The sequence below is a fragment of the Bos taurus genome, chromosome 6 (genome assembly GCF_002263795.3).
Source record: "Bos taurus isolate L1 Dominette 01449 registration number 42190680 breed Hereford chromosome 6, ARS-UCD2.0, whole genome shotgun sequence".
In the NCBI taxonomy this organism is placed as follows: Eukaryota; Metazoa; Chordata; class Mammalia; order Artiodactyla; family Bovidae; genus Bos; species Bos taurus.
Window position 1 is genome coordinate 61,866,526 of NC_037333.1, and position 72,089 is coordinate 61,938,614.

The following is a 72,089-nucleotide window of genomic DNA, read 5'->3' on the forward strand; positions in this document are numbered from 1 at the left end:
AAAAGAATATATAATTGTGTATTTATATTTACTTGATTTTCTCCAAGTTTCTATCATGATCTTAGAGTATAAGAAGAGATTATAATGTCTACAACATTCATTAGCACTTGATTCATAATTTGTTTCCATTCAATGCCAAAACACCCAGGGTGAATACATCTAAATTGATATATATATATATATATATATATATATATATATATATAATATCAATAAACATCAGGATTCAGAATCATGTGCTGGGCTAGTTACTTAAAAAATAGAAACTGTTGTTTTAGTGGGGGTTGCTTAAGCCCCACATTCTGAAATAGCTGACCTAAAGAATTGGAGAATGCATTGAAAAAGCATTTCATTTCTCCCTCAGAGGACCTACTACCTAGGGTCAGACTATTGGGCACTTCACATTCTGAAGTAGAGCAGTGTGAAAGTTCTTTTTCAAAAACTAATAAACAAATAAGAGAAAACAAACTTTACGTAGCCTTTAGTCAGTAAAAAGCTATAATGGCATAAGCTATAAATAAGCTATAAATAGCAACAGTTCTTTTGAATGATGGCCACATTAGTAAACTAAATTGAATTTGTGTTGAGTCATGACATAAGAAACCTTTTACAAGCCTTAGAAAAGCATTGGAAATAATCATTGTTGAGAAATATATCATGGTATGCACTTCACAAACACCACCTTTAATTAGCTGCTCTTATGTTTGAAGAGCAATTGACTTTACCTATGACTACAGATCCAAGATCTAAATGTCTAGGTGTCTGTCTACACCCTAGAACATAATTTGCATTATGACTAAACGGGGCCACATATTGGCACTAGATTATATCCTGGTTTATTTTGTTTGCTCATCAGCATCTAACATATTATTTGACACAAAGAAAATTCTTAATAAATGTTTGCTGAGTTGGATCAGTAATCACCCCACATTGAAGTTTTTACTGTAGTACATTGTGATAGTTTATTTTTTTAATAAATGAAATAATGATTTTATTTATATATTCCACAATGTAAAAAAGTGTTTTGCTTTGTTTTTACAATATCTCATTTGATGATTCTTTTTGCTTATACTATTAATATTCATTATTCTATGTAAAAAAATTTTATTGAAGTATAGTTGATTTACAAGGTGTTAATTTCTGCTGCACAGCAAAGTGATTCAGTTATACATACATATATTCTTTCTTATATCTTCTTTTCCATTATGATTTATTATAGGATATTGAATATAGTGTCTTATTCTATACAGTAGGACTTAAAAAAAATTGATTCATTGAGGGTGGATCCCTGTCTTTCAATACAGAATTCCCGCAGTTAAGTGTTGGGCTTAGCTAGAAGAGTTCAATAAATATTTGTTCCACAGAAAAATGGAAGTTAAATTAATTATGACACCTTTGAAAAGGACTAGATGAGAAATGCTTCAAATATGAGAGTTGAAGTCATTGAAACCAGAAGTCTATGGTAGATTTTCCCAAAGACAGACTAAAAATTATGGAGACTCAAATTTATATATATTTGACTTCCTATCAGCATGGCTTATGAGCTCTACTCATAAACTCATAAACTTGTTATGCCTGACACTTTAAAATCAGAAATGCTTAATTCTTTACCAGCAACTATAAGTCATTCACTTCCACTGCTGATTGCGCCGGAATATTTTCTACTTGGAGAATATTTTCTACAAACCAACTCCCTCACCCTCCCAGTAATATCTCCCAATACAATAGACATTATTTGAGATTTCAGTACCAAGATAATATGTGTTACTATTTACATCCTGATTGTTTTCTCTTATGAGATCGAGCTGTCCTTTTGAGATTTTGCTTATTTTTCATCACCAAATATCTCTTGAGCCTATAAAATGTCCTTCCTTGTTTCTTGAGTGTGAATAAAGAGTCACAGCTTCTAATCTTTCACCTGTAAATCATCTGTTCAGGTCTTTGACAGTGTGGAGCTGATGCAGTGCGGTTTTGCTTGTCAGTGTATTCCTCCTGATCTGAAACCACAAATGTTTTCTTCTGAAGATTCTCAGTGTCTCAAAGGTGGGCTTGTGATGTTCCATAGCCTTTGATGACACACACCATGGCACAGATGTGGGAGTGACAGGGTTTCGTTTATACATTACATGCTGTTGAGTTTTTCCATGAACAGAGTTATATGTAGGGAGACAGAGGAGATAATTGAAGTAAAAGTATTTACATTTATGAAATGCTTTCAAATATATCAATATTATGTAATGATGGGAATATACAGTTACAAATTTTCTAAAGTAAATGCTCTAAGAAAAAGAAGGGGAGGGATATATTTTCCTTTACTGTTAACAGGGAAATTTTTAGTGTTTATTTGTCCCTGCAATGTCAGAGCATTTATCACTTTCTGATTTATATTGTTCTCATTTTCAACATACGTTATCGATACAGCCAGTGCCCTTTCCATAGCCCCTCATGCCCAGTATGGTCTCCATACACACAATGTTGCTAGCTGAACACCTCTGACTCTTCATCTGAGGGCTTTCAGCTCCAGAGCAAGGCGAGCTGAGAACTAGAGAATTAATGCCCCCAGAGCAGCCTACAACCAACGATGGATGGGAAGTTGAGGAATGGATACTCCAGTCTCTCTGTCCGTTGGCACAAATACCTCTGAAGTTGTTGTCTCTCTGCTTGCCAATGGAATATGACATTCTCAAAAGTGAATTTCTTGATAATGCACTTCTTTTGGCTCCTTTCACTTCTCTGTTTTGCTCCCCAAACCTCAGGGATGTTTCCTGGGATGCCTCCTGAGAGAAATGCTTGTGTTTAAATCCTTGCCTCATCATTCTGATGGAACTCGGAGTCCATTCATACTGCAGTGAACTGAGAGCAGAGATTCTAATCACCTATCATTCATCTCACAGCATAGTTCCAACAGACTTGCACAGACCTGACATTCAATACTGGATGAATGGCTTTCTGAGTTTGCTCTAGTGATGCATTTTGCTATGAACACAGATTGGTTTGTAATATTAAACAGTTCCCGACAATCTTCAAGGCATGCTACTAAGAATGAGGTAATAATTATCATGTATTGAATATCTATAGTGGTTGGTAGATTCTGAGGTAGACATTTAGAAAGTGCATCTTATTTTATCTTCATAAATTAAGAACTAGTTAAAATGGACAGGTTTCTGTGGTTAGATTGCCAGGTTTCAGGGTCCATTGCAATTCTGGAAACCTCAGAAAAAGAACTTTCCTATCTATGCCTCTTTCATCTCCTATAAAATGGGATGAAATTTCCTACCTTTTCAGTAGTCACCCTAAAGCTGAGTTTCCCTGCTGAGTTTATGATTAATCTCTCTATCCCAAATTTTATTCCTTTTCTTGCCCTGCACCTGTTCCTTCAAGATTGAAGAAAATAGGTCATTATAACTGAGCAGGACTCTATAGGGCCTTCCTAGGACAGACCCCTCCATATCCTCTGCCTGCCTTTTGTCTGTAGAAAAATTTTATCCTTCTAGGCTTTCCCTAAGTTCCAAAGAGAAAATTTAATCAGAAAAATGAAAAAAATGCAAAAGCAAAGGAAAACAATCAAGCAAGACAAAACAATAATCATTTAGCTATTAAGCAAAGCCAAGACATTGAGTTCCTCCTCAAGGGCTATAGATAACATTCTGAGTCATATCCTTGAGCTGTGTTTCAGATACTGAAACCCAGCTATTGAAATTTAACTGCATACTGACCACAGGCATATACATAGACCTCAGACAACTTGGAACCAGGTTGAAGATGTTGACTCCTAATGACCTCATTACCAAGCAAACAGAAGAGCGTCACAAGATGATCAGGCACCCTGTGATCCTTTCTCTCACCCCTTCTTAAAAAACCCTTCCCTGAGATCCACCGGGGGAGTTCAGATCTTCTGAGCATCACCTGCCTGTATTCCTTGCTTGGCACCCTGCAGTGAATGCTTACTTTCCTTCATCATTACCTGGCATCAGTATATTGGCTTTTTATTTAAAGCCTCACTGCATGAGGGTGAGTAGAACAGGTTTGGTTAGATAATAGAATGAATGAATTTGATATTATCGATACAAAGTTACAGTAAATAAAATGATTTTTTATTTTTGCATTATTGATAATATTTTTTTCTCAAAAGATTCCTGTTATCTCTCTCATTTCTTCATTAAGTATCTATGGAATATATAATATACTCCAGATATCATGGTGAGTATTGGGAATTGATAGGGCCTACATGGGTGCTCATTGTTAAAATGGCTCATTATGTTGACCTCGCAAACAAAGGATAAAGTCACAGTGACCCTTGAGATTGACCAAATTGCCCAATAGACATTCTGTTTCCCTGCTGGTGCCTAACTTCTCAAGGCTATGAGACCACTGGATTCCAAATCTCTGGCTATGTGAGTGCAGGACTCAGCTACAGGCTAAAAATTAACCATCATCCTTTCAGAGAATTTTTCATTGGCAGGGAGGGTGTAAGAAAGACCCCGTCAGAAAGAGAGGACATCGGTTCTCCTTAACGTCCAGTCATCCTCTCATTTCCCTTTAATAAATTTCCCTTTTCTTTGCCTAACTGCCTGGCTCACTCTCTTTTCTCCACACTCGCCTTACAGGAATATAGCAGGGAACGAGGGAAACACAGCTCTTGTTTTCATGGAATAGATTTTACAGTTTTGTAAGGATGACAAAGACCCAATTTGTACAACTAAAGATAGTATCATAAACTGTGAAAATGAATGATTATATCAATATTTACCAGGGAGGCATAAGATTGTTTGAGAGGTCTGGAAAGCTTGCCTCAGGAAGTGACTTGAAGAATAAGTAGAAATTAGGCAGTTAAAGAATTGGGGGCTGGCTGGGGAGGGGTAAACATTCTAGGGAGAGGAAGCAGCTTATGGGGATTCTCCCAAGTGGCAAAACTCTGTACATTTAAGGAACTGAAAGAAGCCCAGTGGAGCTGGATCTTAGTATTTTTAAATTCTCAACATCCTAGAAAAACCTTGCTTTCACTTTTTCAGTAACTTAGTTTCCTTGTACCATTTTGTAAATTTTTTCAATATCAGAGAGCCCTCTTACTCACCTTGAGGTATCCAAGACTTAAAAAAAAAAAACTAAAGCTTAATAAAATAAATTTAGTTCTTACTGACTCAGAAGTAATTTTTCAAAAGTTCTTGGATTTAAATATTCTTTTGTCAGCTCAACTTTAATTTCAGAGGTTTTAGGAAAAGAATAATTATATGCTAATTCTGATCTCAAAATGTCACTGAGAATTATTAACCAGAAAAGAAAGGAATATTGTATTTAAATATTTTCTACCAGAATAAAATTTTTTTAAGAAGGTCTTACTATTTTGGATTTTGAGCATTATCTGAGCATGCCTCTGTTCATATTATTTAATGTTTCTAAATATTTAAATAAAAGTCCCAGGAAATTCTGGTGTTAACAACTTTATGTATGATAAAATTCACACTATTTTCATTTGTGTGAAATAAAATATTTACTAATTTATAATGTAAATATTTATAAAATAATACAATTAGCATAATAACAATAGTTTGATGTGTGAATTAAAAACATTACCTGCCACATGTGCATGCTGAGTCGCTTCAGTCCTGTCTACTCTTTGCAGCCTCATGGACTGTAGGCTGCCAGGCTCCTCTGTCCATGGGATTCTCTAGGCAAGAATACTGCCATGCCCTCCTCCAAGAGATATTCCTGACCCAGGGATGGAATCCATATCTCTTATGTCTCCTGCATCATCAGGTGAGTTCTTTACTACTAGCGTCACCTGGGGTATCTGCCATATCAGTAAACAAAGGATGTTGCAGTCATCAAGTCATCACATTAGAGCTGTCCCCAAAGGGCAAGCCCTGAGAAGACTCAGAATGAGTAAGCATAGGATACCGGCCCCAGATAGGTGGGTGTACATCAAAGGAATGATTTCAGTGAGCCCAGAATCTTGCATCTTCCCACATATAAAGAACTAAGTTCCTTGAGATATCTGGCTTTCTGTAATTAACAGTTTTCTTTTGATATTCTGTACCTGGTCTTTATTGCAAAAACTCCTGTAAATCCTTCCTTTCCCACTTCCTCAAAGTTTTCCGAGATACTGTGTTGCAGGCTTAAATCCTTTTTTGTCACCAAATAAAACATAGTTCTTAAATTTTAGATTTTGATTTTTTTCTCAGTAAACAGAAATTACCCATGAATAGGAAGGATGAGTTTAAAGTCTTCTTGTTTTTAATTTAAAATTTCATGCTAACCTTTTTATCAGTTAAATGAGAGAATCCATATTTTAGCACATAGTAGCATTAATTTTTCTGTTGCTGCTATCTAGCTATGTATCTTCTCTATGTTTCTCTCCAAGTACTTTGCTATTTACCTACAAGAACCTTAACAGCTTCTGAAAAGCAAACAAGTTTTTTTTTTTTTTTTTTGATTGATAGCAAATCACAAAGTAAGGTTGACCCTAAAATATAATGGACATGAAATCTTTCTCCATAAGCAAAGCTCAGAATCAATAATGACAAAATAGAGATCATTGGACCCCTTGTATCTGAGTAATTCAAGTCCAAAATTACGCTAGATATTTCTTTCTCTTCCTTGCTGTTATTTCTAAAAAAAAAATCAGCCAATCCTATCATTATGAACACTTTAAAGACAGAATAAAAGTTGCAACTTTTGTTGCAATGTTGTGGAATCTAGTCACAAAACACATCTCAGAGGACATGAAAGAGAGTGGAGTACAGTTTATTTCTCCAGTGGGTCCAAGGGAAATCAGTTCCCAACAGTTCCCAATCAGTTCCCTTCTGAGAGGCCCAGTTTTATACCCCCCACTACATGACTGGTTACATGTTAGCAACCTCTTTGTTGTATAATACTGAGTTTTACAACAAGTAGGTGCTAGGAGAGCAAACAATTAATGTTAAAGTGGGGAGGAGGGGGTCGGTAATGATTATACATCAAGGGGGGATGTCTCCATGGTTAATTTAACAGAGGCAGCCTGACCTCAACTACAATCTCCGTTTGTCATCTGTAGGGAGGTAAGTCTCCAAGAAACCTGGTTTTCACTAGCAACGGTTTCCTCACTCTTGGGCAGGGTTCAGGCCCAGTTCACATTCAGTCTTGAAGAAGGATGACAGTCTTCAAGATGGAGTCTCTCCTGCTTTCCTCACACTGGCCCCAACAGCAACATATCCATCTTGGAGCTGGAAGTGCTTCTTACCTCCAGACCAACAGTGAGAAGTGCTTTTCAATAGTTATTCATTGTACCTCTCCTTTGCTGCAATCTGGGATCTCGGTTTCTAAAATGGCATGATTCTTTCACTGGGGATGGGTGGAGAGGTAGTCTCTGAATTACTTTAGTTCAGTGCTCTAAGTTAGCATCTTGTAGACGTTCTGGTTGAACCCACAATTCATGAAGATTGTTAGTGATCACACAGAAAGAACAGGTTCAGGAAAGCTTATTTGGTAGATATATAAAAAACCAAAGTAACAATTTACTCCTTCATAGAGGGTGGGTAGAGTTAAGGGCTATGCTGTTATTTAGTCATTTACTAAGTTGTGTCTTAACTATTTTGTAACCCCATGGATTGCGGTCTTCCAGGCTACTCTGTCCATGGGATTTTCCAGGCAAGAATACTGCAGTGGGTTGCCATTTCCTTCTCCAGGGGACCTTCCTGACCCAGGGCCTGAACGCACATCTCCTGCATTGGCAGACAGATTCTTTACCAATGGGCCACCAGGGAAGCTGTAAGAGCTATACTTGTAACATAACAATACTTAAGAGGTAGTGTCTGCAGACAACCTATTGCTAACAATGAAGTCATGGAGGGAAGGGTGGGAGCCGGAGGCTAGACCCAATTAAGAATCTTTGTTTATAAATTAACACAAAAGCACACATCTGTTGATCTTTTTAAATCAGCTAAGTTTTGAGCCCCCTTTCCCTGAGGGGCAGGAAATCCAACTCCATCATTGCTGTGTCCCTCTTTCTCCAGGGAAGGGCAATGTACTGTGAATTTTATGCTACCAGCCAGATCCTGAGGATGCCTGCTTGTTATTTGTAAACTGTGATGCAATCACTGCTGACATTCAGGGATCCCACTGGTTCTGCTGCTTCCAGGTCATACCTAAAGCATGAGATGTTTTGTGGAGGTGGGAGACCACATGGCTGAAATATCTAAACCTGCTGTGCAGCAATTTCATTTTGCAATCTGGTGTCCTCTTGCAGTCTGGCACCCTTCAAGGGCTAGCATCCTCTTGAAATCGGTCTGAAGCAGTGCTTCAGATAGGCTTCTGCTGCTGCTGCTGCAAAGTCGCTTCAGTCGTGTCCGACTCTGTGCGAACCCATAGACAGCAGCCCACTAGGCTCCCCCGTCCCTGGGGTTCTCCAGGCAAGAACACTGGAGTGGGTTGCCATTTCCTTCTCCAATGCGTGAAAGTGAAAAGTGAAAGGGAAGTCGCTCAGTCGTGTCCGACTCTTCGTGACCCCATGGACTGCAGTCTACCAGGCTCCGCTGTCCATGGGATTTTCCAGGCAAGAGTACTGGAGTGGGGTGCCATTGCCTTCTCCAAGACAGGCTTCATGCAGCTCCTAATGAAAACCACAGACAACTGCCTTCATTACTGGTGTTCAGAAAGGGTTTTCTTCAGTCTGTGAAAGATCTTCCTTCTCTTTATGTGTTCTCAGATAGATTTCCACTGTAAAATTTATTCTCTTTCTTTAGGAGACACACCTCCATATATTCAGTGGGTTTGGTTTTGGGAAACAATAGCAAAGAAGGAGATTCTTTCATTTGCTTTCAGTGCTGCTACAATATATCCTTGATGCATAGATAGATAGTACAAGTTAATATTGTTTAAATGAATGAAAATGTAGCAGAATGTACAAGAACAAACGATACTTTCAAATTCTACCTGAAACATGGTAACAAAAGAAGCAGTAGTTAAGTGAATGCTTTGATAATTGTTTTGATCATATTTAATGATACAAGATAATTAAAATACATAGAGGAATTAAAACAGTATTATATTTTACATATCTCTGTCTATCTACTTATCTATTGTCTATCTATCATCAACCTGTCCAGGCTTTAAAGATCTCTGAGGAGTTTTTTAAGTGGAATTAGCTTTTTGAGACCAAATTTTAGCTGTAGCTTCTATCATCTGAACAATGGATTTAAGATCCGCAGAGTAATGACCTCAATTATTTCTCCAAAGAAGTATATCCCTTATGCTGACAAGATAGTGAGCATAAGTACTTCAGTCTTCTTTTTTCTCCTATTTTGATTTATCTGGCCCTTGAAGTTTCCTGAAAGAGCTTTCTGATGCTCCAGAAGATTGCCAGAACCCAAACAAGAAGAGTTGTCTTTCAAAGCCCCAAAGTTGTTCCAGAGCAGTACTCCTTGTGCCTGGACATTTACAAAGGCTTTCATAAAAACAGCTATTTCAGCCACTCTCTGACCTTTCTCTTTTGCAAATACTAACATTTTACTGCCATCTCCATCTTCTTACATCCTGCTTTTATAAGAACACACAGTAATTTGGGCGAGAGCCTGTCTCAACGCACATACAGTCAAAGTCGATCTCTCCATTTCAATAGCTCTCCTAAAATAGTAATTACTGCAGACAGAACAACGATTCCTGAAATGTCCATGTCCTGATCTCTGGAACCTGTGGATATGTTGCCTTACACAGTGAAGTGAAATTAAATGTCCTGATCAGATGACCTTAAAATAGAGATATTATCCTGAATGATCCATTGTATCTAAATACAATCATGAAGATATTTATAACTGGAAGAAGGATGCAGAAGAAGAGTATCAGAGAGCCATGTACTTCCATGAGCATGGTTGGAGATGCAATGCTGTTGAGTGTGAAGATGGAAGAAAGTAGCCAGAACCAAGGAATGTGGGTGAAAAAGACAAGGAAACAGACCCATTCTAAGAGCCTCCAGAAAGAAATGCATCCTTACCAGCACCTTGATTTTGGCCTGGAGAGACCCATGGCTGATTTCTAAATGAAGGAATTAAATGATTATTCACTATGAAATGATTATTATAGTAAGTTTAGTGAACATTGACCATCTCATATAAGTAAAACATTAAAGATATAGAAGAAAAATATTTTTGACTTGTAATGAGAACTCTTAGGATTTACTATCTTAACAATTTTAATATATAACATGTGACAGTGTTAATCATATTTATCATGTTGTACATTATATCCCTAGTATTTATTCATCTTATAACTGGAAGTTTGAGCCTTTTGACTGCCTTCATCCAGTTTCCCCTCCCTCACCACCCACCTGGAATAACCACAGATCTGATCTCTTTTTCTATGAGTTTGTTTGTTTTTGAAGTATAATTGACCTATGACTCGTTGTTGATTCCTGGTATACAACATAGTGATTCAATATTTCTTTACACTCTAAATTGATCACCAAGATAAGTTTAATTGTCATTTCCCCAGTGGTTTTTGAGAAAGCTTTCTCATATTTTTCAGCTTCCCTTTCTGTTAGATGTGTTTGTGTGGCTGTCTTCTGGTCAGTGAAGTGTGAGCTGGCACGGTGTATACCTGATGCAGTCCAGGCCCTTTGAAATCTCCTGTTCTCCATCCACCAGTTTAAAACAGGGGAATCCAGGGGCTTGGATAGAAAGACCCTGGGCCTCTGCTGTATGCATCTGTCATCCTAAACTGGACTATAATTTGAGAAATAGAGTAGCAGTGTAGCCTGATAATAGCTAAGTCACTGTAAATTTTGGTGTTGTGGGTTACAATAAATAGCCTGCCCTAACTGGTAGAGGTCCTCCTTTTGTCTCTGAAGATAAGCTACCTAAATCTATCAGATTCATTTTTGCTCTATGATACTATACATTTTAGGCTTTGGAATACCTCATGGGTATACTCTGTTGGGGACTGAAGAAATGGCATTGAATCTGGGACCAGGATAGAACTTGAGGAGGCCTGGATGTATAAGCCTCTCTCTTTATTCTGCATATTGAACATGTAGGTGATGCGCATGTATGCTGATCTTTATGGTAGATTGAAAAGATTATCAGTTGCTAAAAATGGTGGACTGCAAGTTCTTTCATCTGTGACCATGTGACTGTTCTGCAGAGTTAAGTTGGGAGGTTTGGGGAGGGTAGAAGTGAGGGAAGGAGCTTTCAGGGAAGGTAGAGAGCAGTTTGAAAGATTAAGTGTTGAGAAGAAGACCGTTCATGGTTTTTCAATTAAAGATGACCAAAGTTCACCAAGGCTCTGGGATGCTCAAGTCCACCCTAGGGCATTCTATCAATATGAAAGTAAAGATGGAGGCCAATGGCAGCAAGGCCACTGAACTCGACTGGGGATATCTAGAGGACAAATAATAAAAATGTCAGTGAGGTTACCAGGTAATGGGTTAGAGGTGAAAATTGTGAACCTGGAGTTGAACATATCTAAGGAGACGGAAATTGGTCATATTTTATAGATTAAACTGAAGAAGCATATAACATTCAACCAAGAAAACAATAAAAAGTGGAGTGATATAGAGGAAGGGAAACTGGTTTGTCTCCTTATTCAACAGTGGAGTGACCCTAGACAAGACACATCTCATCTGAGTCTCTGATTTCTTGTCTTTAGAGATGGGGATTTTATTGCCAGACTTGCTACAGAGACCTATTGGGGGCAATCAAATTAAATATGTATGGGGACACATTTGGTAATATGTAAAATTCATTTCAAAGTAATTATTGTGTCTAGAACTCTTATGACTCCAGATTAGCTAAGTAAACCAAGGTATGAGTTGGCAGTCAGTGGGAAAGACTCCAATGTACACGTGTTGTAAGTAATAATTATATTATTTTTAAAAGGGTTTTTTGATCATCTCTCTGGTACTGACTTGGAATAACACTATGGCAAGACCCATGAAGGTGGAATAGATTTTTTACATGCACAGTTTCTAGAAAAGGGAGGCATCCCATGTAGGGAGCCATGGGAAAAACTCCAAGAGAGAGAGCTCAACTAAACAGGTGGGGTGCTGAGGGGGTTGCTGTAGGCAAGTGCCGTTATTGGAAGTCACAGTGGAGTAGGCCAGCGAAAGTGTAAGGGTGTGTTTGAATGGCAGGAGGTCACAGTTGGGGAGGGCAAGAAAGAGAACTTGGGGCAAAGACCAGCATTATCACACTGGTGTATCTGCCACCCAGACAGGATGCTTACAGTCAGTTTGGTGGATGTGAGCACATCAAGAAACAGGATGTTTAAAAAATTTATAATACAATGTACCTGTTCCAATTGGATTGCCAACTTTATCAAAGTTCCTACATCTCAGTACTTCCGTGGTGGTTCAGTGGCTAAGACTCTGCTCCCAGCTCCCAGTGAAGGGGGCCCAGGTTCCAGAAACTGCATTCCACATGCTACAACTAAGACCTGGTACAGTCAGGTAAATAAATATTTAAAAAACTAGAAGCTCCTTTGTCTCAGTGGCTAGTTAGAATACCCAGGGAAACAGCAAAGCAGGTAAGGGGATATTTTTCATTCCAACTAGGATTTCTCCCTAATGGAAGTTGACCATCAGACTGAGTGTGGACGGAGGCTGCTTTCCTTTCCCATGTGTCTTATCAGCTGCTTACCAGAAACTATTGTTTACCCAACCACTGGTCTCATATGGCTCAGAGAATAATTCAGGTTAAAAAAATAAGTATAACCTTATAATGAAAAGCATTGACTCTGTGGCCAGACTGAGTGGGTTCAAATCCTAGCTCCTCCATTTACTAGGTGTGTATTATAGGTGAAGTTATTTAATTGCTCTGTTTATTCATGAATAAAATGTGCATTATTTCACATTTCAGTTCACAGGACTATTGTCAGGACGAAAAGAGTTAATATATGTCAAGTGAAGAGTAGTGGCATATACAAAGTAGTTAATGAATATGAGCTACCATACTTTTATAGTTTTTGTTATTACCAAGGAAAGAATTCTAACATGGGTCCAAAGACCTGAATTCTTGCCTATAGTTGTCAGTGAAAGTGACAGAAACAAAATCAGGCTAAATTAAACAAAATGTAGAAGTACTTTACTGGCTTATATAACTTACAAAATTTAAGAGTAAGTCTGATTTTGTGCAGTTAGATGCTACATTCGGTGCTTCTCTGGTGGCTCAGATGGTAAAGAATCTGCCTGCAATGCAGGAGACAGTTTTGATCCCTGGGTCAGGAAGATTGCCTGGAAAAAGGAATGGCTACTCACTCCAGTGTTCTTACCTGGAAAATTCCATGGTCAGGGGCTACCATGGGGTCACAAAAGAGTCAGACACCACTGAGTGACTAACACTTTCACTTTCAGATGCTATAATACGTTCATGAATTTAAATGATGACCTCAGATATCTCCTTGTGTGTTCTCCTTTAATTGGGATTAGTTGTTAGGTAGACATTTTCTCCATGACATGTGGTGACCTTTGGTAGGTCTATGTTTCCAGCTAAGCAACCAGCAGAGAATGAGATCACCTTTTGCTTTATGAATCCAGCAGGAGTTAAAAAACACACTATGAACCTGTGAGTGGTTTAGTCACTTTAATACTACCTGATCTAGAGAGGGAGAGTGGTGGTTGCCCACACAAAATCAGGGTACTATTTTAAGATAAGATTTTAAGATAACTAATGCTGAGCAGACAAAAATACAGGAGACGGTTTGCTGTAGACCCACCTCTGAAATTTACTAGCAATACAACCTTGAACTTGTGACCCAAGCTTTCTGAGTTTTAGTTCTTCAACTATATAATGGGATTAATGCCAGCTCTATCTAATTCACTATGTCAATAAGAGGGTTAAATAAAAGACTGTGAGAGCCCTTTGCAAACAGCTCTATCTGAGCATAGGGAAGCAATATTATCTTTATTATCTTCTGCTTGACTTTTCTGGGGTTTAAAGCATCTGTCACCTCCACTATCTTCTGTTTATTTAAACTGATGTGCTGGAAAAAAAAATTCCTTCTTGAATCTATTCAGAAAAATACTAAAAGCCAAATACAAGGCAGCCTGGACTTCTATAGATTCTATTAATCACATCAGCCCAACTCAGCACACTGTCATTTATCATTACTCTTTGTTGATTACACGTCAGCCAGTCTTCAGTCCACTTCAAGGGAGCCCTACCAGTCCTAATTCATTCAAATTAGTGAGACTCTGCATCTCTGTGACAGAACAGGAGACATTTTGCTCAAGAACATTTTTCCCACAGTGTAGTAACTGCATTCCTTCGTTTTGTCTAGTCTGTTAATTGCACTTAAAATGGAACTTAAGTTTACATGTTGCAATGTGCTTTATCACTCAAAGTACACTCTCAGGGAAAACTGATATAATCTTTTTTTCTTTTTTCTTTAAAAAGTATTTCATTTAATTTTTTGTTGTTGTTAGAAATGGAAATGATGAGTATCTATAGTTCTCAAGACTGCCCTCCCTGACATGGAAAGGATGTATTAATATTACAATACAAGCACCAGCAGCCTCTTTGGACCATCTCATCTTACTGTAAACGTAATTGTAGATGAATAGTGCTTTTCACGGAGAAGGTAATGGCACCCCACTCCAGTACTCTTGCCTGGAGAATCCCATGGATGGAGGAGCCTGGTAGGCTGCAGTCCATGGGATTGCTGCCAGTCAGACATGACTGAACGACTTCACTTTCACTTTTCACTTTCATGCATTGGAGAAGGAAAAGGCAACCCACTCCAGTGTTCTTGCCTGGAGAATCCCAGGGACGGTGGAGCCTGGTGGGCTGCCATCTATGGGGTTACACAGAGTCGGACACGACTGAAGCGACTTAGCAGCAGCAGCAGCAGCAGTGCTTTTCATGAAAAAAAAAAATGATTTTGCAAACTGAAATTGATTCACTCACTGAATCCTCATCTAAGAATCCTTGTGGGGTAGGTTTTATAGTACCCTTTATACAGATTAGGAAAATGAGGCCTGAGAACAAATGCATTTAGCATTACACAGTTTGGAAGTGGTAGTAGCAAGACTCAGACACATCTGTTAATGGCAGATGTCCACGGCCACACCCTGCATCCCAAATGGGAAGGGCTGGAGGGCAAGCTGTGCTGTCTGCAGGAAGGCCACCTCTAACTGGCGTTTCCACTCACGGCAGGTGGCTGTGCCCAACTGGTATACATACAGGTTTCAGTGACAAGGGCAGGAAAGGGAATCTGTCGTGCTCTGGGAGCTTTGAATCAAGGCATGGTGAGTCAGGTAGGTCACTCTGACTCTTGCGAAGCCTGAAATGGGTGGCTCTTAATTCTAAAAATATTCTCAGCAATTTTAAGGAGGTACAATTAACATCATCTACGATATTTAATAACGCTACTTGATAACTCTTGTCATATTTAGACACATAGGAACCCATCACCAAAATCAAGATTATGAAAATATTCTTCACCCCTTTCCTTTGTCTTTCTGTCCCTTGAGAATCCCTTCTACTCTCCCCTCCCACATCACTCCCCCTACCTCCAGGCAACAACTGATCCACTTTCTATTACTGTAGATTAGTTTTCAGTCTTCAGAATTTTAGTAAATGAAGTCTTATTTTTCCTTCTGGTTTCTTTCACTCAGCATAATAATTTCGAGGTACATCTGGGTTGTGGCATGTATCTATACTTCATTTCCTTCTATTGATGAGTAGCATTTTGATGTATGAATATATCACAGTATCCATTTACCTTTTTGTTTAATGTTATTAAGTATAGTTGATTTACAATGTTGTGTTAATTTCTGCTGTACAGCAGAGTGATTCAGTTATACATATATATACATATATATATGTATATATGTATATATTCTTTTTCATGGAAATCCCTGGTGGGCTATATATAGTCCATGGGATTGCAAACAGTCAGACATGACTGAGCGACTAACACACCACACATTCTTTTATATAGTCTTTTCTATTATGATTTATTACAGGATAATGAATATAATCCAGTGTGTTGTACAGTAGGATCTTTATTATTTCATTTTTTTGGCTTACTTTAGGTTTTGTTTGCTTTCTTTTTCTGGTTGCTTCAGGAAGAGGCTGAGGTCATTGATTTGAGACTTTCTTTCTTCTACAAGTGTTTAGTGCTAAAAATTTCCGTTTAAGTCCTGCTTTAATTGGAGAAGGCAATGGCACCCCACTCCAGTACTCTTGCCTGGAAAATCCCGTGGATGGAGGAGCCTGGTAGGCTGCAGTCCGTGGGGTCACTATGAGTTGGACACGACTGAGCGATTTCACTTTCACTTTTCACTTTCATGCATTGGAGAAGGAAATGGCAACCAGCTCCAGTGTTCTTGCCTGGAGAACCCCAAGGATGGGGGAGCCTGGTGGGCTGCCTTCTATGGGGTCACACAGAGTCGGACATGACTGAAGCGACTTAGCAGCAGCAGCAGCAGCCTGCTTTAATGGGATTCCACAAATTTTGATACATTGTATGTTTATTTTCATCCACTTCAAGATACTTTTAAACTATCATTTTATTTATTTTTGACTCATGGGCTATTCAAAAGTGTGTCATTTAGTTTCAAAGTATTTGGTGATTATCCAGAGACCTTTATGGTTTTGACACTTAATTTTTATCAGAGAACGTATTTTTTTATTACTTGAGTTATTCATGAATTTGTGGATTCTTGCTTTACAGTCCAGAAAATGGTCCATTTTGACAAAATTTCCAAGTTTATTTAAAAAGAATGTACATTGTGCTGTTATTGGGTGGAGTGTTCTGTGTCAGTTGGATTAAATGTATTGATAATGTGGTTCCTTTTTCTCATTCATTCCTGAATTTTGCATATTTTTATCATTTATTGAGTGAGTGCTAAGATTTCCAGCTATTATTGTGGAGTTGTTTTTTTCCTTTGCAGTTCTATTCATTTTTGCTTCAGTTGAAGCACTATTATTTAGTGCTGTTATGTCCATGTAATGAATTGATCACACTTTGTTATGAAATGGCACCCTTTAGCCCTAGTAATATTTTTTGCTCTGAAGTCTTCTTGTCTTATAAAAATATGGCAATTCCAAATTTTTGTTTTGATTACTGTCAGTATGCTATAGATTTTTTACATCCTTTTATTTTTCACCTATATTTACCTCACTATTATTTCCAATAACTCATTTTCTTTTTGTATGAGTATTATATATTCTCTATTCTATTTGTTTCTTGTCTATTCACGTTTTCTACGTATTTATTCTTTGAAAGCATAATGTTGGAGAAGGCAATGACACCCCACTCCAGTACTCTTGCCTGGAAAATCCCATGGATGGAGGAGCCGGGAGGGCTGCAGTCCACGGGGTCACTGAGGGTCGGACACGACTGAGTACTTCACTTTCACTTTTCACTTTCATGCATTGGAGAAGGAAATGGCAACCCACTCCAGTGTTCTTGCCTGGAGAATCCCAGGGACGGGGGAGCCTTGTGGACTGCCGTCTATGGGGTCCCACAGAGTCGGACACAACTAAAGTGACTTAGCAGCAGCAGCAGCAGTGAGAAAATTACTCTTTATATTTTGACTCATTAATTTGTTCTTTGCTTGTATTCAAACTAATGTTTATCTGCACCCTTAAGGAAATGTTTTAGCAATTGGATCTTCCTTTTCTTTTTAATTTCTTCTTTATAAGTATTCATTCTTGTTGTTTGTAGATAAGTTCGCCCATCTTTCCCTGAAGATATTAGATTATTTATTTGAAAGTTCTTTTCATATTATTTTAGAATCTGTTTCTTATTTGTACATTATATTGTTGATTTTTTTTTCAGTAATGACCCATGGTGTTATATTTTCTCAGGTATTTTGAGATTCTCAATTGTTTGCAATGTTTTCTTTTTTTTTTTTAAGAAAAAAATTTACAACTGTTTTAGTGCAGGATCAGTTCTAGATTCATGGAAGTAATTTATGTTTAGAGTTGTACCTCTAGTTGACTTCCTTTTTCTAGAACTGCATCTCCATTTCTGGTCTGGAGAAGAATTTGTTTTCTCCAGAATGCCCTTCAGTACAAAACATGATGGGAGCTTAATGAAGTAGAGTTGCAAAGACATGCCCCCAAATTAGTCTTGTGCTGTTTAGCTCCCCATGCATTTTTAAGTATAAAAGATTTGAAGTTGCTGAGGTTCTCGTTGTTTGGAAAGTTTAAAGATTATTTTTTCACTTTCCAGTATCAATAAATTTTGAAAGGGCATGAAGAGTCCTGGTCTCTGTCCTCAGAGAGGAAAGATTAGTGGCATGTTCTGTTCATCTGCAGCCTTTGGAGAGATTGAACTATGTCCCTGAAACTCAAGGGCTACAGAAAACTTATGTTTGATCCATTTCTTTGATTGTTTAAGGCTAGTTCTGAGGAAAGATAGCCATTTCACAGCAGTCTGGACTCATGGAGTCATTTAAGCTTAACCAGGTATAAGCATGTTTTGTGGATAAGCTATGACTGTGTGCAGAGAGAGCTGGTTTGCAACCATCTAACATCCTGCTCAAGACACCTATATATAGGGCCATTATATCTTGGTTCCCCTAAACCATTGAGAATCACAGATTTCCATCCAGAAAGTGCAACACCCATGTGAAGAATCTGTGACAAGACATTTCAGCAACTCGAAGTGATATGAGGATTTCTCCAGAAAATCCCCAAAGACCATTAAAAGGGAGTCAGTTTTGAACATGAAACATTCAGAGAAACAAGGTAATCCTGATATTATCACCTTAAAATCTGAATATGTTTTTATTCTCCTAGGCCAGACCCTGGAGGAATCAGATATCTCGGCTAGTAGTGTGAAAGTAGAGGGTTTGATGGCAGGAGAGAGAATTAGAAGCTGTCGCGGAGCCCTGTGTCTCTTCAGGTGCCACCATCAGGGAAGACTTGTGGGGAGAGGAAGCTTGAACTTCATAGCTTGAAATTTACTACCTGAAGGTGGAAATATAACTTATTAAAAAGACTATTCAGGTGACTAAATATGGCTAGAGGAACTTTTATTACCTGAGAGTGATAAAAAATATTGCACATATATTTTCATTATCATGAGCAAACACCAAGAATGGAATTGTGGCACCATATGGGAAATAAATATTTAACATTTTAAGAAACTGCTAAGCCATTTCCCAAAGTTGTTATAACCATGTTACCTTTTCTCCAGTGGTGTGTGAATGTCTCTTTTGTTCTAGAATTCCTCTGATACTTGATATGGTCAGGTTTTTTTTTTTTATTATTTTATTTTTTAACTTTACAATATTGTATTGGTTTTGCCATATATCAAAATGAATCCACCACAGGTATACATGTGTTCCCTATCCTGAACCCTCCTCCCTCCTTCCTCCTCATACCATCCCTCTGGGTCATCCCAGTGCACCAGCCCCAAGCATCCAGTATCGTGCATCGAACCTGGACTGGTGACTCGTTTCATATATGATACCATACATGTTTCAATGCCATTCTCCCAAGGAATGCTTAAACTAAAACCACAAAGAGATGCCACTATACACATATTCAAATGACTAACATTTGAAAAACTGACCATATGATGATATGCCATATGATGATATGGTCAGTTTTTCAAATGTTAGTCATTTGAATATGTGTATAGTGGCATCTCTTTGTGGTTTTAGTTTAAGCATTCCTTGACTGAACTGAACAAAAATGATGTTGAGCATCATTTCATGTGCTTATTTGTCACTCATATATTGTCTTTGGTTAAGTGTCTATTTAAATCTTTTCCCGATTTTTAATTTGATTGCTTTCTTATTGTTGAGTTTTGACATTTAAAAATATATATGTTTGTTATGTCAGTCCATAATATATATGATTTGCAAATATTTTTTTTCAATAAGAGTAGAGTTTCAAATTCATTCTTTTTGAATTGTGTTTAATTTTGTATGTAAGAAATCTTCACCTAACCCTAAGATACAGAAGATATGTGCATACAAGGTTTTATCTATGAATGTTCACAGCAGCTTTGTTTATAATAGAGAAAAACTGAAAACAACACAAATGTCCATCAACATGTGACTGAATATGCAAATATGTTTTATCCATACAATGAAATACTACTCAGGCAAAAAAAGAATGAATTACTGAAACATGTTACAACATGGATGAATCTCGAAACAATTATGCTGAGTGAAAGACATAAAATTTAAAAGAATACAGGCTGCATGATTCCATTTATCAAATACCCAAGAAAATTCAAACTAGTTCATAGTCAGAAGCAGATCAGTAGCTGCTTGTAGACAAAAGTTAAGGGTGGAAAGGAGAGTGGGAGGGAATAAAATGGAGCATGATGAAAGTTTGGGGTGTGATATGCTAACTTGATTGTGACAGTGGGTTTTATAGTACATACTTACACCTTCCATATCACAACTAATCAAACTGTTCACTTTAAATATTTTCAGTTTACTGTATGTCTGTTATTCCTCAATAAAACTGTCAAAACAAATGTTTGATATCTGACTGTGATTTCCTCCAGAACTCAGGAAAAGAACTTGCCAAGTCTAAATGGATGATTAGGGATAAAGAATATCATTTTTTGAATGGATTCGAAGTATTTTGCTTATTCCCTGTATCGGTTACATAATTTGAAACCTGAAAAATCTACATAAGACTCGGCAGAAAAGCTAACAAAAATTATGGTTTGCACATACTCTTTTGGCTTTTACTTCTGATACATCCACCAAGAACTCTGAGCCACTTGGATGACATGGTCAGACACTGATATGATGGGAAGGAATCATGTCAAATTAAAGCATAATTGCAAATTGCACAGCTATAATTAAAACAAATATTTCTATGATATGATGTGGCAGTTTGGTCACAAATCTGAAGTAGTTATGCAGAATTTTGTAAATGGAGTGGAAAAAGGGCTGAGATATCTAATACAGAGAAGAAAGTGGGGTAATTTGGCAAGAACCTCTTGGGTGGTAATTTAAGTCCACCTCCTTCCCAAATAACTGTGCAAATTGATATCATGAGTGATAATTTAGATGAAAAGAGGTTTTAATTTACTGTTCTGATGAAAGCTGGACAAAACTTACTAATGGCCATTGAGACTGATTAACATTGAAAGGATACGATATTCCACAGTAGCCAGTCGCTCAGTTGTGTCCCACTCTTTGTGACCCCATGGACTTCAGCATTCCAAGTCTCCATGTCCTTCACCATCTCCTAGAGCTTGTTCAAACTCTTGTCCATCGAGTCACTGATGCTATTTAACCATCTCGTCCTCCTTTGTCCCCTTCTCCTCCTGCCTTCAATTTTTCCCAGCATCAGGGTCTTTTCTAATAAGTTAGTTCTTCACATCAGGTGGCCAAAGTATTGTAGCTTCAGCTTCAGCATCAGTCCTTCCAATGAATATTCAGGACTGTTTTCCTTCATGAATGACTGGTTTGATCTCCTTGCTGTCCAAGGGACTCTCATGAGTCTTCTCCAACACCACAATTCAAAAGCATCAGTTCTTTGACACTAAGCCTTCTTATGGTCCAACTCTCACATCTGTACAAGGCTACTGGAAAAACCTTAGCTTTGACTAGATGGACCTTTGTTGGCAAAGTAACATTTCTGCTTTTTATTATGCTGTCTAGGTTTGTTATAGCTTTTCTTCCAAGGAACAAGCGTCTTTTAATTTCATGGCTGTAGTCACCATTTGCAGTGATTTTAGAGCCCAAGAAAATAAAGTCTTTCACTGTTTCCATTGTTTCCCCATCTATTTGCCATGAAGTGATGGGACTGGATGCCATGATATTAGTTTTTTGAATGTTGAGTTTTAAGCCAACTTTCTCACTCTCCTCCTTCACCTTCACCAAGAGGCTCTTTAGTTCCTCTTCGTTTTCTGCCATAAGGGTGGTGTCATCTGCATATCTGAGGTTATTTGGTATTTCTCCTGGCAATCTTGATTCTAGCTTGTGCTTCATCCAGCCCACCATTTCACATGATGTACTCTGCCTAGAAGTTGATTGAACAGGGTGACAATATGCAGTCTTGACATACTCCTTTCCCAATTTGGAACCAGTCTGTTGTTCGATATCTGGATCTAACTGTTGCTTTTTGACCTGCATACAGGTTTCTCAGGAGGCAGGTAAGGTGGTCTGGTATTCCTATCTCCTTAAGATTTTTCCAGTTTGTTGTGATCCACACAGTCAAATGCTTTAGAGTAGTCAATGAAGCAGGAGTGGAATTTTTTTGGAATTCTCTTGGTATTTCTATGATCCAGCAGATGGCAATTGATCTCTGGTTCCTCTGCCTTTTCTAAATCCAGCTTGAACATGTGGAAGTTCTCAGTTAACGTGCTTTTGAAGCCTCACTTGCAGAATTTTGAGCATTAACTTTGCTAGTGTTTGAGAAGAGTGCAATTGTGCAGCAGTTTGAACATTCTTTGGCATTGCCCTCCTTTGGGATTGGAATGAAAACTGACCTTTTTCAGTCCTGTGGCCACAGACTGGCTATGGCCCTGTTTATTTTCACATTGAACTAGAACAAACTCTATACCATTACTTGTTTGCTTGGCAAGAAGCTAGCATTACACTCTTGAGGTTCCCCATTCTGAAATGATTAGTAACTCAAGATCCATATATAATCCAAAAGGAAGTTTCATGATTTTTCTTTCCAGCAGGAAAAAGTTTTCATCTTCCCCCAGTCCGTCACTGCTATTAGTGTCCTTGATTCTAGGTGCCCCCAGACTAGCTAATCGGACATTCCCAGCATGTCCATTGTTGGGGCTTCATGATGTAACAAAGTCTCCTTCCTGGATTCCATGTCCAAAGAAGAAGATGTCATAAGTTGTAGTGTTCCCTCTGGATTTTCTGGCCGTGGCCCTAACAGCTGCGCCTCTCGAGTCTGTCCTGTCAGGAACACTCTTTTTCTTCAGTCCTCGTTTCTTATAGGCCCTGGCCTTGGAGTGGATTCAGGTATTTACCTGGTGAAATCAGCAGATATTGAGAGCTTCCCAGTCCCAGGATGTAGGAAGTGGGCCAGTTTTACACCAGAGACTTAGATAATCTGTTTTAAATTTCCTGAAATCTTTTGGTTCATTCTCTCTTTTTTAGCATGCCACCAACTTTTTTAAAAAAAGCCACAAAAAAAAAAAAAAAAAAAAAAGCCACAAAGTTGAACAGCCTACCAGGAAAAGCCTATATTATAAAAATCTCAAGTCCTGTTACCCTTCCTGGAAGTGAGACCACAGAATACTTTCCCTGATTCTGCCTCCTTATCTCCCTTTTGTCCAACATGCCCTTTCTTGCCTTAGCATTAAAAATATATAATTCTTAAAGTGCTTGATTTGACAGTCAATTAAAGAATATAGTATAAAAGTTAAAATGTTGATTGAAAGACACATGCCTACATCTAAGTGATAGAATAATGGGACTATACATTATACCTCTGCAATAAAAATATGAGATGTGTGGTCATTGTAGCAGCAGAAATTCTGACCCATCCTTCTGTGAGCTGACTTGTAAACTTTTAGCTTAGGGTCAGTGCAAGCAGGTCAAAAAGTATCCTGCCTGTGCTTCATTGAAGTTTAAGGATTTCCATAAATAGTGCATTTCTGTCACAACTGAAAAAATTCAGTGAAATGAATATATGTCTTTTAAATATTGGCTTTTACTCCTGAGAAGTAAATGTACCTTCTCTACACAGCTGAAAATTCACAATTTGCCTTTTGTCTGTAGGCTTTGGTATCTCTATTGACATAACACATCTTATTCTAATGGAATCATGGGAGTATCACCTATGACAGCCTGGTTACTTGCTCAGGTTAAATGGCCTTCCTTGCCAGTGGCCCATCCTATAGGTCTTCAGGAGCAGAAGCCATCATGATGCTTCAAAGGTATGCTTGAAAATTAGTGATAGTATGATTTTTGGAACATATGTCATATGTAAAGGATTTGACTAATTCTTGCAGGGTCTTTTTTGCTGTTGTTGATAAAGTCATGTTTGATAATTAACAACATGTTAAGAGTGTAGCCTATTTATTAAAAACAAAGTTCTATTGTATAGCACAGATAACTATATTCAATATCCTGTGATAAACCATAATGGAAAAGCGTATTAAAAAAGAATGTATTATATATACATATATGTATAACTGAATCACCTTGCTGTACAGCAGAAATTAACATAACATTGCAAACCAACTGTTTTAATTAAAATATTGATAAAAAAGAGTGTAGTCTATTTCTAAAGATCAACAAAATTAGAGTTGTATAGGTCAATGTCAAGTTCCTTCTCCCCCCAAAACCAAAATCACATCAAGAACTTACATCTAAAGGTATAATTAATTAAATGCAGGGGGATGGCTGCACAAGAGATGGAAGACTGACAAAGCCAAATGAATGTGAGACAGTCCAGAAATTAGCCATGAAGGAGGCCTGAACCATCTAAAAATGGAGAATTGGGTATTGTTTGAACCCAAGTTTTTCCCACCCTCCCTACCAACAGTAAGCTGGAACCACACTAGACCATGGAGGAGATGTAGGGAAGAAGATAAATACCCTGATTTCTCTTTATCTCCCATCTCGCAGAGGCCATCCATTGGTGGAACCCTCTGGGTTTCAGTGTCAGAACAGCTTGTGAAATACATCCTGCAGAGATTAGATTCCCTGGGGTAGGCGCAAAGGAAAAATGAGGAGAAATGGATCTGAGAGCAAACTGGTCCAGGATCAGCACAAGAGAATAAGAGGATAAGCCACTTACTGACATATGTCTGTTAACATAGAGTAATAGAATGTGCATGCCTACGTGCTAAGTTGCTTCAGTAATGTCCGACTCTTTGCGACTCCATGGACTATAGCCCTTCAGGCTCCTCTGTCCATGGGATTCTCCAGGCAAGAATACTGGAGTAGGTGGACATGCCCTCCTCCAGAGGATTTTCCTGACCCAGGGATGGAACCTGCATCTTCTGTGACTCCTCCATTGCAGATGGATTCTTTACTGCTGAGCCACGGGGGAAGCCTATGTTAATAATAGAATACATATTAACAAAGTTAATTTAAAACAATTACTGAGGAAAAGGAAATAAGTAATAAAATGGCTTGGATGGTAAAAAAAAAAAAAAGTAAAAAAATGCCATGTATTTTGAATTCAAAGATGGGTAGAATGGGTTTGGATATATGTAATTTGTGACATCTTTTCATTATGGAATTACAAGGGGAGGGAAAAGAGAAGGTTGATTAGACATGAAGAGCCTGAGTAAGACTTCTCTAGACCAGAAGGCTGCAAACATTTTCTGTAAAGGGTGGGATAGTAAATATTTTTGTCTTGAGGGGCCATAGAGTCTTGATGTTAACTACTCAACCCTGACACCATAGTGAGAATTCAGCAATAGACGTGGTGTAAATAAGTGAGCATGATTGTGTTCCAACAAAACTTTATTTCAGAAGTAGTGGAGGGCTGGAACTGGCTCATAGATTGCAGTTTCCAAATCTTGCTCTAGAAAAATTTCTATCAAAACATTGTTTCTTTTAACTTTCACTGTTTAGAGACAGACAATTCTTATTTACAGGCTCACACAGTAAGCTTGGGTTTCATATCTCCGTGGTTTGAATTCCAGCTTTGGCATTTGGCTCAGTTGGTAAAGAATCCACATGTAATGCAGGAGACCCCAATTCAATTCCTAGGTTGGGAAGATCCACTGGAGAAGGAATAGGCTACTCACTCTGGTATTCTGGCCTGGAGAATTCCATGGACTACAGTCCATGGGGTCCCAAAGAGTTGGACACGACTGAGTGACTTTCACTTTTTGCCATTTGGCAACTGTGGGAATTTTGGCAAATTATTTAATCTCACTGATAAATGAGGGTCAGGATGACACTGATGGGGTTGTGTGGAAATTATGAGATTATATCTGTAAAGTACTTGAGATGATGCAGGGCACTTAGAAAGAACTACTACATAGTGATACTGATATTTGTTGATCTTATTACTTCTAGCTGTCACTATTTAATAGATATTTCATTCCAGTGGAATGGATTTATGTGATCTAATACACATATTTAAACATTTTCACCACCAAAAAATAGGGTAATACCTGACGTTTATCCTAGCACTTACTACTAATAAAGCTGTTGTGAATCTTTATTTCAGTACTTATTATCTACAAAGTACAGCCAAATTGGGCTTCTCTGGTGGCACTACTGGTAAAGAACCCACTTGCAAATGCAGGAGATGTAAGAGAGTGATGCAGGTTTGAACCTTGGGTCAGGAAGATCTCCTGGAGGAAGACATGGCAACCCACTGCAGTATTCTTGCCTGGAGAATCCCATGGGCAAAGGAGCCTGGCAGGCTGCAGTCCATGGGGAGTGACTGCAGACTGCAGAGAGTCAGGCATGACTGAAGCGCTATAGCATGCATCACACACAGCTGAATTACAATCCAGAACACTGAAAAGAGAGTTCCAGAAAAACATCTACTTTTGCTTTATTGACAATGCCAAAGCCTTTGACTGTGTGGATCACCACAAACTGTAGAAAATTCTTAAAGAGATGGAAATATCAGACCATCTTACCTGCCTCCTGAAAAATCTGTATGCAGGTAAGGAAGCAACAGTTAGAACTGGACATGGAGCAACAGACTGGTTCCAAATAGGGAAAGGAGTACGTCAAGGCTGTAGATTGCCACCCTGCTTATTTAACTTCTATGCAGAGCACATCATGTGAAATAGTGGGCTGGATGAAGCACAGCTGGAATCAAGATTGCCGGGAGAAATATCAATAACCTCAGATATTTTTTCTTAAAAATTAAGAAAATGTTAGATATATAACTAATTCATAAGATACATGTAGATACTAGTCAATTTTTCCACTTACTACCATAAAAATATTCATAAATCTATTATAAAAAGTTAAAATTTACCCAAACTTTTGCAAAAAAAATCCTTGCATACCATACATGGCAACATCCATTACAGTAGACAATATATGTTATATATTAATACATATAGCGATCGTATTGCTGCTTCTTGTTATCAGTGTGTGAACTGTTATATCTGTAAATAAGTATGCATTTCTTTTTCACATTATCTTTTCATTTTTGATGTCTGGTGTTAATAATATGTATAACAGCTTCGGCATTTTGTATCATGTAAGACAACATTGATGTAGGTACTGACAGATAATTCATCTTGTAAACAGATGATACAAACTTGCAGTATCAATAAATATAGTACAGTAAATATCATGCACTTTTTCCTCCTTATGATTTTCTTAACAGTTTTTTCTTTTCTCTAGCTTACTTTATTGTAAGAATATAGTATAAAATACATGTAACATACAAAATATGTGTTAATCAACTGTTTAGATAAGTTAATCGACTTTTACATCAGGTTTCCAGTCAGCATTAGGCTATTAGTAGCTAAAATTAGGGAGATTCTAAAGTTATACGTGGATTTTTGACTGTGTGGGGAATTGACACCCTTAATCCCTGCATTACTCAAGGTCAATTTGCTAATTTGCAAGAATTGGTACATATATTAAGTGTGGCAGGTGCTCAAAACAAATAATAAGTCAGCTCACAAATGGCAAAAAATGCCTGTGTATTAACCATGCTAAACAGTTAAATTGACCCCAGTTGTATTTTTACCTCCCTGGTGATCTCTGGCATGATCAGCTTCAGCTGAAAAACTGGGTCAAAGAAATGTACATGTAGCCAAGTATTCAATTCAGTACATTGTTTAGAGCTCTGAAAGAGATTAAAAACAGGAGAAACAAAGGTTATTGAAAAATTAAAAATATCTAGTTCAACAACCCCACTTCAGAGGTAAAACTGAGACCTAGCAAATGTCACAAAACCAGGTGGTGAGAAAGCCAGGACTGGGACTAATGCTCTAACAACCAGATTCCCTAATTCACTTTCAGTTTACTTTTCATGCCGATATTGAGTCTCTCTGGACTCTCCCAATGTTCGATTTTAATTTTCCAGATACGTTGATTTCATTTTTTTCTTATTTCAAATACAGATTTCATCAAAGTCGATCTAGCCAAACTGGTTGGTCCACTCTCATTCCTTAATAGCTTATAGCTACAAAAAGACAACAGTCTCTATACAACAGGCCTGTGTACTCCACAGATGCTGGGGCCTAATGCATGACAATGGACATGGAGCTCACAGCAGAATTATCAACCAGCTAACCTTTAACGAGGTGTTTATACCCCAAAATAAACACATCAGCACATTCTTAAGTGAAACTATACATAATTAAATCCAGAACATATAAAAGTTTTATATATGCTCAATCAATGGTCCTACACAAACAGCATTTTTTCTTTTCTGTTTGAATAAATTCAGCCAGGACCACAGAGATTTGCTCAACCTCTTTCCTGGAAGGAAAGGTGTTGAAGTAAACTCAGTTGTGCATTTCCGAATAAAACTAGAACAATATAATGATTACCCACCACATTCATTTGAGGACACAAAATAACAGCTTTTATGGACTTCTTATAATTTTTTAAAAGTTTGTTTCTAGTGCCAATAAAATAGAGCACCAGCTGGTACTTAGGCTTATCGAAAGAATTCATTGTGAAATAAAACCTTTAATACAGTAGCATACGGTCAAAGCAAGGTATACAGTAAATGGTATTATTTTGTTGCCTTTTATGATTTATTATGATTTACTCTTTTGAAATTCTCACTCTTTTGAAGCCAGCTGTATCTAGATTCTACAAGTAAGTCTCTTGCATATAAAGCAAAAAAATAACTTGTCCCAATTACGACAAAAAATTAAGTCAAGTCAATATTAGGTCTAAGGATCCCTAAACCTCTTTTGATTGGAGAAGGAAATGGCAACCCACTCCAGTATTCTTGCCTGGAGGATCTCAGGGACGGGGGAGCCTGGTGGGCTGCCGTCCATGGGGTCGCACAGAGTTGAACACGACTGAAGTGACTTAGCATCAACAGCAGCAAACCTCTTTTGATAGACTGAGCACAGTCTACTGAAAAACTGTAAAAACAAAGGAAAAAAAAAAAAAAAAAACAAACAACTCTCAGGGAACTTAAAACCAGGAGCAACCCTTTGAGCCATCCAATCTATCACTCATTTAAGGAAGCATTTCTCTCTAAAATGTTGCTTACAACAAGTGTAACTGTTAGGTTTTAAGTGAAATCTCATTTGCATTTCTAGGCAAGACTCCTTGGTCCTTATTCTCTGTCTCTCTGGAGCTTACTTTAACTAGGAGCCGTATTTCAACATATTAAATAAAGAATCATCTAATGCAAACTGTGCTGCTATAATTCCCACTGAAACTCCATTAGGCAAAGGAAAGCTGTCAAGTATAAAATCTGCTGATCCTTAGGGATGAATTGGAGGACATTTTTCCTTTAATGGCTTCATGCTTTGCCAAGCCATAATTCACTTATATTTCTGTCAACAGCTTCATCAGGGTGTGTGTTTGACTTTCCTGAAAATGACATGATGGCAACTTTCTTTACTATGCAAAGTTATCACCTTGAAATCTCCATGTGGGAAAATGAAAGCTTTTAGTCAACTCTGCTGTGAAGGAAGACATTATAGAAGTTGGCTCTTGTGTCACAATAAACATTTTAGAAACCTTAAACTAGGCAGCACAAACTGAGTGATTTTAACCACCAGAAATTGTAACAATTTTTCTGAAGTGCTTTTCTTGGATTGCATTATAGCATTAAGGAATTGAATTTAAAAATAAAATTCCAGCAGATTTACAGAGTTAATAAAATAATGAAATTATTGATAGGAAGAGATTAAAAGGGACACGATCTGTTCATTTACTTTTAACCTTTTAGAATAATGCAGGAAATATTGTAGTAATATTTTACATGTTGTCTCCCTATAAAATTAAAAGAAATATATGCTCTTTCCTCCTTCTTCCCCAGGGAGTGGATGTATGTATTAACATTGTAATGGGACTTCGATATTTATGTAAAAAAAAATTACAGAATGAACATATATATTTACATGTATGCATCTGATTCTGCAACTCTATAGACTGTAGCCTTCCAGGCTCCTCTGTCCATGAGATTCTTCAGGCAAAAATCCTGGAGTGGGTTGCCATGCCCTCCTCCAGGGGATCTTCCTGACTCAAGGATTGAACCCATGTATCTTATGTCTCCTTCATTGGCAGGTGGGTTCTTTACCAGTAGTGCCACCTGGGAAGTCCATTTACACATATATATGTGTAAATATATATATTTATACTTATATGTATGTATATATGCATATAATCCATATCCCTGGGAGTGGATTTAAGTAAATTAGCATTGTAATGGAACTTCGATATTTACATATAAAAAGCTTACAGAATGAACCTTACAGAAGGAACATATATATTTACATGTATACATATATATATTTGGGCTTCCCAGGTGGCTCAGTATTATAGAATTGACCTGCCATTGCAGGAGATGCAGGAGATGGGGGGTCAATCCTTGTGTCAGGAAGATACCCTGGAGGAGGAAATGGCAAGCTGGTCCAGTATTCTTGTCTGGAAAATCTCATGGAGAGAGGAGCCTGGCAGGCTGCAGTTCATGGAGCAGCCAAGAGTCAGACATGACTGAGCACTCATGCATGATATATACACTATATATGTGTATATATATATGTATATAATCCACACATGTATACACACAGAAACACATATATGTTTGTGTGTTTATCTGGAAGGATAAGCCTGCTACCAGAACTGCTGTTGCTGAGTCATAGTAAGAAGAGTCTAAGTCTTATGCCAACATTTAGTTGTCTATATCAGGACCAGGTGAGAAAAAAACACTGCTCATTTGGAAATCTGTGCCATGATTCTCTTATCCAGAGATGAACATCTAGGAGTGAAATAAAAAACACTGTTTTCCCTGCGTCTTATGCTTCCTGCTTGCCAGTTTCAGACTCTTCACACTTTTCCTCTTCTGCAAAGTTATTCCCAGAAAGGGATCAATATTTGCAATAGAGAACTCTGGGTGGTTGAAGCACTACTTGGACTAAAAGAAAACAGAGAGCCATTGGGGAGCAGACTTGGAGGAGAGAATGCTTGCTTGTCAATAATTTACAGGAATAGCAATGACCCTGTGGAGACACAATGTGCTTTCCAGGTGGCCCTAGTGGTAAAGAAGCTCCCTGTCAGTGTAGAAGACCCAAGAGATTCAGGTTCAATCGCGGAGTCTGGAAGATCCCCTGGAGTAGGAAATGGCAACCCGATCCAGTATTCTTACTTGGAGAATCCCACGGGCAGAGAAGCCTGGTGGGCTACAGTGCATGGGGCCTCATAGAATTGGACACAGCAGAGCATGCGTGCATACTGTGGAGACTCAGTGGAGGAGAGACACCTATGACATCAGAAACTGCTACTACCAACTTGCACGACAACCAAGGGAGTAGGAGGAAACCCTGATGGGACACTCTTCTATAGAAAGTGGCCTCCGTGGTCCTCACTAACCTACGAGGTTATCAATTTTCACAGGTAGAAAGGGGTGTCCCATTTTCATGTCATGTGGAGTTCCGAAGCCACAGAGCCTGAATCAGTATTCAGATCTATGTATCTTACTGAGAAAGAAGTGAAGGACTCTGAAAGTGACGGGGCACGTAGCCTAGGGAAGATGTGGTATCAGCAGGAAGCTAGCTCCTGCCTGATCCCACAGGGAGCTCTGGAGTAAAATGACAGAGTTGATTCAGCTCTGAAGCAAGGGTGGTCTCTTCCATTCTAGTCTCATTGGCTGTTGACTGCTTGATGGTGCAGGAGAGAGCAGAGAGGAAGGAGGTCAATCTGTCCTGATAGGTTGCTTTCACCTGCAGAGAAAAATTCTCTAGAGAAGGGTGCATTTATGAACTCTTAGCAGTCAACATGGAGAAGGCAATGGCACCCCACTCCAGTACTCTTGCCTGGAAAATCCCATGGGCGGAGGAGCCTGGTAGGCTGCAGTCCGTGGGGTTGCAAAGAGTTGGACACGACTAAATGACTTCACTTTCACTTTTCACTTTCATGCATTGGAGAAGGAAATGGCAACCCACTCCAGTGTTCTTGCCTGGAGAACCCCAGGGATGGGGGAGGCTGGTGGGCTGCCATCTATGGGGTCTCACAGAGTCGGACATGACTGAAGCAACTTCGCAGCAGCAGCACCAGCCAACATACAATAAGAGACTGGGGCAGGATTCTAAAAGCATATACTGCAGTTCTCTATTTGTGCATTCTGATATTGCTGGTGGAGTGAAATGTCATTGTGAGTTCTTTTCCATTTTAATTTTTTTCTACAAAATAATGAAGTGATGTCCTGTGGATCAGGAAATTGTATAACCATCTTATCTCACACTTCCAAAAGGCCATGGTAATTCTTACTTTAATGCAAGAACTATATCTGCTTCTTTTGAGTTTTTTCTCCCAATTTTCATTTTTATCCCAATTGTTTTTTTTTCCCCCTGTTATGAAATACCCTTCAGGCCATAGAGGAGACATTTAAACTTTCTCCACCACGTTCCTCTCATGCTGAGGCCCGTTAGCCTTATATCAGAATAATTGTTTTTTTCTCATTATCACTGAGTTTTAGTGCTGTCCTGTGTCATTATTTGTTTTAGGAAGTGAAGAACAGAAGATTTTCTAAACAAACATAAAGCATGTGGATACTTACTGATTTGTCTGTGGGTGAATTAAGGAAATCTGACATTATCCCGCTTGAGATCTAGCATTATTCAAGTATTTGGTGCAGAGGGCTCTAAATAAAGACTGAAATGAAATTCAAGATCATAGTTTCTTCAGAATTTATGGACAAACAAGCAGTATATTTCTTCTTCTTATAGATTGTAAGTCTAGGCTAATGAAAAATCAATGACTGGAACTCACTGTTATTTGCCCAACAAATGTTTACCTTCTATTTCACTTTTCACTTTCACGCATTGGAGGAGGAAATGGCAACCCAATCCAGTGTTCTTGCCTGGAGAATCCCAGGGATGGAGGAGCCTGTTGGGCTGCTGTCTATGGGGTCGCACAGGGTCGGACACGACTGAAGCGACTTAGCAGCAGCAGCAGCTTCTTTGCTAAAGGTGCTCTGAATTTGTTTGAGGTAACAACCTAGCAGGCCCTAGGTCCTAGGTCTCAGTTTGTGTAAGCCTAAAATACTAGACATTTCCCCAATTTTTCATTTTCCTTTGTAGCTGGCAGTGACTATATCACTCCCTTATGAGATTAAGCTCCAAGCGTAATTCTCTTGGGGGAAAGGCAGGGGCAGTTTTGAAAAAATATGTACTGTGACTCCTCCCTCTTTGTTCCTGAGTTACAAGTGCTATATCTGAAAATATAGAAGCCACTTGTGATCACTTCTCAGTAGGGAAAGGCCTACTGAGTCATAGGGACACTGTTCTGTATAGCTTGGCTAAATAAATAAACACTAAAAAATTTGTGATTTGAGAAAAAAATATAAAGTCCCAATTATTTAAGTCCACTGTGTGCGAAAGTTATTCTTTTTAATTAATTTTCATTGGCGTATAGTTGCTTTACAATGTTGTCTTAGTTACTACTGTACAGCGAAGTGAATCAGCTACACATATACATACATCCCCTCTTTTTTGGATTTCCTTGCCATTTGGGTCACCACAGAGCACTGAGTGGCATCTGTGCTATCCAGTAGGTTCTCATTAGTTATCTACTATATTTTTCTATTACATACACCTGAACACATTCTTAACAGATATTTAAAAATTTGAGGGCTCTGCACTTTGTCACTTTTTGGTGGACCATGGTGTAAAATGCACAAAGGAAGGATTAGTTAGTTTATACAGATACTCTATCATTTCAACAAATCTTTATTCATTGCATATCCTCATCACAGTTGACATTTTTTTCTTGCTTCTTTATTCGGTATTTTTATTATCTGTCTACAAAACTAGAATGTAAGTCCCTCAGAACGTGGGCTTCATGGGTCTCATTCACTGTTTCGCCTCCGTTCCCAGAGGAGTGCCTACCATGGAAGAAGCATTAGCCAATGATATCTTGTTGGCTTAACAAATGCATTCCCAGCCTTTACTGAAGCAGAAGCTAAGACTCAGAGTGTAAGGCAGAAATATTTGGCCATGGACTTGCAGAGTCAGAAATTCCATTTCCATGGAGTAGATAAAATGGAGCCTGAGGGGGAAAGTAGGGTGAGAGTAGGAAGAGGAATGTGGAAATGAACAACTAGGACTGGAGAAAAAGTTATGTAATTAGTGGAACTGGCTAACTGAGAAGGGGAAGAAGTTTCCATTTCCCAAGCAAATGGGAGGGCTTCCCTGGTGGGTCAGTGGTAAAGAACCTGCCTGCCAATGCAGGAGAAGCAGGTTCAGTCCCTGGGTCGAGAAGATTCCCTGGAGAGTGAAATGGCAACCCGCTCCTGTATTTTTGCCTGGGAAACCCCACAGACAGAGGAGACTGGAGGGCCAGAGTCCATGGGGTCACAAACAGTCAGACATGACTGAGCAACTAGACAGCAACAAGCAATAGGGATGGACTCCCAGATGAGCCGTCCTCAGTTCCAGTCACCTCATCTATCTTTGAAAAGCTTGCTCTTGATCAGACAGTGTGATCGTAAAACTTTAAGACATAAAGGGGCTGTGTGTAAAGAGTTAGCTAAACAGTTTATTCCTTCTGTATGAAAATTTGACCCTCAGCTAACTTCCTAGTTTTTTCCTCTGAAAATTTCATAAAGATGAAAAGTCAACTATGTTACTAGACAGCATTACTTACGGTATTGTGTTGGTCAAAATGTTTGGTTGGTGTTTTCTTTAATATGTTATTATCTCTGGCCGATCCAATATAAACACATTTTATTGGTAAATTTCATTTGGGATTGAAGAAATTATAAATAAAATAACTGATGGTAATGCCATTATTTAGGGCTTTTCTGACTGTGATTGCTCTTGATGCTGAATATCCTTTGCAGGAATCTTGGAAAATATGTCTGTGGAATTTGTGCAAGAGATAAAAGTCTCTCCAACTTGCCCAACATGAGTATCATCCCCTTGCACTTGGATAAAGCAACAATGTTTACAACTGGAGTTGACATTTAAAGTTTATGGCCTTGGCTTCAGTTGAGGATCTCTGAAAGAAGTCCATATTCTGTAGTGTTGTTTTCCATATCATGTAATGCTAATTTATTTGGTAAATATCTCTCTAACCACTCCATATGCATAGCGCAGTTCTAGATGAAAAATGCCTGCAATAGATAATTCCTGTTTCCAACATCTTACAATTAATAGGGGGAAATAGATATGAAACAGATTAAGTAACTACAAAATTAAACCAATATAAAAAGTACTGCACAGACAGTAGATTATACAGGTGATCAGCAGAAGGGTACATAAGTGAAATCTCTAATAAGATTATATAGAAAATATAACCGTGCATTTGGGTCTCCTTTCCTGTTAGTAGCAATAGATTGTACGTACATATGCTCACCTAACTTTTAATCTTATTGACACAGTTTTCAGCTTGTGGCTCTCATTTTCCAAATACTGCAAATAACTTTTTAATTTGGTTGAGTAACAATAATAATATTAGATTTTTAAAGTATATTGTAAAGTGTTTTTTCCTAGTTCTTATTCACTGAAAAGCACTGCTATTGTTTTTGGTGTATACATGTACTCCTATTATTATTTATTAGATATTGATTTTTTACTCAAAAATATTTGTTTAAAAAGGTAAGTTTATTATCTATTATTGAGAAAAAAAACTATAGTTAATAAGCTAGAATATAGTTGTTAAAATATAAAAGAAAAACAAGTTTTAAAAAATAACTGTGATACATAAGTAATACTGAGTCTGACAAATTTTACCAATATTTTTCACTTTAAAATTGTTCAGTGAGGGTTCTTTATGCTAGGCTTATAATGAAGGTATATTCAGATTGATTAGTTTGAGATGAAGATAAGATTTTACAGCAAAAAAATACATGTTAGTTTTGGTGGAATCACAACCCAATGGTACAGATAATTGGAAAGAATTGAAATATTTAACTGTCTTCTCTCTTAAAATCTAATGTTGGGAATGCTCTTCCGAAGACAATGCTATGAAAGACTTTTCAAAACAAATTTTGTTGATGAAGTCATCTGAAGTAACTCTCACCTGTTAATTTTGTGAACAGGTCAAGTTTTGGAAAATAAAGAACGTAAAGGCAAATTTTCCCTTATTCATGAATTACTGTCATCTGGTTTGGAAATCTGTCTGAGCCACCACGGAAGCCAGGTCATTTATAACATTTCTTAAATGCCTCTGCATAATGTTCATAATACATTTAGTGAATTATTCAGATGAGTTCATTAATAAGCCATTTAGACACCAAAGATCCAAGCTGGCTCAATAAAGTGTTGTACTCCATAGCTCAGTTCCTCAATTATTCCATTTTCTTTTCTTGCATATGGAATGCTAATGAAAGCCTCTCTTGTGAGAGTAACTGTAAGTTGTTCAAATGGGAAAATATATCTGCACTGCATGTACGTGAGCAAAGCAACTTGTAACTGACAATTTTCTCCAGAAAGACTTAATGTTCTTCTTACAATTCAGACAGATGAATGAAAATGCCTCTTCATAAAAGCCAATGAGCCTCAGTATGAACTGCTTTATACTGACCGTCCTTCTCTTCATAAAGCTGAGAAGCAAGCTGGGGATTTAGTGCCCCGTTCTTAACATGACTGATGATTTTAGCAGATTGATTCAGTCTGGTCTTTGAAGAAAGTTCAAGTTTGAACCCTGGCTCTATTACTCGAGTTTTATCTTAGAAGCAGGCCAAACTTGAGCAAGTTAACATTTCAGTGCCTAAGTTATCTTACGTGAAAACAGTGGTAATAAAAGTATCTAGCCAAAAGAGTTGTGTGAGGAATAAGTATATTGGTAAACATTAAGTTCTTGGAATAGTATTTGGCATATAATAAGTGTTAAGTGTTTGCAGTTGTTTTATTTTTTCTTAAAATGTTATGTGCGATGGACTAAATTGTGTCACCACCAAATTCATATTTGAAACAGTAATTTCCACTGTGACTGTATTTAGAGATAGGGTCTTTAGGAAAGGTAAGGTTCAACGAGATTATAAAAGCAGGGTCCTAATCTAACTGGGTTGGTGTCTTTATAAGAAGAGGAAGAGATGTCAGATCGCTTTCCCTCTCTTAATCCTTGCCGGAACAGAGATAAGCCTATGGGAGGACACACAGTGAGGAGACTGTCTGCAAGGCAAGAAGAGAGCTTTCAACAGAAACCAAATTTGCCAACATTTGATCATGGACTTTAACACTCCAGAACTTTGAGAAAACGAATTTTTGTTGCATAAGCCACCCAGTCTGTGTTATCTTGTTACGGTAGTCCTGGAAGACTAATACACTATACCTACTTTGAAAGTCAATGCTTCCTTGTGCATACAACAGTAATAAAATAAAGTAAATATAATATTTACTTTCAGAAATGACAATTTCAATATATTAAAAAAAAAAAAAAGCACGTGTTGCTTTCTCTCTAGCAGGTTGGCACCAGTCCTGAGCCCTTTCAGGGCTCTGCTGCTATGCAGGACCGCTATGTGGGACTCAGTCCTGTCCTCTAGTGGACTGGCATCGGCCTTGATTCTCCCTGGGCTGTTCAGACAGCCATGAATGAAACCAGCCTTGCCATTTAGCAGGCCGGCAGTCACTGCACAAGGCATGGTCTCATAGGTAACTGGGCTGGAGGCCAGATTAGCTTAGTAGGGCAGCCAAAGCAGTCAGCCTCACTACAACAAAAGTGTGCAATCAGCCTACAGAGGAGGCACCTGTAGAGCAGATAACTCTTGCAAATAGAGAGAAGGGTGTTGCCGAACCCCTTAGAACCTCTCCTATATAAGGCCACTTCTCCAAGATCAGGAAACACATATGGCCTACTTAACACATATAAATAAACACAGAGAACTGGGTAAAATGAGGAGATGGAGGAATATGTTCAAAATTGAAGAATAGGTGGCTTAGATAGTAAAGCGTCTGCCTATAATGCAGGAGACTCAAGTTTGAGCCCTGGGTTGGGAAGATCCTCTGGAGAAGGAAATGGCAACCCACTCCAGCACTCTTGCCTGAAAATTCCCATGGACCGAGGAGCCCGGTAGGCTACAGTCCATGGGGCGGCAAAAGTCAGACACGACTGAGCGACTTCACTTTCACGTTCTTTCACTTTCAGAAAAAACTAAACAAAGAACTAAACAAAATGGAGATAGCCAATCTACCCAATAAAGAGTTCACGGTAAGGATCACAAAGATGTTTACTGAACTCAGAGGAAGAGTGAATAAAAACAGTAAGCAGTTTAAGAAATAGTTATAAAATATAAAGAAGCGTTAAATAAAGCTTAATAATATAATAACTGACACAAAAACACACTAGAAGGAATCAACAGATTAGATGATACAGAGGAACAGACCAACCATCTGGAAGATGGAGTAGTAAAAATCTGAACAGGAAAAAAAAATTAAAAGTGAATATAGTTTAAAAGACTTCTTGGGACAATATCAAGTGTGCTAACATTCATGCTGCAGGGGTCTCAGAAGACGAAGAGAGAGAAAAGGGTGGATAACTTATTTGAAGAAATAATAGGGGCTTCCCTGATGGTCCAGTGGTTAAGAATCCACCTGCCAATGCAGAGGACACAAATTTGATTCCTGGTCCTGCAGTATTCCACATGCTGCGGAGCAACTAATCCTGTGTGCTGCCAAGCACTGACTCTGCGCACCTAGAGACTATGCTTCATGACAGGAGAAGACACACACTGAGAAGCCCACGCACTGCAACAAGAGAAAGCTTGGTGCAGCCAAAAATTATAAGTAAATAAATAAAAACTTTAAAAAAGAGAAGTAATAACTGAAAAAATTCCCTAACTTGGGGAAGAACACAGACATTAGGTCCAGAAAGCACAGAGAGTCCCAAACGAGATAAAACCCAAAAGAGGTCTACATTCAGACACGTTATAATTAAAACACCAAAAATTAAAGATTAAGAGAAAAACTTAAAAGCAGTCAGAGAAAAGGAGCTAGTTATATACAAGGAAACTCCCAGTGGGTTATAAGTTGACTTTTCAGCAGAAATTTTGCAAGCCAGAAGGGAGGGACATGATGTATTCAAAAAGATGAAAGGAAAAACTTGTACTAAAATCTCATCACTTCCTAACTATACTATTATATATTTGTATAGACAATGCTTTCAAGTAAGATTATATCCATTGTATCTGTGTAGTGGAAATCTTATATAATAGTGTACTACTGTGATTATAATACGAAAGCATCTATACACGGATATTTTATATCACAGAAATTGGCAAACTTTACAATTCAGGATTTGCTTTATTGTTTTATTTATTGCTTTGTCTTCAGAAGTGATAGAGAAAATGTTAATAAAGTAAATTAAATTGAAAATTGTGTTATTTCTGTTACCTGTTAAATTATGAATGGCATACATGTATAAAATTGAGAAAACATCCTTCCATTATTCAAAACTATTGCCTGATTTAGGAAAGATGTCACTCACATTTTTGATGGATGAGTGAAAATCCATTATTCATCTTCATTGTTTATTTTTACCTTACTTCTACAAAAACAAAAAGAGATAACTGACATCTATGTCAAAACTGCACTTGATCATCAGTTACAAACATAAATTGGCTGTAGATATGAGTTTGACAAAAATCAATTAAAAAATCTATGACTGTCCATTATTTATAAAGAATTTACAATAAAAAATAATGCATACTTTACTATCATTTGTAAATTGTGAGCTACACATTTTTTATATCAGCAACATTTATAAATATATATACAGACAAATATATATATATATAATATATATGTATATAAAATATATATATGCAGACAAATATGCACATGTACACATCTCCTTTGCTGGAAAGATGATTGTTGAACATTTACCCACACACCATCAGTAAGCATACCTAACCAGTTTGGATAACTGATGTATATATATCAGTTATATATACTATGAACAAATACTATATTATTGTTCAGTCACTCAGTAATCTCTGACTCTTTGCAACCCTAAGAAATGCAGCATGCCAGGCTTTCTTGTATTTACCTATCTCCTGGAGTTTGCTGAAACTCATGTCCATGAGTCAGTGATGCCATCCAATCATCTCATCCTCTGTCACCCCCTTCTCCTCTTGCCCTTAATTGTTCCCAGCATCAGGATCTTTTCCAATGAGTCGACTCTCTGCATCAGGTGGTCAGAGTATTGGAGCTTCAGCTTCAGTATCAGTCCTTCCAAAGAATATTCAGGGTTTATTTCCTTCAGGACTGACTGGTTTGATCTCCTTGCTGTCCAAGGGACTCTCAAGAGTCTTCTTCAACACCACAGTTTGAAAGCATCAATTCTTTGGTGCTCAGCCTTCTTTAATGTCTCTGTTTTTAATACACTGTCCAGGTTTTGCTTGGTTGTTCAGTCGCTCAGTCGTGTCTGACTCTGCGACCCCATGAACTGCAGCACACCAGGCTTCCCTGTCCTGGAGTTTGCTCTAACTCATGTCCATTATGTACATGATGTCATCCAATCATCTCATCCTCTGTTGACCTCTTCTCCTCTGACTATACGGACCTTTGTTGGCAAAGTGATATCTCTGCTTTTTAACACGCTGTCTGGGTTTGTCATAGCTTTTCTTACAAGGAGCAAGCGACTTTTAATTTTACGGCTACATTCACTGTCCACAATGATTTTGGAGCCCAAGAAAATAAACTCTGTCACTTTCCACTTTTTTCCCATCTATTTGCGGTGAAATGATGGGACCAGATGCCATGATCTTATTTTTGAATGTTGAGTTTTAAGCTAGCCTTTTTCACTCTCCTCTTTCACCTTCATCAAGAGGCTCTTTAGTTCCTCTTCATTTTCTGTCATTAGAGTGGTATCATCTGCATATCTGAGGTTGTTTATATTTCTCCTGGCAGTCTTGATTCAAGTTTGTGCTTCATCCAGCCCAGAATTTCACATGATGTACTCTACATAGAAGTTAAATAAACAGGGTGATAGTATTCAGCCTTGATGTACTCCTTTTCCAATTTTGAACCAGTTTGGTGTTGCATGTCTGGTTCTAACTGTTGCTTCTTGACCTGCATACAGATTTCTCAGGAGGGAGGTAAGGTGGTCTGGTATTCCATCTCTCTAAGAATTTTCCACAGTTTGTTGTGATCCATATAGTCAAAGGTTTTAATGTTGTCAATGAAACAGAAGTAGATGTTTTTCTGGAATTCCCTTGCTTTTTCTATGATCCAGAGGATCCTCTTGCTTTTTGTAAATTCAGCTTGAACATCTGGCAGTTCTTGGTTCTAGTACTGTTGAAGCCTAGCTTGAAGGATTTTGAGCACAGTCTTGCTAGCATGTGAAGTGTGTGCAGTTGTATGGTAATTTGAACATTCTTTGGCATTGCCCTTCTTGGAATTGGAATGGAAACTGACCTTTTCCAGTCCTGTGGCCACTGCTGGGTTTTCGAAATCTGCTGGCACATTGAGTGCAGCATTTTAACAGCATCATCTTTTAGGATTTGAAATAGCTCAGCTGGAATTTCATCACCTCCTGTTTTGTTTACAGTGATGCTTCTAAGGACCACTGGACTTCACACTATTATTATGCTATTATATTCACTATTAATATACAATCATTAATAGTTAATGTGTTTTAGAAAAATAAAATGTTTACCAATTTTAGGCTTTAGATTCTTGCTTCAAAGTTGCACTGACAAGGCCACTCCTTTTCCATGAAGAGAAAGCAGCAGAGTTTATTCTTGGTGTTCCTGAGTAATAGTTCTTTCAACTGTTTGCTGAAGTCCTTCAAATCTTGTTTCTCCATGGTCTTCTCTTGATTCTGGTCTCATCTGAATGGATCTCAGTACTTCTTTTACTTCATTTGGCCCCAAAACAATGACCACAAGTCCATTTCCTTTCACTTTCCTCCACACCTCAGACAACCATAGAATCAGTACTTCTTGAAGCAGCTGTCAATGACTTAGAATTTCTTAATGATGTGTCATCGATTTTATTCTGGAAATTATGCAATTGCAAGTAAACAGATTTATTCATAAATCATTGGACCATGACTCATGGAAGAAAGTCTCCATAACTTTTTTCAAGTGAGGATGTAAGCCTTCTAGAAAGACATTAATAATTATGTTTCACTGATTGCATATTTTAGCAAGTTTTTAGTTTTGCCAGGATGCATAAGGAAGTTGGATGCAAGCAGAAATCTGTGACTATTATGAAGTAGGGTTAGTAGTGAATTATTTTAAATAGGATTTGTGGAGAATTACCACAGCAATGAGATGGATTACAAAATTAATGGTAGTTGTACAGCCATAGATTGTTGAATTATTAATTATATATAAAAAATACTCCGTTGGCATTTTGCTATAAAAAGGATTATTCAATTTAAGCTCAGACTTAATAAAATGCTGCACTTGTTAAAAATCAATTGTATACATTACAAGTCTTTTAGTGATTTATAATATTATTTCATGTAATACTAAAAATGTCTTATTGAATAAACTGATTAACTTTTAGCTTAGAAAGTGTGAAGTATGGGTTTTCAGGGTTGTAGAGATGGTGAAGAAATGTTCTTACAAGGGCAGCAGAGCTCACAAGTTAGTAAAGAAACAAGCCCAAAGCACATGAAAGATATCTACTGATAAACGCCAAATTTGTACTGAAGATAATAGCACTCCTGCTTCCTGTGTGTATGCTCAGTTGTGTCTGACTCTTTGCGATCCCACGGACGGTATCCCACAAGGCTTCTCTGTCCATGGACTTTTCCAGGCAAGAATACTGGAGTGGGTATCCATTCCCTTCTCCAGGGGATCTTCCTGACCCAGGGATCAAATCTGGCAGGTGGATTCTTTACCACTAGTGCCACCTGGGAAGCCCAGATAATAGCACGACTGGTCAATAACCGTTGATGCATACATGGTGTTTAAATTATACCGGGTGATGTTTTTAATGTCTTACATATAAATTCAAATTTAAATTTCAAAACAAGTCTAGAGTTAGGGGGGCTATTATTAAATATTTTTAAATATGAAGAAACATAGTCACACATAATATAAATTACTTACTGTATCAGGTAGTTGGCAAAGCTAGGACTTGAACCTGGGTGGTCTGACAACAAAATCTGTGCTCCTAATTCTCATTCTATACCATCCAGCCCAGGAGTCTGATCATTGCTATAAAAAAGCAAGGGGAGCACTGGTCTTGACTGAACAGCTGGGGCATGCATTGGAACTTGAGGAGAGATAGATGAAAAAGATTTACTCATTCAAAATGTTTATTGAGCCTCATTTATGTCCCAAGACCTGGGCTAGGATCTAGATGTAACTCTGAATGAGATACCAATCTCATTGTGTTTCTGACCACTTAGAACTTATATTCTAGGATTAAAAGGATTTCACATATGGAGAATAGTATGAACAGGTTTTAAGAATAGGATATGCATTCACCACATCCAAAAGAAAATAAAAATGAAGAATAAGGTTATTTAGCTCATGATTCTTCAGGTCAGTGATCTGGGTTTGACTCACCTGACCCCTTTTTCTGGTCTGCACCAGGTTTATCTGATATCAACTGGCCTGCACTCAATTATGAGTCTCCAAGATAGAGAAGGCAATGGCACCCCACTCCAGCACTCTTGCCTGGAAAATCCCATGGATGGAGGAGCCTGGTAGGCTGCAGTCCATGGAGTCGTGAAGAGTCGGACACGACTGAGCGACTTCACTTTCACTTTTCACTTTCATGCATTGGAGAAGGAGACGGCAACCCACTCCAGTGTTCTTGCCTGGAGAATCCCAGGGACGGGGGAGCCTGGTGGGCTGCCGTCTATGGGGTTGCACAGAGTTGGACACGACTGAAGCGACTTAGCAGCAGCAGCAGAAGCAGCAGCAGCAAGATTAGCTGGCTGTTGCCTGATTTCAGATGACTTCATTTTCACATCTAGCCGTTGGCTGACTATGAGCTGGAGTGACAGAGGTCCTGTGTCTTTTATCCTCTAGTAGGCTAGCCTGGACTACTTACTCACTTAACAATGGCATTATAAGAGCAGCAGGGAAGAAAACTCCAATGAACAAGCAATTTTGAAGTATTTGCTGGAGTTACATTTGCTAACTGCTTTGTCCAAAACAAAGTCACAGGTAAGCCCAGAGTTAGAATGGAAGAGTCTCAGAGTTACAGGGCTGGAGTGTGACCATTAAGGAAAGATGAAATTATTGCCATTTTGAAATGTATGACAGGATTGAAAGGAGTTTGTTATAACAATGCTACATATTACATTGTTTTCTTTTTTGATATGTGCTTAGTTGCTCAGTTATGTCTGACTCTTTGCAATCCTTTGGACTTTACAACTCCATGAACTGTAGCTCAGGTTCCTCTGTCTATGGGATTTTTCAGGCAAAAATGCTGGAAAGGGTTGCCATTTCCTTCTCCAGGGCATCTTCCCAACCCAGGGGTCAAACTCTCATCTCCTGTGTGTCCTGCATTGCAGGTGGATTCTTTACCTGCTGAAGCATCAAGAAAGTTCCCTTCTTTTGGACTAATAAAGCAAAAGCCAAATAGTGATTTTTCATTAAAAAATTTAAAATAATTGATTAAATTAGATGTTGCTTTAATAGAGTTCAGAGTATAAATTTCGAAACTTACTAACTTACAAAAATATTAGTTACTTGGTCATTAGTTTTTCACATTGTTAATTTCTGATTAATATATTAAAAAGAGGTTACCAAATTATAACATGACAAATATCTCTTTTACTTAGAGGCAGCTCTGCCAAATATAGTCAGAGAGGGCTGAGGACTTAATTAACTGTATTACACATCTTCCCCCACTGTCAAACCAGAGCAGTTTTGTCAGATGTGGTCTGATCCATTTTCAATTAAAATAAATTTATCAATATGTACTTGAGAAAATATTCTTCACAATCCCTGAGAAACAGATGTGGACATAACATAATGAACTATTAGAAGCTGTCTAATTAAGACTGAAATGCCTAAATATAATTAATTCACCTATTTTATAATGTAATTCAAGATAAATCAATAGGCTTTTTCTTATTTTTTTTTTTACAGTTTCTATTTGACTTTATTTTTTCACTTTGCCACATGTCTTTTCAGTATTAGCCAAATAGGTTGCCAAATCACCACTGAATTTTAGAATCCTTTTCTGAAAACATATTCAGTTAATCTGAGAACTGCATTACAATTGATGTGCAGTTCAGTTCAGTTCAGTTCAGTCACTCAGCCGTGTCCAACTCTTTGCAACCCCATGAACCACAGCATGCCTGGCCTCCCTACCCATCACCAACTCCCAGAGTCCACCCAAACCCATGTGCATTGAGTCGATGATGCCATCCAACCGTCTCATCCTCTGTCGTTCCCTTCTCCTCTTGCCTTCAATCTTTTCCCAGCATCAGGGTCTTTTCCAGTGAGTCAGCTCTTTGCATCAGGTAGCCAAAGTATTAGAGTTTCAGCCTCAACATCAGTCCTTCCAATGAACACCCAGGGCTGATCTCCTTTAGGATGGACTGGTTGGATCTCCTTGCAGTCCAAGGGACTCTCAGGAGTCTTCTTCAAACACCACAGTTCAAAAGCATCAATTCTTTGGCACTCAGCTTTCTTTATAGTCCAACTCTCACATCCATACATGACTACTGGAAAAACCATAGCCTTGACTAGATGGACCTTTGTTGGCAAAGTAATGTCTCTGCTTTTTAATGTGCTGTCTAGGTTGGTTATAACATTCCTTCCAAGGAGTGTCTTTTAATTTCATCTGGTCCCATCACTTCATGGGAAATAGATGGGGAAACAGTGGAAACAGTGTCAGACTTTATTTTTGGGGGCTCCAAAATCACTGCAGATGGCTTTTTCTTATTACATGTAATTCTGCCATACACTGTATTTGGGAAATTATGTTATTTATGAAATGTCATTTGATAAAAGGCATTGCATTCATTTCCTGGGACTGTCATAACAAGGTACCAGAAACTGGGTGGCTTTAACAGGAGAAGTTTAAGTCTCTAGCTCTAGAGGATAGAAGTCTGAAATCAAGGTTTCTGCAGGATTGAGCCTTCTGAAGGCTTTGAGGAAGAATCAACTCCATGCCTCTCTCCTAGCTTCTGGTAGCATTAGATGTCCACTGGTTTGTAGATGCTTTCTCACAATGTCTTCATAACATCTTCCTTCTGTATGTTTTGTTGTGTCTAAATTTCTCCTTTTGTTAAGGATAGAAATCAGATTAGGCCCATCCCAGTGGGCTCATCTTAACTTTGTCATCTGGCTAAACCCTATTTTCAACTGAGGTCATGTTCATAGTTACTAGGGATGAGAATTTCAACATCTTTTTGCAGAGACAAATTTCAACATGTAACAGTCATGATGCTCCTTTAAAGAATGTACATCTAATTCAGTTGTTTCAGTTTGGAAACAATGAAATGAGAATTAAGAAATAATATGAAAGTAATTCTATTAACTTCATTAGGTATTAGAATCTAATTTTCCCTATATACATTTTTTTATAAAAGAGAATGATACATACCACTAAAATTAACATTCTGAAAGCTATCATGTATGTTACTTCTTTCATGGTAATAAGTAGATAGTAATATAAAATAAAATGAGCAAATATTTCATTTGGTATAACAGGTTTTAATTATAATATTGAGTTCAAAAATGCTAACTCTGGCAGTAATTAAATGAAAGCTTTACCTATGGGTTTTAACCAATGTTATCAGGAAAGACATCAAGAAAGGTAGTCCTTGAAAACATTTGTTACCTTTAAAGAACCAGTGTCACAAGCTTTTACTGCTTCATCTGTTTGAAGGTGTTTTTCTGTTTTAAACTAGTAAATGATGAATTCTAGAGATGAGTATTGAGAATACATGAAACAAATTGCTGCAAAAAACCATCTTTAGTGTTCAATATTTATTTTCAATGCTTCCTTTTCTCTATGGGACCCTGCTTCAAAAATCTATGCCTTCTTTGACAATAGATTGACGTGAAAGAGGCAAGTTTGTCAAACAAAAGGATATCTTTACCCAACTCAACTACCTACCTTTCAGTATTCAGAAAGTTACAGCCCAGGGCAAAATACTCCATTACCAACATCATGATCCCACTTTAATAGAAATGTGTATAAATAAGAGAAAATTAGAAGTCCTCTGTGCTTATGGCATTTTGATTTATCACAGAAAAAGGGGTCTCTAAAATGAATAACTTGAACCATATATTTGTTGTATATTTCACCCTGCAGGGCAGTTTTCTTACCAAGATTTGGAATGGGTGAGGTTGTTCCTTTCTTGTGAAATTGTAATGAGGGCGTTGTGAATGCAAGTATGTTCCCAGTCATATCAGTATTTAGGGGAAAAGTTATGAAAGTTGAGGATCTGGAAAATAATTTATTTAAAACTGTCTATGCCTACATAATACTTTGACAGTTACACAAGCCTTAGTTTGAAAATCATCCATGTAGTGGACCCTCCACTTGGATTTTGTGTTTCTGGCATTGGAGCTCAAGCTTGAAGCCCTATTTAAAGCAGTCCCTACTCTCACCCAGGACTCTCCTGGTCCAAGTGTTCTCTCACCAGGCACTCCAAGCACAGGCTATGAAGAACCTGGCCCTCCAGCACAAACTCACTTCTCTATTTGCCTCCTGTTGCCACTTCCCCCAATTCACTCTCCTGCCTTAAGGGGTGTGGTGCTGAGCCCAGGTTGGTATCATTTTCATTGAATGTACATTTCTCCTTTCACTGTGCCCCCTAATACAGGGCTCTGTCTCTTATCTTTTTTGGAGCTTCATACACATGTGGATGTTAAAATGAGGTCTTCATTTTAACTTTAAGACTGCTTGAAATGTGGAGTGAAGAGGTAAGAAGAGATAGGCACTGAGGGTCTGAGCATTTCTCTCTCCCCTTTCTCACGATTTCTGAGTTTAGAAGAAGTAGACTTAGTGTTTTTTCCTTCCACTGCATGGCTTCCTCTCTTCTTTGAGCTTTGGGTAGCAAGACTCAGGCTAACTTTTACCAAACTAAGGAGAGTCCAGTCCATAAGAAGTATTAATACTTAATACATATTTGTTAAATGATTGTTTGAATCAGTGAAAAGATGACCTCACCTATATGCCGAAATGATTGGCAGAATCTGATGTTTTAGACTGAATTATAGATATGCTAGTATAATAGTTCATCAATTAAAAATCTTACATTTTTAGTCAAAATGGAAGGACATCTCAATAATAATGGGTCCTAACAATGACTTACAGAGAAGTCAGTGGCACCCCACTCCAGCACTCTTGCCTGGAAAATGCCATGGAAGGAGGAGCCTGGTAGGCTGCAGTCCATGATGTCGTTAAGAGTCGAACACGACTGAGCGACTTCACTTTCACTTTTCACTTTCATGCATTGGAGAAGGAAATGGCAACCCACTCGTATTCTTGCCTGGAGAATCCCAGGGACGGGGGAGCCTGGTGGACTGCTGTCTATGGGGTCGCCCAGAGTTGGACACGACTGAAGCGACTTAGCAGCAGCAGCAGCATCAGTGACTTCTGGGCTTCCCAGGTGGCACTAGTGGTAAAGAATATGCCTGCCAATGCAGAAGATGTAAGAGATACAGGTTTGACCCCTGGGTTGAAAAGATCCCCTGGAGGAGGAAATGGCAACCAACTCCAGTCTTCATGCCTGGAAAATTCCATGGACAGAGGAGCTTGGCAGGCTACAGTCCCTGGGGTCTCAAAGAGTGGGACACAATTGCCCGACTGAGCACACACGCAAACAGCAGTGTGACCTCTCTTAATCATGATCCATGTCACCATCTTACCTCATCATTAAGAAAGAGAGTTTTAGTGACTAGCAAGATCATGTAGATGGAAATGCAAAAGAGGCAAGTGCATTAATATATATTTTCTAAAGTTTCCACTAAAATTTACATATTTAACTTAAAGTTACATATTTAACTTAAAGTATATTGCATTTTCATAGTTCACTGATCAATTAATTCCTTTAATTTCTGCATCATGAAGCAACTGTGCTGTGCTTAGTCTCTCAGTCCTGGCCAACTCTTTGGGATCCCGTGGACTATAGCCCACCAGTCTCCTCTGTCCATAGGGATTTTCCAGGCAAGAATTTGCATGCCCGTCTCCAGGGGATCTTCCCAACCTAGGGATTGAACCCAGGTCTCTCACATTGCAGACAGGTTCTTTACCATCTGACCCACCAGGGAAGCCCAAGATTACTGGAGTGGTTAGCCTATTCCTTCTACAGGGCATCTTCCTGACCCAGGAATCGAACCAGGGTCTCTTGCATTGCAGGTGGATTCTTTACCAGTTGAGCTACCTGGGAAGCCCCATGAAGCAATTATTTCATGTTTACTATCAGCACCTCAAATGAAGCATCATAAAATTAAAGCTCCTGACTCCACCATTGTCAACTACTCTCTCCCCAGGATTCCCCATCTCAGCCAGTGGCACAGCCGTTTACCCAATTGTTCTGTCCAAACACACAGAAACTGTCCTTGATTCTTCTTTCCCTCATCTCTCATACCCAACCTATAATTCAGACCTGTCAGTTCTACCTCAAAATTTCAGAATGTACCTTGGATCTCAATATATCTTTCATTACCTCTTCACTGCTCCCAGCCTGAATCTAAATCATCATCAACTCTTAGCAGCATGATTTTCCTAACTAGACTCCAAAATAGACACTTCACACCTGATTGCTTTTTGTCCATTACCCACTATGCTTCATTACATTCTTCACAGTGCTTGTTATTCTCTTAAAATATATCATGTTATGTAGTTGTTCTCTGCTTGTTTGATTATTTTTGCTCCACCAGAATGTCATTTCTGTGAGAGCAGATGTCTTGCCTGTGTTCTTCACTTATGTATCTCTACTGCCTGGATGGGACCTTATGCAAAACAGAGCCTCAGTTCTATTTGTGGAACGAATGAATGATCAAATAAGAGAATTCTCTAACTATGGGGCTGTGCCCGTGCAATTTTTATAACAAGGGAATCATAGTGATCACATAATTCAGTTTTGATAGGTCCTTCTGGCTTTTAAAGCATTGGAGACATGAGGTAAGTTTTCAGAGTATCGTAATATTGCAAGTAAGACTCCTTAATGTGGAAATGGAAAGAGGGACTTATGATATGTTTAAAGGGAAGAATCGATGTGACTTGAGTGGTCAAACATGGCCAAATTAGGTAGAGGGGTGAAGTTAGGAAGTCACCTAGGTTTTCAGCTAAGGGGACCTGCTGGTCTGATCACTGAGATGAGAAATGGTACGGTAGTTTGGTTGCTAAGTCATGTCCAAGTCTTTTGTGATCTCATAGACTGTAGCCTGCCAGGTTCCTTTGTCCATGTGACTTCCCAGGCAAGAATAGTAGAGTGAGTTGCCATTTCTCTCTCCAGGGGATCTTTCTGACCCAGGGATCAAACCTGCATCTGCTGGACTGCAGGCAGTCTCCTGCATTGTAGTCCAACTCTTTATTGCTGAGCTACCGGGGAAGCCTGAGATGAGGAATACAAGAGACAAAACGTGTTGGAGTGAGGGAAACTCAATTGTAAAGAGCATCTTTCTTTTTTAGGATATTCTGTTACAGATATTTAGAAAACAGTTGGAAATAGAGGCTGAGTATAAGGAGAGTGGTGATGACTGGAAATTCAGCTTTGTGAGACTGCTTAAATTTGAGTGCTGACATCGAGTCAACCAAGGAGGGTAAAGACAGAAAGAAAACTTACTCCAAGGGCAATTTATGTTTGAGCAATGGGACAGAGGTGGTGGTCTAGTGAAGGATATCAATATTTTCTCTCAACAATATTCCCAATGATTACTTTTCATGTGCTCATTACTCCTTTCAAATGAAATCTTTCTGAATATGCTGTGTTTCCCAACTGGTGTACTGTTTATAGTGTTTCCTCTTCCACAAATGCCTTTTCTCCATTTCCATTCAATTAAATGGTGTTTGTTCTTTAATGCTAGTTGTGTTTCCTTTAGCCTTTGACCTTATATTTTTATGAGAGAAAAAGGAAATCTTCAATATTATTCTGTGAATATAGCAAGTTTTCAATGACTATTTAATAATGACATCTATCATCAATATGTAGATTGCATTAATATCCCTAATTTTTCACTGGTCCCTGTGTCTGTGCCCTTTGCCTTGTCACTTGGCAGTGCTTCTCCACTCTGATGCTGGTCTCAGCTGTGTGACTTTTTTTGGCCAATGTTAGGCAGAAGTAATGGAATGCCTAGTATTTAAGAGACCTCGTGTATTTCTGTTTGCTATGGTGCTTCTACCATTCTTTTGAGAAGGATATGACTGCGCTTGCATGCTAATTGTGGGGAAAGGATGTGGGCAAATATTAAGTCACTCCATCAAGCCCTACCTAAAACAAATGAACCTGCAAAAGCATGAGAAATAAATATTCATTGTTGTATGTCATCGAAATATCATTATTTGCAATGATTCCATGGTAATGATTTTAGGGGAATAGCTAATTAACACAATTTCAAAGTGGAAATAAATTCTCTTCAATTTAAGAAAAAAATAAGAATTACCTAATGAAAATAAAGAGTCACCTACAGCACTAGATGAATAGACTTTTAAAACAAGCTTGCAAAAACTAACATGTTTGAATGAGTATGGCCCTCAGAGCCTTCTTATTGCTAGATCATTCAATTATTTTAATACTTTTGCTATAAGTTAAGAATTCTCTTTTCAAAATACTTTCAGAGTCAGTTTATGAATCAGTAAAGAAAATCCAGGTTATTTATTTCCTACTCATACTTTATGAATGCAGAAAACAAATATTTTTTAAAGCTTATTAACACACTTCTAAACACAACTGGATGTTGACCTAGAAGGCTTTAACTTCCTCAGCTTGATTAAACTTTAGTTAGGTTTCTTCCTTGATATAAGCCCCTGACCCCATCCCTCCTTTTTTTTGAACCTTTACTTTAGGAAACTTGAAATTATAGATTCTTTTTTTTACCACTTGGCATATACATTTCTTAGCCTTTTGCCAGTTTCATAACCCAGGAATTTCTTTCTCAGAGACCTGAGAGACATCCTTTTGAAAGTAATTATCAAGAAACATAGCACCCCTATCTTTCAATCTCTGTGGGAAGGTAGGAACCTGACAAATAAGCACCAGTTAGCAAATGTAAATAGCCTGATCTTACGGACCAGCCTCTACTCTGAAGTCCTGCATTACTTTGCCACTAGCTCATCCCCCACTTAGAAACCTGCCATACTGTGCTCCAGTAGCGGTGCATGCGTGTGCTCAGTCATATTTGACTCTTTGTGACCTTATGGACAGTAGGCTGCCGGGCTCCTCTGTCTGTGAGATTTGCCCAATAAGAACACTGGAATGGGTGCCATTTCCTCCTCCAGGGGATCTTATCCAGGGACTGAACCCATGTCTCCTGCATCTTCTGCATTGGCAGATGGATTCTTTACCGCTAGCGCCAGAGGGGATGTCTGTGCTCCAGGAGAGTTCAATCTGTCTTCCCTATTGTAAAAGTCTTGGGTAAAATTTCCCTTGTTTGTTTAACTGCCCAATGCAAATGGAAGTGATTTCTTATCAATTCTAATCTGAGAAATTCTTAAAAGTCAATTTCCTTTTGTTCTCATTCCTTTAGAGAGTTTTATGTTTAGTCATTTCTTAACACACTAAATTGACACTTTACGATTTGAAAGTACATACATCTTCAGGAATTAAGTTTCTTCTCTGTTGAATTCATCTCTTTACATTTTGCTAATACTGAAGTAGCATTCTCTCTTCATAGATGCTTAAGATGTTTAAAAGTGAAATACAGGCATTTTCTTCACTGCAACTCTGATGTGAGGGATATTTTGCATCCCTTTTCAACAGGGTATCACACTATCCAGTGGTGACGTATTTGGGGTAGGCAATTGTTCTCCCTTAATGGATCTCTTTAAAAGATGCCATAATTAATTATCATCAAAAAGAAAACAGCTGTGATCAAAATTATCTTTGCTAACCAGTGGAATTTCTGAGCCTTCTTGGAGAAAATTTTGAGATTCTCAAGGTTCTTTCCACTGATTATATCAACTCTGAGTAATCATTTGAAGCTGGTTTTTAAATTTTTTAGAACTGTCTATATAGTTGCCTTTCTTAAGGTCAGGTATTTTATGATGTGGGGAAGAGAACGGAGATTTTTCTGGGTATAAATTAAACAAAGTTGAAGAGAAAAATAAAATAGAGGTTAAAATTTTGTCTTTACATGATAGAAATATATTAAAGTATGATGATATTAATGCATTTTAAACCAAATATAGGGGAAAGAAAGCACCCCTTTTACAGAGCATATACAGACAAGGAACAAGGCGGGATGAAGAGAGGAATTTCTCATAACTAATGGTTCTTCAGTACTCATTTAACACAGGTATGAGGCTTTGTGCATTGGTCCGTAGACTGCACATGGTATATTGATTTTACTTTTTGAATCATACATTGGGATACTTTTCCTGGTAATCATGTCTATGCAGAGGACAATTCACTAGCTTTTCTATAGCAGTGTCAGCAGGTGGCAATGGTGTGCTTCTAGTAGGTGATGGCCTGATCTGTCAAAGATGGCTTGATGGGCTATGCAGATGCTCTCCTGTGTAGATGTCTAGGGATGAAGAAATGTGAAGCCCAATAAAAATCTGAGATACACAACTCTTTCAGTATATACATAAATATATATACATACATATTAAACACATATACAGATAACAGTTTATATTTGTAATTACAAATATAATCATGAGTTATTTCTTTGAAAAGCTGCCTAAAACCAAAAATATGCATTTGGAATTATTCAATATAAATTTTTAAAGATTTCCAGGCCTTAGTTTCTCTAAATTTCTTTTTAAGTTCTAGGCTAATTCATCTTCTCAGGGCCACAGTATTTTATAGGTAGAGAATCAGGAAAATTGACACTGTGCTACAGAGTGTAGCTCCTCAAACTTTCACGCAGCACAGGTCACTTAAGGATTTTGTAAAATGTGGATCTTGACTCAGTATATCTGGTGGGGCCTGAGATTCTATATTCTGAGCATGCTTCCTGGTGCTTCTGATGCTGCAGGTCCTCACATTACACATTGAATAGCAAGGCTAATCAGGAATCCACATGGGACCTATGTCTAGCTCTGGTAGTCTTTAACTAGATATGTGATCTTGGTGAGGTCATTTCATCACTTTGATTCTCTAATGATGAAACAAACAGAAAAATAAAGTAATATCTCTTCTGGTTTTTTGTTTGTTTATAGAAAGTATCTCAGAATCTTGTGAAATACTGAATCATCTATTAAAGAAAATATTCAATTATTTTTATATTTAGTCCATCAGAAAGTTGAATATACCAATTTGGAAATTTTAGACAATGCTGGACACATGAAAATTAAATTACTGGCTAAATGAGTAAAGTATATTTAATTCATATTTTTGTTTTCTGACTGAATATTAATCCAAAGAGATCATTAAACTATAGAATGAGTCCAATGAAAAGTATCTAAAATGAAAGCATTGACAACAAAACTAAAAATTGGATGAAATACTTCACTTAAAAAAAAAGAATGAAGAAACAATACTTCTAAATACTAAATTACATAATTGTGATTTTAAATGGTACCCAAGGAAGAAATGAGAAAGAATGTTAGTCATTTAATTATATAATTATGATAATAAATTAATATTCCAGTGGGTATATTGAGATCTTATTTGATGCCTATGGTGTCAGGGGGAAGGGGTTTGGAGACGGTGTGGACCCACACAGGCCTTGCTCTTTTGTCTTCCTGCTAGTGTGATACCTGGTTTCTTGTTTACCTGAGTAAAAGTCCCCTGACATACACTCTTTGTCTATATGTGTCTCAGCAGGAGGAAATAGACTAATAGCAGTTTTATTTGTTTGGGCAGTTGGTGGCTCAGACAGTAAAAAATCTGCCAGCAATGCATGAGACCTGGGTTCGATCCCTGGGTCAGGAAGATTCCCTGGAGAAGGAAATGGCAACCCACTCCAATATTCTTGCCTGGAGAATTCCTTGGACAGAGGAGTCTGAAAGGCTACAGTCCATGGGGTCCCAAAGAATCAGACACGGCTGAGCCACTAACACATGTAATGCTTGAATATTCAGCAACTGAGTAGTTGCAATAAATGGCTTCTCAAGCTGTCAGGCAAAATAAAGAAGGATGCAGCCATAGCCTTGTGCCCAGAAGTGTTGTCTTCAATCATTCGCTCTTCAAGTATTGTTTTCTTAGTGATAACTTTGGAATCTCCAAAGTTGAGTTTGGATAACTTACTCAATTTCTCTAAGCCTCAGTTTCCTCATCTATAAAATGTGAGTATTAGCAGAACCTAACTTTATAGCACTGTAGAGAAAATTCGATGAAATTTAATACACAGAAACATAGTTCTGACATCAGAAGTCATAAATGCATATTGACTGCTGTTATTGCATTTGCCAGTATTGTTATTAGCAGTTATTATTGCTGGATTGCAGTTTTTCTGAATTCTTAGATTGTGGTTACTCTGGGCCACATTAATAGCCAGAATTCAATATTATTGCAATTTTACTATTTCAGTCTTCTTTTAAAATTCATTATTTTTCTCTTAGATATATTTTTAATCTTCGGCAAAAATTTTATCCTCCCTTAACCTAGAGTCATGTTAACTGATTAATTACTCTAACATCACATAATTCTATAAATATTTTTAATATTTTATATAATTGTCATTACTAATAATTTCTGCAGTTTTTCTTACAAAAGCAGTAACCATTTTTTTTTTGTTTTTTTTTTCACATTGACCTTGAAGAACAAAACAAGCTGAATTTTGCTAATGATGAATTTTCCTAAAGGTAAATTGAAACTTTCAAGTTCAGGTGCAGTTAGTGAATTTTATGTGTGCTAGATGCTTTGGTGGAGCTATCTTTTCTAAGACCCATATCAATTCCATAAAGGAAGGTAGGTAGATGTTGCATATAATTTCCACAGATGAAGAATTAGATTTAAAATATTAATTCAGTTCTTTTCCCACAGCCACAAAATTTATATGTAGAGGAGAAGAATTTCAAGCCCAGGCCTCATTATGGCACATCAAGCACTCTTTTTCAAAATCATAAAAAATCTTTGAACTTAACTATTAGATCTGGGTGCGTGCTGCACGAGGATGCTGAGTTCAGCTCTGAGAGTATTCATCAGCTTGATCAAGTAATCACAAGCTGAGAAAATTATAGATATTAGTGCTATCAATGGGAGGAGCAGACTGTTGGTACAGATGGTGAATTGGAGGTGGAGCCAGAATGATCAGAGAAGGACTCTACTCACTTTATGGATGAGAACACTGAAGTCCTGACAGATAGAAAAGACTGGCTTAGTTCACTGAGACAAATGATAGACCAACACCTGGACCTACATCTGGCCCCCTCAGGATCCAGGCTTTCTTACTTGGTGTCTTTTGAAACTTAAAATTTTTAGGTAGCCTTGTTGGTTTCAAAATTTGGTAACTATTTTCTCAGATATATGTAGCACTATAAACATGTGTATTAAGAAAAGAAAAGGAGGTCTTTTCCCCCAGAAAAGGCATTAAGAGTAAGTATCAATAACCTCAGATATGCAGATGACACCACCCTTATGGCAGAAAGTGAAGAGGAACTCAAAAGCCTCTTGATGAAAGTGAAAGTGGAGACTGAAAAAGTTGGCTTAAAGCTCAACATTCAGAAAACGAAGATCATGGCATCCGGTCCCACCACTTCGTGGGAAATAGATGGGGAAACAGTGGAAACAGTGTCAGACTTTATTTTTTTGGGCTCCAAAATCACTGCAGATGGTGATTGCAGCCATGAAATTAAAAGATGCTTACTCCTTGGAAGGAAAGTTATGACCAACCTAGATAGCATATTCAAAAGCAGGGACATTACTTTGCCAACAAAGGTTCATCTAGTCAAGGCTATGGTTTTTCCTGTGGTCGTGTATGGATGTGAGAGTGGGACTGTGAAGAAGGCTGAGCGCCGAAGAAGTGATGCTTTTGAACTGTGGTGTTAGAGAAGACTCTTGAGAGTCCCTTGGACTGCAAGGAGATCCAACCAGTCCATTCTGAAGGAGATCAGCCCTGGGATTTCTTTGGAGGGAATGATGCTAAAGCTGAAACTCCAGTACTTTGGCCACCTCATGCGAAGAGTTGACTCATTGGAAAAGACTCTGATACTGGGAGAGATTGGAGGCAGGAGGAGAAGGGGACGAAAGAGGATGAGATGGCTGGATGGCATCACTGACTCGATGGACATGAGTTTGGGTGAACTCCGGGAGTTGGTGATGGACAAGGAGGCCTGGCGTGCTGTGATTCATGGGGTCACAAAGAGTCGGACACGACTGAGCGACTGATCTGATCTGATCATATTTAAGGATACTATATTAAAGTGAATTTTTGTGATATATTAGTGCATATATTTATATCACAATTCCTATCTATCTGGGGGAAGTAAAGAACTCTCTTGTCAATGCAGGAGAGGTAAGAGACCTGGGTTCAATCCCTGTGTCAGGAAGATCCCCTGGAGGAGACCATGGTAATCCACTTCAGTATTCTTCCCTGGAGAACCACACGGACCCTGAGGGCTACAGTCCATGGGGTTGCAAAGAGTGAGACACAACTGAAGTGACTTCAGTTCAGTTCAGTTCAGTTCAGTCGCTCAGTCGTGTCTGACTCTTTGCGACTCCATGAATGGCAGCACGCTAGGCCTCCCTGTCCATCACCAACTCCTGGAGTTCACTCAGACTCACGTCCATCGAGTCAGTGATCCCATCCAGCCATCTCATCCTCTGCCGTCCCCTTCTCCTCCTGCCCCCAATCCCTCCCAGCATCAGAGTCTTTTCCAATGAGTCAACTCTTCGCATGAGGTGGCCAAAGTACTGGAGTTTCAGCTTTAGCTGGGAGTTTTATAGTTTCTGGTCTTACATTTAGATCTTTAATCCATTTTGAGTTTATTTTTGTGTATGGTGTTAGAAAGTGATCGTTTCATTCTTTTACAAGTGGTTGACCAGTTTTCCCAGCACCACTTGTTAAAGAGATTGTCTTTGATCCATTGTATATGCTTTCCTCCTTTGTCAAAGATAAGGTGTCCATAGGTGCATGGATTTATCTCTGGGCTTTCTATTTTGTTCCATTGATCTATATTTCTGTCTTTGTGCCAGTACCATACTGTCTCGATGACTGTGGCTTTGTAGTAGAGCCTGAAGTCGGGCAGGTTGATTCCTCCAGTTCCATTCTTCTTTCTCAAGATTGCTTTGGCTATTTGAGGTTTTTTGTATTTCCATACAAATTGTGAAATTATTTGTTCTAGCTCTGTGAAGAATACTGTTGGTGGCTTGATAGGGATTGCATTGAATCTATAGATTGCTTTGGGTAGTATACTCATTTTCACTATATTGATTCTCCCAATCCATGAGCCTGGTATATTTCTCCATCTATTAGTGTCCTCAAACTCTTCCAGAAAATTGCAGAGGAAGGTAAACTTCCAAACTCATTCTATGAGGCCACCATCACCCTAATACCAAAACCTGACATAGATGCCACAAAAAAAGAAAACTACAGGCCATACTGTATGTATGTTCACTGATGAACATAGATACAAAAATCCTTAACAAAATTCTAGCAATCAGAATCCAACAACACATTAAAAAGATCATACACCATGACCAAGCTTTATCCCAGGGATGCAAGGATTCTTCAATATCCACAAATCAATCAATGTAATACACCATATTAACAAATTGAAAAATAAAAGCCATATGATTATCTCAACAGATGCAGAGAAAGCCTTTGAGAAAATTCAACATCCATTTATGATAAAAACTCTCAAGAAAGCAGGAATAGAAGGAACATACCTCAACATAATAAAAGCTACATCTGACAAACCCACAGCAAACATTATCCTAAATGGTGAAAAATTGAAAGCATTTCCCCTAAAGTCAGGAACAAGACAAGGGTGCCCACTCTCACCACTACTATTCAACATAGTTTTGGAAGTTTTGGCCACAGTAATCAGAGCAGAAAAAGAAATAAAAGGAGTCCAAATTAGAAAAGAAGAAATAAAACTCTCACTGTTTGCAGATGACATGATTCTCTACATAGAAAACCCTAAATACTCCACCAGAAAATTTCTAGAGCTAATCAATGAATATAGTAAAGTTGCAGGATATAAAATCAACACACAAAATCCCTTGCATTCCCATACACTAATAATGAGAAAATAGAAAGAGAAATTAAGGAAAAAATTCCATTCACCATTGCAACGAAAAGAACAAAATACTTAGGAATTTATCTACCTAAAGAAACTAAAGACCTATATATAGAAAACTATAAAACACTGGTGAAAGAAATCAAAAAGGGTCTTTTAAAATGAGCCAGTTCTTCGCATCAGGTGGCCAAAGTATTGGAGTTTCATCATCAACATCAGTCCTTTCAATGAATATTCAGGACTGATTTCCTTTAGGATGGACTGGTTGCATCTCCTTGCAGTCCAAGGGACTCTCAAGAGTCTTCTCCAGCACCACAGTTCAAAAGCATCAATTCTTCGGGGCTCAGCTTTCTTTATAGTCCAGCTCTCACAACCATATATGACCACTGCAAAAACCATAGCTTTGACTAGACGGCCCTTTGTTGGCAAAGTAATGTCTCTGCTTTTTAAAATGCTGTTTAGGTTGGTAATAACCTTTCTTCCAAGGAGTAAGCATCTTTTAATTTCATGGCTGCAATCACCATCTGCAGTGATTTTGGAGTCCCCCAAAATAAAGTCTGCCACTGTTTCCACTGTTTCCCCATCTATTTGCCATGAAGGGATGGGACCAGATGCCATGATCTTCAGTTCAGTTCATTTCAGTCACTCAGTCATGTCCGACTCTTTGGGACCCCATGAATCGCAGCACACCAGGCCTCCCTGTCCATCACCAACTCCCGGAGTTCACTCAGACTCACGTCCATCAAGTCAGTGATGCCATCCAGCCATCTCATCCTCTGTCATCCCCTTCTCCTCCTGCCCCCAATCCCTCCCAGCATCAGAGTCTTTTCCAATGAATCAACTCTTCGCATGAGGTGGCCAAAGTACTGGAGTTTCAGCTTTAGCATCACTCCTTCCACAGAAATCCCAGAGCTGATCTCCTTCAGAATGGACTGGTTGGATCTCCTTGCAGTCCAAGGGACTCTCAAGAGTCTTCTCCAACACCACAGTTCAAAAGCATCAATTCTTCGGTGCTCAGCTTTCTTTACAGTCCAACTCTCACATCCATACATGACCATTGGAAAAACCATAGCCTTGACTAGATGAACCTTTGTTGGCAAAGTAATGTCTCTGCTTTTGAATATGCTGTCTAGGTTGGTCATAACTTTCCTTCCAAGGAGTAAGCATCTTTTAATTTCATGGCTGCAATCACCATCTGCAGTGATTTTGGAGCCCCCAAAAATAAAGTCTGATACTGTTTCCACTGTTTTCCCATCTATTTCCCAAGAGTTTTCTGGTAATAAAATCTTATCTCCAAAACTCTGTAAACTAGTGACTGAAGCACCGCAGTTACCCACTAAGGGCTGATTACACAAAATGAGGACTATGAAGCAAGTGAAGTCAACCGCACAACTACAATATGAACCTGGATGCCTTCAAAGAAAAGTCCATCACATTTTGTCCTCGTTGGTGGGATGCTGGTATGAGGAGTGAAGAGCAAACATAGACACAAGAGCTCACACAGCAGTCAAGCTTAGGCAGATCCACGGACTTATCCTCAAATTTATGGTTGCTAAATATGAAGCTTTTGTCCAATTCTTTCTTCCCCTAGACAACTCTAATTCCTGAGACTGAACCTCACAGTGATGTATATTCAAATAGAAAGCTATGATGACTGATTCCTTGGGGCCTCTGAGGACTAAATGTTCATGGGTAGGGGGGTGGTTGCTCTGCATTGCAAATTGTCCTTGGGGTGCAGAAGAGGAGAGAGGTCCCTGAGTTAAGGAGAGTGTTCTTTACTGATATCACAGTATTAAGCCAGTCATGGCCAAGCTTGCAAACCCCAAAACTCCTTTTTACTGACTTTCCTCTATGGATTTGAAGTTTTTATTTTTGCTTCAGTGTACTTACTAGGTGTAAATAATTAGCTGTTATAAGATATTATTCAAATTCATAAAATCATTAATTAGATTTTTGAATACCCTAAGATAATTAGTAGTACCACACTGAGTGGTGATCATTTTAACCAAGGCAAAACTCAACTAAAACAAAGCCTGTTGTTTTGATTCCCACTCCCCGACCTTCAGAAAGATACTTTGCAGCATCCAAGAATAAAGAATATTGACTTACAAATGTGTTCTTGTTGCAACTGGAGATTAGCCAAAGGTTTTTAATAAAGGATTCTCGGTTGTGACAGAGCTCCTGAGGAGTCTTATTATTTCCCACTCACTAATATCTATATAACAACAGCAAATATTCATTATTTTATACATTTGTTCAACAAATATTTATTGAAGAGCTAGTAAATGTCAGGCACAGCCTTAAGTTTTAGAGATACAGAGATTTATCATAGCATAAAATCTTTCCTAAAAGATCTTATAATCCAGCAGTGAAGACAAGACAGCCTAGTACAACAAAAATGATAATTTACTGCCTAATAAGACCTAGATAATTCTGCACATGTACATATAACTAAAGCTTAGTGAGCATTTATCATTTTTCAGGTTATTCATAACTGCAAGGCCACGTAACTGCTGCACGCATTGTATAGGTGGGGAAAATGAGGCAAAGAGAAGCCAAGTGTCTTACTAAAGATCATATAGTTACAAAGAAGCTGAACCAGATTCGAATCTTACCCTTTCATGTTGCTTGACCCTAACAATGATTAGATCATAACAGTTAATTTTTCTGGGATGATGGAAATTAGACTCTATAGGATGGAGAACTAATTATTTGGAATTTAAAAGATAGATGATTTTCAGATGGACTAATGAAGTGATGACTAAGAGGCTACCATATGGATGTTGCTGCAGTTCAGAAATGAGACGACAGGAATCTGAAGTCAACAGGGTCAGTTAGAGAGGAGAGTGGATTCTGGTTGCTGAGTGGGTAGACCCTACCACGTGTGGAGAGAGGTTGGGTGTGGGGAAAGTGAGGTCAATGTGCAGTGAGTAAGATCCAGGAGAAAGGAATTTAAATGACATGTTTTAGATTTGAGAGACAAGTTGCCTTCAGGGAAAATTGGGAATATGTAAGGAAGAGCAACAGACCTTTTTTTGGGGGTTGAAGGAGGTAATGGAGGTAAGCAGGTAAGAAAGTATATGAAAGTTTAATTTTGAATATGTCTTGAATGTTGTCATTGGATATACAGATGCAGTGTATAGTCATAGATTTAAGATAACATTCGTCAAGGAGTTGTGTGATGGAGTCATATTTGGGAACTATCAAATAACCTAGAGCAGAGTTGAAAGTTCTCTGAAATGAAATAATGACCACACTTTGTTGAGGATTTCTTATCTTGCAAGCATGGTATTAAATATTTTATGTGCCTATTTTTATTTCAGTTCAGTTCAGTTGCTCAGTTGTGTCCGAATCTTTGCAACTCCATGGAGTGCAGCACTCCAAGCTTCCCTGTCCATTACCAACTCCTGAAGCTTGCACAAACTCATGTCCATCGAGTTGGTGATGCCATCCAACCATCTCATCCTCTGTCATTCCCTTCTCTTCCCGCCTTCAATCTTTCCCAGAATCAGGGTCTTTCCCAGTGAGTCAGTACTTCCCATCAGGTGGCCAAAGTATGAGAGCCTCAGCTTCAGCATCAGTCCTTCCAATGAATATTCAGTACTCATTTCCTTTAGGATGGACTGGTTTGGTCTCCTTGAAGTTCAGAGGACTCTCAAGAGTCTTCTCCAACACCACACCTTTCTCCTTTGCCACAATTCAAAAGCATCAATTCTTCTGTGCTCAGCTTTCTTTATAGTCCAACTCTCACATCCATACATGACTACTGGAAAAATCATAGCTTTGACTAGACTGACATTTGTTGGCAAAATGTCTCTGCCTTTTAATATGATATCTAGGCTAGTCATATATTTTCTTCTAAGAAGCAAGATCTTTTAATTTCATGGCTGCAGTCACCATCAGCAGTGAATTTGGAGTCCAAGAAAATAAAGTCAGTCATTGTTTCCATTATTTCCCCATCTATGTGCCATGAAGTGATAGGACCAGATGCCATGATCTTAGTTTTTTGAGTGTTGAGTTTTAAGCCAGCTTTTTCACTCTCCTCTTTCATGGTCATCAAGAGGCTCTTTTGTTCTTCATTTTCTGCCATAAGGGTGGTGTCATCTGCATATTTGAGGTTATTGATATTTCTCCCAGCAATCTTGATTCCAGCTTGTGTTTCATCCAGCCTGGCATTTCATATGATGTACTCTGCATATAAGTTAAATAAGCAGGATGACAATATACAGCCTTGACATATTCCTTTTCCAATTTTGAACCAGTCTGTTGTTCCATGTCCACTTCTAACTGTTGCTTCTTGACCTGCATCTGTCTTCTTGACAGATCAGGAAGCAGGCCAGGTGGTCTGGTATTACCATCTCTTGAAGAATTTTCCACAGTTTGTTGTGATCCACACAGTCAAAGGGTTTGGCATAATCAATAAAGCCAAAGTAGATGTTTTTTCTGGAACTCTTTTGCTTTTTCGATGATCCAAAGGATGTTGGCAATTTGCTCTCTGGTTCCTCTGCTTTTTTTAAAACCAGGTTGCCCATCTGGAAGTTCTCAGTTCACATACTGTTGAAGCCTAGCTTGGAGAATTTTGAGCATTACTTTGCTAGCATGTGAAATGAGTGCAACTGTGAGGTAGTTTGAACATTCTTTGGCATTGCCTTTCTTTGGGATTGGAATGAAAACCTATCTCTTTAAGTCCTGTGGCCACTGCTGAGTTTACCAAATTTGCTAGCATATTGAGTGCAGCACTTTCACAGCATCATCTTTTAGGATTTGAAATAGCTCAGCTGGAATTTCATCGCCTCCACTAGCTTTGTTAGTAGTGATGCTTCCTAAGGCCCACTTGACTTTGAATTCTAGGATGTGTGGCTCTAGGTGAGTGATCACATCATCATGGTTATCTGGGTCATTATGATAATTTTTAAATTTTTATTTATTTATTTATTTTTTGATACTTTTGTTTTTTTATTATATATATATAATTTTTACTTTACAATATTGTATTTGTTTTGCCATACATCAATGTTTTTATGTAGTTCTTCTGTGTATTCTTGCTACCTCTTCTTAATATCTCTGTTTCTGTTAGGTCCATACCATTTCTGTCCTTTATTGAGCCCATCTTTGCATGAGATGTTCCCTTGGTATCTCCAATTTTCTTGAGGAGATCTCTAGTCTTTCCCATTCTTTGTTTTCCTCTATTTCTTTGCATTGATCACTGAGGAAGGCTTTCTTATTTCTCCTTGATATTCTTTGGAAGTCTGCATTCAAATGGGTACATCTTTCCTTTTCATCTTTGCCTTTAGCTTCTCTTCTTTTCTCAGCTATTTGTAAGGCCTCCTCAGACAACCATTTTGCCTTTTTGCATTTATTTTTCTTAGGGATAGCCTTGATCCCTGCCTCCTGTACAATATCAGGAACCTCTGTCCATAGTTCTTCAGGCACTCTATCAGATCTAATCTCTTGAATTCACTTGTCACTTCCACTGTGTAATTAATCATAGAGAGATTTGAATCAGGTTATACCTGAATTATGACCAACCTAGGTAGCATATTGAAAAGCAGGGACATTACTTTGCCAACAAAGGTCCGTCTAGTCAAGGCTATGGTTTTTCCAATGGTCATGTATGGATGTGAGAGTTGAACTGTGAAGAAGGCTGAGCACCAAAGAATTGATGCTTTTGAACTGTGGTGTTGGAGAAGACTCTTGAGAGTCCATTGGACTACAAGGAGATCCAACCAGTCCATTCTGAAGGAGATCAGCCCTGGGATTTCTTTGGTAGGAATGGTGCTAAAGCTGAAACTCCAGTACTTTTGGCCACCTCATGCGAAGAGTTGTCTCATTGGAAAAGACTCTGATGCTGGGAGGGATTGGGGGCAGGAGGAGAAGGGGACTACACAGGATGAGATGGCTGGATGGCATCACGGACTTGATGGACATGAGTCTGAGTGAACTCTGGAAGTTGGTGATGGACAGGGAGGCCTGGTGTGCTGCGATTCATGGGGTCACAAAGAGTCGGACACGACTGAGCGACTGAACTGAACTGAACTGATACCTGAATGGTCTGGTGGTTTTCCCTACTTTCTTCAATTTAAGTCTGAATTTTGCAATAAGGAGTTCATGATCTGGGCCACAATCAGCTCCAAGTCTTGTTTTTGCTGACTTTATAGAGCTTCTCCATCTTCAGCTGCAAAGAATATAAATCAGTTTTATTTTGGTATTTATATCTGCTGATGTCCATGTGTAGAGTTGTCTCTTGTGTTGTTGGAAGAGGGTGTTTGCTATGACAAGTGTGTTCTCTTGGCAAAACTCTGTTAGCCTTTGCCCTGCTTCATTTTGTCCTCCAAGGTCAAACTTTCCTGTTATTCCAAGTATCTCTTGACTTCCTATTTTTGCATTCCAGTCCCCTATAATGAAAAGAACATCTTCTTTTGGGTGTTAGTTCTGGAAGGTCTTGTAGGTTATCGTAGAACCATTAAACTTCAGCTTCTTCGGCATTAGTGGTTGGGGCATAGACTTGAATTACTAAAGAACAGAGATCATTTTTATTTTATCCCCATAATAAATCCATATTGCACATCCTGATGTAGTTACAGATAAAATTTAAATATTTAAGAGTGGATATTAGAGCGACTGAATGTGGTGAAAGGAAAAGAGATACATAATTAAACATGGAAATACTAAAGACCTGTGCATGCTTGCTAAGTTGCTTCAGTTGTGTCAGCTCTTTGCAACCCCATGGACTGTAGTCACCAGGCTCCTCTGTTCACGGGATTCTCCAGGCAAGAATACTGGAGTGGGTTGCTGTGCCCTCCTCCAGGGGATCTTCCCCACCCAGGGATGGAACCAGCGTCTCTTATGTCTCTTGCCTTGGCAGGTGGGCCACCAGCACACCATTCAGATGCTGGTGGACTCGTGCCTTTTTCCCATAGATGACCTGTAGGAATACAAGCTACCAAGATTATGTGCTCCTTTTTAAGCATTATACGCTCAGATGCTTGGTAACTGTGTTTCATTTCATTTTATTTTCTATCACTCTGATACTAAGAACACAACTACTTTTATTTCTTTTTAATTTGAAGGAGGAAATGGCAACCCACTCCAGTATGTTTTCCTAGCAACAATACTGAAGTGGGTTGCCATTTCCTCCTCCAGGGGATCTTTCCAACCAGGGATCAAACCCATGTCTCCTGCAGCTCCTGCATTGCAGGTGGATTCTTTACCGCTGAGCCTCCAGGGAAGCTCATATTAAAGACTGAGGGTCAAGCAAGAGACTTAGATGGAGTGATGAGAGAAAGGAAAAAGCATGAAAACTTGTGTTAAAGTGGAGAAGCAGAGAGCTTCAGAGTTGAGTGTCCTACACTACAGAAAAGCGAGTAACACAGGCACTATAGGGGGTGGTTGTATGTCGCAACGGCAGACATCAGGCTGTAGTAGATTTAAGGAGTAAACAAAAGCAGAGACATTGTGCTCAATTTGTTTAAGAAAAGTCTGGTTGAGAAGATGAGAATGGGAAGAGTCAATGGAATAGTAAGATCAAGGGAGAATTTTCCAAGCATAGGGAGGATTGAGCCTGTTTATAGCATATGAGACAGGAGCCAGTGGGAGAAGAAGTGTTGATAATTGGTGGAGAAATGTTGGAGGGGAGAGGAGAAAGTAGAAGATAGCAGAGATTTGCAGTGAGAAGGAGAGAGGAGAGTGATCTAAAATTAAACGATGGAATTTTTCCTGAGGATGAAAATGCTGTGGCTTTTCTTTTCTTTTTAGTTTTATTGGGGTATAGTTTTTTTACAGTGTTGTGGTAGTTTCAGATGTACAGCATAGTGATTCAGTTATACAGATACACATGTTCCTTCTTTGTCAACTTCTTTTTCCATATAGATTATTATACTGTGTGTGCTAAGTCACTTCAGTTGTGTCTAATTCTGAGAACCCATGGTCTGTAGCCCACCAGGTTCCTCTGTTCATGGGGTTCTCCAGGCAAGAATACTTGCATTTCCTTGCATTGTTGTGGGTTGCATTTCCTTCTCCAGGAGATCTTCCTGACCCAGGGATTGAACACACGTCTCTTACATCTCCTGTACTGGCAGGTGGGTTCTTTACCACTAGCGTCACCTGGGAAACCCACCTGGGAAGATGCACTGCATAGTGATTCAGTTATACATATACATATGTTCATTTTTTTTTCAGATTCTTTTCCCATACAGATTATTCCAGAATATTGAGTATCGTTCCCTGTGCTATAATAGTAGGTCCTTGTTCCCTGTGCCATAGAAGTGTGGTGGCTCAGACAGTAAAGAATCTGCCTGCAATGTGGGTAGACCTGGGTTTAAACCCTGGATTGGGAAGATCCCCTGGAGAAGGGCAAGGCCACCTGCTCCAGTATTCTTGCCTGGAAAATCCCCATGGATAGAAGGAGCCTGGCTGGCTACAGTCGATGGGATCATGAATAGTCGGACACAACTGAGAAAACTAAGCCTAGCACAGCACAGTGTGTGAATGTCAATCCCAAGCTACCAATTTATCACCACACTGTATAGAACTAAGTCGGTGTATGGTTACATAGCATCACTGATTCAATGAACATGAGTGTGAGCAAACTCTGGAAGATAGTGAAGGACAGGGAAGCCTGGCATGCTATAGTCCATGGGGTCACAAACAGTTGGACATGACTTAGCAACTGAACAAGAGCAAAATGTGTGGAAGTAGCAGTTGGAATCTCACCTTTAAAAAAGTCTGTGCTGTTTTGAGTGGTTATGAACCAAGGGACCATATGGCTCTAGGCTTCCTCTGTACAGATGAGGAAAATGTAGCCTTAGGAAGGGAGCTCCAGTCAGATTTGATTTTTTAACTCCTGTTCTCCCTTGTTCTCTGCTTTCCTCCTTTCCCTGCTTTTTCATCCTTTTTTTCCTTCTCCTTCCCTTCTCCCTTCCCCATTATTCCTTTATTTCTCACTTAGTATATTAATGAACATTTTTAAGGTACTTGACATCATTATGTCCTCTATCTCTATTTAAACAATATGTTGAATACTGTTTTCTACTGTTAAAAAATAAAATTCAAGAAAATAAATCTGAAGATTTAATTGACTTTATTCAATGATTCATAATTTGGGCAGCAGGTCCCCTGACCCCTCTAGCAAGGGTGCTTAGGGGTTGTAGAAAATGGAAGGTTATTATAGGAAGGAGGGTGGAGCAAGGGAGTTACTAACAAGAAAAATAAAAGGATTAATTCAGTCCAGGTTATCTTCTTTTGGGGGAAAAAAAAAAAAAACAGCAGGGTTCTTTGTCATGCAGATTACTTCACTGGTATAGAGGTGTGCTAAATCCTTGTGATCCTATGGACTGTAGCCTGCCAGGCTCCTCTGTCCATGGAATTCTCCAGGTAAACATACTGGAGTGGATTGCCATTTCCTTCTCCAAGAGATCTTCCTGACCCAGGGGTTGAACCTGTCTCTTTATGTCTCCTGCATTGACAGGTGGGTTCTTTGCTGGAGTTGGTTAGAAAACTTCATATTGGATATTTTAAAGGTCACATTTCTGGGAGGAGTTGAACCTGAAGTTAAGTATTGGTTTGCTGCCATGGGGGCAAATGTCACCATTTGGCGTTTGTTATTTTTTCTTAACACTCCTGAAAATATGCACACATTTTCTCCAGGGTAAAGGAGAACACCACTTCAAATTCTATGTTGCTTTGAATTTTTTTTAATGGTGAATTTAACTCAGGCTACATAACTGACATCTCTAAGTGGGCTTCCCTGGTGGCTCAATCTGCCTTCAATGCGGGGGACACAGGTTCTATCCCTGGGTGGGGAAGATCCCCTGGAGAAGGAAATGGCAAACCACTCCAGTATTCTTGCCTGGAAAATCCCATGGGCAGAGGAACCTGGCTGCTTAAATCTCTAAGTAGAGATTGAAGAAAGAGATGGTATATATTGGAGCTTGTGAAAATTGCATATATTCACGCCCACCTTGATTTTTTCTTTTTTTTTGTATTAGAAAAAAAATAGGTCTTGGTCTAATTGAGAGAATATTAAGAGGAAAACATACATGGCAATAGTGTCCAGGACATCTTGGTGATTTGATGTCCCCTGTAGCAAGTGCCATGATTTTATTTAACCTTCCCTTCTATCACAAAGACTACTAATGAATATATTAATTTATTAATTTTTTCCTATGATTCCTCCTCCTCCTCCACCCTCATCCCGACTCCATAAAGAGCTCTGTGATCTTTTGGTGACAACATCACCCAGTGAAATAAGAGAATATATGGAAATCAAGGTTATCTTATTTTCTATTTGCAGAATCGGCAGTACCCAGGTTGATATAATCCAGCTATCTTATTCCCTGTGGACTTTGTAGAAGAAACATCAATTTACTTTCTAACTGAATAGATTGACAATTCCGTCTTTTATTTTGTGTCTTGAATTTATTACTTTTATTGAATTGACTGCCTCACCCATCAGTTGAGATTCTGTTAGTAAAACAAGAATTGGCTATATACATATTAAACTAACTTATTTAGGGAACAAATTAATTTCTTTGAGCAAAAAAGATTTTTGTTAAATAGCAGTTTCTAAAGCCTCTTCCAAAACAGAGAGACCCCCTTAGGAGGAAAAGTTGCTAGAATAGAATTTTCATCTCTCTACATTGGGTTATAAAAGTGAAAAAGAAGATCCTATAGCTTGTGTCGCATAACAAATGAGGCTTATGTAACCCGAGTGTTCTCTGGCTTGACCAACTTATGACTATCCCACATCATCAACAGTAACTCTAAATATCCAAGTTTCCAAGGCATCATCCTATGTGCTTGAATGACAGAAATTAGCATCTCTCAACTTGTCCTCTAGCTATTTTGAAGAGTTCCACAGATAGCAGTCACATGGGTGCCCAGAAATAAGTCTTCACATGATTCTACTTCAGCCCCCAGACATGCTGCCACGATGCCGCTCTGCCCATGATGGCTGTTGTGGTGTCACCATTCTCTGGGCACAGCGGTCCTTCACTGGTGAATGCTCTTGTCAACACCATTATAATCTTAAGGGATCCAGCTCTCCCTTTGTGGTGACTAATCGCAAACCTAGGAGAGATGGATTTGCAATTCTACCCAGAAACACAAAATCCAAGCACTAACTTTTAACTTGACTCTACATAGTGTTCAGAACCATAGAAATAATGTGAAATTTACAGTGTATACGTACTACCGTATGTGGAAACACTGACAGAAATCAGCACTGCTCCTTTCATCAGGAAACCTCGATCTGCTGATCTTTGGTTTTGTTCTTTGGCACTCCCATACATTTTAGACTAAACAGAGTATTATTCTTAACATCTAGGTGATGCATTCTCTCTCAATAGAGCATGAGAGGACCACTGGAAATTCAGACTCCATCAAACTGTGCCAAGTTCAGGTCCATGGTCAGCACAGTCTCTCCTGCAGTGAATGTGAAGGAAAGACATACACTTACTTCCCCATGGCACCTTCCTTATCTCTTTGCTCTTTCTACTTCAAGCAACTGTTTAAACAGACAACACCTAATTCTGCAGAAATGTGCACTTATAGGCATGAATAGAGAACTCAACCATATGTGATAAAGAAGCATTTGTTACATAAGGGAAATGATCAACAGACAACCAGATCTGGCTACCCATCACAGACTGTGACAGTGTTGGAATGAAATTGTCCCAAAGAGTTCCCTTTCTGGAAAGAGACTTTGCTTGGTGTTTAACTAAATAGACTGATTAATTTTTTTTCCAGCAAAAAACAATCTTCTGGGGATTGTGAAAGGAAAATCGAAATGGGGTTGATATTGTTTAGAGAGCTCTCAAAAATGGAGCCAGGAGGTCATTAAGGAAGTCTGATTTATACATATCTCAGTTGGGATGGAATCTGACCTTTTGATTCAATGAAGTAATCCAGAACATCTGTCAGTAACTCAGGATGCTTATAAGATCCTTACCCTAAAATTATTCATGACAATCATCTGTTTTTCAGACTGCTATGTTAAAACAACTTGTGAGTCCTTAAGGATGAATATTTTCTGACTTGCATCAGAGTCAATCACCATTCTCACCAGATGACTTTTAACAGCCTCCTGGCATTTTGTTTTTATGAGTCTCTGGCTCTTTCTCAGAGCACTCTTTCGGGGTTACCAGAATCTGTGTCTCCTCAATTGCATTTCTTCTTCTTCTTTTTTTTTTTTGATTTATATTTATTTTAATTGGAGTCTAATTTCTTAAGACCATAAATAAACTTTCTTGTTGGCAGCCTGTGGGATCTGAGGCCACCTCCAGGTAGATAGTGAAATAATTGAATTCAGTTGTAGGATACTCTGGAGAAGGCAATGGCACCCCACTCCAGTACTCTTGCCTGGAAAATCCCATGGACGGAGGAGCCTGGTAGGCTACAGTTCATGGGGTTGCTAAGGGTAGGACACGACTGAGCGACTTCACTTTCACTTTTCACTTTCATGCATTGGAGAAGGAAATGGGAACCCACTCCAGTGTATCTTGCCTGGAGAATCCCAGGGATGGGGGAGCCTGGTGGGCTGCCGTCTATGGGGTTGCACAGAGTCAGACACGACTGAAGCGACTTAGCAGCAGCAGTAGGATACTCTACTGTCGTCTGGTCTGGAGTACTGCTTGATGGTGATGTTGAGGAAACTCTCTCCTCCACATATTCTGACCCCTCCAGGGTCAGAACCCCTAAATACACACATGATACATTTTCAACATAAATTCAATTAAAAAACAGGTAGCAAAAGTTAATTTTAAAATATTGGCAATACAACTATTTTCTGTTTTTAAATTAGATTCAGTTCAGTTCAGTCGCTCAGTCATGATATCCTTCTACATATTAAATAAGCAAAAAATAATACCTTATTATCTAGATAAGTATATTAGTAGGGGCAATACACATTCTTTTTCTGCTCTTGATTCAGTGAA

General features: G+C 38.5%; 2 long non-coding RNA genes across 2 annotated transcripts; both read left to right on the plus strand.

Annotated features, from left to right (window-relative positions):
- The first annotated feature begins 3,523 nt into the window (after positions 1 to 3,523).
- Positions 3,524 to 20,668, plus strand: LOC112447156 (uncharacterized). The gene is made up of 4 exons (XR_003035265.2): positions 3,524 to 4,011; positions 5,624 to 5,757; positions 7,094 to 7,232; positions 18,717 to 20,668. It is a non-coding gene; the product is annotated as an uncharacterized lncRNA (long non-coding RNA).
- A 2,095-nt stretch (positions 20,669 to 22,763) lies between these two features.
- On the plus strand, positions 22,764 to 23,796 carry LOC132345585 (uncharacterized). The gene is made up of 2 exons (XR_009495038.1): positions 22,764 to 22,876; positions 23,639 to 23,796. It is a non-coding gene; the product is annotated as an uncharacterized lncRNA (long non-coding RNA).
- Positions 23,797 to 72,089: the final 48,293 nt, after the last annotated feature.